At 53.3% G+C, this 62,591-nt stretch overlaps 9 protein-coding genes and 1 non-coding gene across 10 annotated transcripts; 5 read left to right on the top strand and 5 right to left on the bottom strand.

Moving 5' to 3' along the window:
* Positions 1-1,723: 1,723 nt before the first annotated feature.
* Trnaq-uug lies at positions 1,724-1,795 on the bottom strand. The gene has a single exon. It is a non-coding gene; the product is annotated as a tRNA-Gln (tRNA).
* A 556-nt stretch (positions 1,796-2,351) lies between these two features.
* Positions 2,352-8,563, top strand: LOC34620879. Its single transcript, XM_026335731.1, has 8 exons — positions 2,352-2,747; positions 3,524-5,558; positions 5,616-5,963; positions 6,065-6,210; positions 6,463-6,808; positions 7,038-7,660; positions 7,769-7,983; positions 8,251-8,563. The coding sequence occupies exons 1-8, from the start codon at positions 2,352-2,354 to the stop codon at positions 8,561-8,563; spliced, it is 4,422 nt and encodes a 1,473-aa protein (XP_026191516.1).
* Positions 8,564-13,757: 5,194 nt separating this feature from the next.
* LOC34620881 (nuclear mitotic apparatus protein 1) lies at positions 13,758-21,464 on the bottom strand. Its single transcript, XM_026335730.1, has 16 exons — positions 21,348-21,464; positions 20,882-21,041; positions 20,473-20,678; positions 20,263-20,316; positions 19,933-20,046; positions 19,603-19,746; positions 19,216-19,422; positions 18,948-19,076; positions 18,078-18,767; positions 17,515-17,688; positions 16,932-17,189; positions 16,392-16,536; positions 15,905-16,213; positions 15,513-15,688; positions 15,026-15,312; positions 13,758-14,913 (listed from the first exon to the last, which is right to left on the bottom strand). Exons 1-16 carry the CDS (start codon positions 21,462-21,464, stop codon positions 13,758-13,760), a joined length of 4,326 nt encoding a protein of 1,441 aa, XP_026191515.1.
* A 757-nt stretch (positions 21,465-22,221) lies between these two features.
* LOC34620882 lies at positions 22,222-24,700 on the top strand. Its single transcript, XM_026335729.1, has 5 exons — positions 22,222-22,942; positions 23,121-23,248; positions 23,404-23,533; positions 23,639-23,942; positions 24,244-24,700. The coding sequence occupies exons 1-5, from the start codon at positions 22,222-22,224 to the stop codon at positions 24,698-24,700; spliced, it is 1,740 nt and encodes a 579-aa protein (XP_026191514.1).
* A 5,863-nt stretch (positions 24,701-30,563) lies between these two features.
* On the bottom strand, positions 30,564-31,916 carry LOC34620885. The gene is made up of 4 exons (XM_026335728.1): positions 31,703-31,916; positions 31,002-31,436; positions 30,828-30,874; positions 30,564-30,698 (listed from the first exon to the last, which is right to left on the bottom strand). The coding sequence occupies exons 1-4, from the start codon at positions 31,914-31,916 to the stop codon at positions 30,564-30,566; spliced, it is 831 nt and encodes a 276-aa protein (XP_026191513.1).
* Positions 31,917-41,876: 9,960 nt separating this feature from the next.
* On the top strand, positions 41,877-43,557 carry LOC34619457. Its single transcript, XM_026335727.1, has 6 exons — positions 41,877-41,903; positions 42,040-42,116; positions 42,370-42,450; positions 42,552-42,739; positions 42,882-42,919; positions 43,024-43,557. The coding sequence occupies exons 1-6, from the start codon at positions 41,877-41,879 to the stop codon at positions 43,555-43,557; spliced, it is 945 nt and encodes a 314-aa protein (XP_026191512.1).
* Positions 43,558-44,324: 767 nt separating this feature from the next.
* LOC34619456 (probable calcium-binding protein CML17) lies at positions 44,325-46,367 on the bottom strand. The gene is made up of 7 exons (XM_026335725.1): positions 46,290-46,367; positions 46,010-46,115; positions 45,449-45,568; positions 45,221-45,282; positions 45,028-45,106; positions 44,558-44,718; positions 44,325-44,414 (listed from the first exon to the last, which is right to left on the bottom strand). Exons 1-7 carry the CDS (start codon positions 46,365-46,367, stop codon positions 44,325-44,327), a joined length of 696 nt encoding a protein of 231 aa, XP_026191510.1.
* Positions 46,368-46,713: 346 nt separating this feature from the next.
* LOC34619455 (basic-leucine zipper transcription factor A) lies at positions 46,714-48,767 on the top strand. The gene is made up of 4 exons (XM_026335724.1): positions 46,714-46,717; positions 47,212-47,672; positions 47,858-48,436; positions 48,555-48,767. The coding sequence occupies exons 1-4, from the start codon at positions 46,714-46,716 to the stop codon at positions 48,765-48,767; spliced, it is 1,257 nt and encodes a 418-aa protein (XP_026191509.1).
* Positions 48,768-49,107: 340 nt separating this feature from the next.
* LOC113146922 lies at positions 49,108-49,774 on the top strand. Its single transcript, XM_026335723.1, has 2 exons — positions 49,108-49,140; positions 49,235-49,774. The coding sequence occupies exons 1-2, from the start codon at positions 49,108-49,110 to the stop codon at positions 49,772-49,774; spliced, it is 573 nt and encodes a 190-aa protein (XP_026191508.1).
* A 2,146-nt stretch (positions 49,775-51,920) lies between these two features.
* LOC34619454 lies at positions 51,921-54,676 on the bottom strand. The gene is made up of 7 exons (XM_026335722.1): positions 54,109-54,676; positions 53,664-53,969; positions 53,081-53,367; positions 52,892-52,991; positions 52,694-52,771; positions 52,263-52,633; positions 51,921-52,211 (listed from the first exon to the last, which is right to left on the bottom strand). Exons 1-7 carry the CDS (start codon positions 54,674-54,676, stop codon positions 51,921-51,923), a joined length of 2,001 nt encoding a protein of 666 aa, XP_026191507.1.
* Positions 54,677-62,591: the final 7,915 nt, after the last annotated feature.

The following is a 62,591-nucleotide window of genomic DNA, read 5'->3' as shown; positions in this document are numbered from 1 at the left end:
TGTGACCCGTGTGGAGGCGGAGGATTCACAGGAATCCGCATAGTAGGGCTATAGGAATGGAGAGCTGCCAGAACACACTACACAGAATCGTCTAATGGATTGGGGGGGTGGGGATCGCCAATTTAAGTGCTCCTCGAGGAGCAGCCCCTTGCTTTATTGTCTGTGAGAGAATTCGCTGCTCTGTTTGGATAGCAACAGTGGTCACCATGAACGGTATTCCTGGCGTCCCTTGGTAATTGACTTCCCTCAGGGCATGCTCTGCCTCTTAATCGCTACCTCCATGCATAGGTATTGCTTGAAAATTTGCTGGCTATTATTCTGAAGATATTCGGTGTAGTCAAGTTTATAAGCACAGACTTTCTCATTTTGTTGTCCCTACAGTCTTCATGCCCTTAGTATTTGTTTGAAATCGCCTTCGCTACATGGAACGGTTGTATTTTACCATGACGAAAGTGCTCTATGATGCACAATGGCACTGCTGAACTAAAAAAGGCAGTGTGCGTTTTGTTTCCCTCCATACACTTTATTTGTCCTGCGTTTTCTTATAGCATGAGACTCATATATTTCCGTGCTCCTGCGACTTGTAGCCATCGAGCTGCCGCGTTTGTGACAGTTTGATTTATCGTCCATTTTTGGCTTGTGCATGTGTCCTTCTTCCCTTCGATTCCTCTTTACCGAATGTTTAGTACTTTCCGCTTCTCATTTGCACTGTTCTCGGGTTTCTGGCCGCTAGGAGAGGAATGATACGTTGGCTTTCACGTACAGGTACGAAACATAAGGGCGTGCCTAGTGAATTACGGGAATACGGTGTAACAGGTTAAGTTAAAATCGAATACTTCTTTGCGTCGCTAGTTATTCTTGAAATATGAATTAGCAGAGGACTGACATTTGGCTTATCTATTCAGGATTGCAGAAATATTTTGACTCGATACAACAAGACGCAACGTTGCTTGTGTGTGCTTACTGCTAATTGCAGCTTTATGCGAGGCATCGGCATGCTTGGAGGATGAAGCTGCACGCACCCTGGCTGTTCTCACTCATCATGGTGGTAACTCTCAGAAGTGCGGGCAGGCCAAGACGGCAGTTTTTTTACTCAGCTGTTTATATTAAGTTTGTATTGAATCAGAAGTTTAGTTTCTCGCTACGGAGACCACAGTTGGGACACTAGAGAAAACACCTGGAAGGCTAGTCAATTCCTTACCAACTCTTCGTTAAGTATACTTTATATGATGCGCTGTACGCAGGATGAGGAGCAGCTGGGTACATATGCCTTTGCCCGCTGAGAAGCTCCTGCCCAAAAATCTTGAGGGGCACAGGCGCTGTATACACCCAGCTGCCCAGGGCTAACTGCGCCTTGCACATAGGCAGCTCTGCGCAACTGCATGAGATAGAATTCTACCTTGGGAGGGCACCAGCTGTAGCTACCCAGTCTGCCCAGTTCAGACATTTGCAGCTCGCCAAGTATAAAACAGCGTGCCAGAGGGAACGAGTGGGGTGTTGCCAATAGGTGATGCACACTGAATTGGACAGTCAGCAGCCCGCGCGGTGCTGGTCTTCTTTGCCGAGCTTGGCGCTTGGGAAATCATTGAGATGGTTGTGGGCTGTAAGTTCTAAATCTTAGTGAAGGCGCAAGTTTTCGGGAGCTCTCCAGTATGCGGGTGCCTTACAGCAATAGAAACAGACGATAACGACAGGAAAAGTGTGGAATACGAGCGAAAACCAAAGGTCCCACCGGGACTCGAACCCGGGTTAGTGGATTCAAAGTCCACGGTGCTAACCACTACACTATGGAACCGATGCGCAGCGCACGACCATTGGGAAAGCAATTTGGCCCAAAGCCAACGGAATAAAGAAGCAAGCAGGAACAATTGAATCCACATATAACTTCAAATGCGAGCGACAGAGGCAAGCTCTGAACGACAGACACCCTTCCCGTGGAAGCCTCAGCAGCTGCCGTGTGAGCATGCTTAAACGGTTCAGTGGCATGCGCGAATTCAGCAGTGTCGTCTTCCTCTTTCAGCCGACTCCAGAGTCTTCTAGTAGGAAAAGTGTTGACTTTTAAAAGCTTTTGGAGGCTTATATGTATATGTTTCCTATTTATATGTCGGTATGTCTGCGTGAACACATGGGGGCGAAAGGGCCCCCCGTATGACTCGGCCCCTCAGGACCGTAGAGCACGTGCAGCAAAGGCTTAGCCTAGCCAGGAGCACTCCTGATGCTCTGCGAGGAGCAGCCTTAGCAGCAGCGCGCCGTAGGACACCCATGCAGAGGTAGTGGCCGGGCTAGTAGTAGCAGCAGCAGCAATAAAAAATTCAGCACCACGCCTCAGCGCAAGTAGCGGGAGCAACAGGATGGCAGCAAATGCACTAGCTAAGGATTCGCGGAGTGCCCCTCCTCCTGAAGAACAGCGAGGGCCCCCTATTCACGCACTTCTGGAGCCCCCACTCGCCGCTGCGGTTACCTCGACGTCTTCGGAGCCGACCGCCTCTGAACCGAACGTACAGCCGGCTGGATCGGCAGCAGCACCCCTTCCGCGTTCCCCTATACCTGCCACAGTATCAGTTGCGAGGGCTCCGGCGGTTGAAGGCGCAGGATCTGCACCCGCACGAGCAGCTGCGACAGGGGCCCTTACTCCGTTGACAGACTTTGCAGCAGCAGCAAGGGCAGCAGCGGCGAGGGGTTTTGCGGAAAGCCCAGCGTTAAACCGTGTTCGACTAGAGGCGGAGTGCGAGTTCGTACAGGCTCTGGCGAATCCCCAGTATCTGCTATACTTGCAACGGGAGGGCTTCTTCGGGGATCCCCGATTTGTGAGCTATCTGGAGTACCTGCAGTACTGGCAGCAGCCTCCCTACATACAGCTCATCCAGTTTCCCATAGCCCTCAAGGTGCTTCAGTTGCTGCAGTCGCCAGCAACGCGGAAGGCCCTTGCGGGAGAAAACGCCGTGCTGCTCTTGCAACAAACGCTGCAGCTGCACTGGCTCACCTACGATACCGACGTCTATAGAGACGAGCCGCAGGGGCAGTAACACCTGCCAATGCTGGCTGTCACTGCTGTTTTTGCGAACTGCTCGCGCCGCCGCTGCTGCCGCCAAGACAGCAGCTGAGCCTCCGACAGACGCAGCAGGGTCCTAGCAGCTCTAGCCGAAGCCACAGCTGCAGCCTAGGCTCCAGCAGGAGCCACATTCAATTTTCTGCCTGGTCAAGAGTACCAGCGAGATCCGCAGCAGACCCTGGTGCTCGTGCAGCTCGGCTGCTCGTCGTGGAGATGGGGGAGCGAGCAGTGGCTTTTTTTCTGAATCCTCAGATTTTCTCTCGGAGGCTTCTTCACGCGTGCCCTGGAGCTCCCGCTTACGGGCTGCATGGTGGCGGCACTGCAGCAGTCGTTTTTGCGCCTTCTGCTCAAAGGAGGCGGCTTGCAGGCTTTCCCCTCTGGAGGTTTCTGCAGCCTCCTGCAACTGCACGCTGCTACGCAGCGGCAGCAGCGGCGAAGCAGCACCACCTTCCCCGAGGGCAGCAGAGTCAGCTTGGGCAGGGAGATGACTGCAGTCGACAGCAGGCGATCCACGAGCAGCTCCTGCAGCAACTGGGAGCGCTGCTGCAGGGGGTGTCTCAACAGCCACCGAACAAAACGCACAAGAAGCTGCGTCATTTGGGAAACCGTCCTCTAACGCCCCCTGTCTTGAGCGTGCCGCAGACGGCGCTGCTTCTGAAAGCCTTGCTGTCGCTGCCGCTGCTCGCTGCGTCTCCTTCCTTCAGGACTGAATTGCTGAAGGAGCATCCACTGCTGCATCTCGCGGTGCAGTCAGTAGCTGCCCATTGCGACTCTCTGCGGGCGTACCCTGCAAAAGACGCGCTGCTCTTGCTGCTCGTGATGCCTCCGGAGCAGCAACAGCAAAGGCTGCGGCAGCACAGACTCCTGGTTGCCCGTCTTGTGCAGCGCGTGCTGCTCATAGGCGGCGAATTGCAGCAGCAGCACCAGCAGCACCTGCTTATGCTTCCATTTTTGCTGTTGGCAAAGGACCCCTACTTCGCACAACAGGAGGGCCTTTGGCAGCAGCTGCTGCAGCAACAGCTCGCTGGGGCAGCGAACGGTTTGCTTCTGCTGCAGCCGCAGCAGCAACAGGAAGCCGCCATCTCGTGGGTGCTGCAGTGCTTGGCGACTGCAGCGCAGACTGCGGCGGCTGCTGCTGGCAGCAGCGACTGCAGCAGCAGCAGCCACCGTCTGCGAGACAGCTCCTTTCTGTACGACACGGTATCGCGCTATCTGGGCGTGGATTGGCTACTTGCAGCAAGCCCCACTGCTGTCGCTGCAGTGCTGCTGCAGCTCAGCAAGCTAGGTGCTCTGGAAGCTCCTTTCTTTGCTGCAGCCGTCGAAAGCTTGCTTTCTCATGCGGAGCTGCATCACGAGGAGCAGCTGCTGCATCTACTGCGGCTGCTCGTCATTTGCAAGAACTACTACAACAGCAGAATCGGACCGCAAGGAGCGGCGGCAGCAGCAGCCGAAGCCGCCGCTGCCGCTGCTGCTGCATGCGATAAAGGCGTGCTTGGCACCACGGAGCTGTCTCTGCACACAGCAGGAGGTCAACTGCTCTGTCACCCTGTGTATACAGAGCGATGCCGCATGCTGCTGCGCCTCCTGCGTTTACGAGTTTCGCTTAGGGTGCAAGCAGCAGCGGCTGGGGCAGCCATTGAGGAGGGGTTTGCGCTGAGTCGCTTGTTGCCGCCGTCCTCTGCCTTTCGATCCACACTGTTGCGCCGATGCTGCAGCGGGTTGTTGCTGGAGCTGCAGCAACCGCAGCAGTTTGCGAATGCGCTGCTGCTGCTCAGCAGCCTAGGAGTTGGTCATGGGTCGTCTGTTCGCTTTGCTGCGGCAGCCGCGGCAAGCCGCTTCCTCCCAGCACTTCAGCCGCAGCAGTTTGCTGCTTTGTTGTTGCAGATGCCCTTCGCCAACACGCTTGCGGCTGTGGTTGCTGCGCACAAGACCGCCAAGTCTGCTGCTGCCACGGCTGCAGTGCAGATGGTCACTGCCGCGCTCTTGCAGCAGCAGCAGCTTGGCTGGAGGGCTCAGAGCTCCTCCTCCTCAGCGCCAGCTCTTTCGCTGCCGGAAGCGGCAGCCTCAGCAGAGGCGCTACCATCAGGCGGCTATGATGGCGAGAGCGGCTCGGTTGCCTCATGTAAAGCTGTTGCCCCCGTGACAGCGGAGGCAGCGGCCCTTGCAGCTGCTGATGTTCAGGTGTCTCTACTGCACAAAATGCGGCAAATGGGCTTCCACCGCTTCTCTCCGGAAGCAGTGGCTGCGTGCTGCTGCGCTGCAGTCGCTGCTGGTGCACATGGCACTCCAGAAATCTCGATGGCAGGAAGCGGAGGCCTAGCAAGCCTCTCACTGCCGCAGCTGACTGTCGTTGCCGAGTGCTTCGCTCTCACGAGCTGCAGTCTGCCAGAGTCGCTTCTCGCTTCCATCCTGATGCGACTTCGCGCTTCGGGCGGTGCAGCTGCACCAGGAACGATTGCTGTGCTCTCTAGGCTTGCTGCAGCTGAGCTTGCGCCTCACTGCGGCAGTGCTGCTTCAGCCGCTTTAAAGGCCTCTCTGCCGCTGCCGGAGGGCCCTTTAGGAGATACAGTACAACCAACACCGGCTGGAAAGCTTGCCAACTTCCAAAGGTTGCCTCCAGCTGCAGCAGCGGCGGCAGCAGCAGCGGCAGCAGCAGCAGCCTCCACTGGCACAGACGTAACAGCAGCAGCGGCTGCGGCTGCCAGTGTTGCTGCTACGGCTGAGCAACTCCTGCAGCTGCTGTTGCGGCTTGGGGAGCGGCAGCAGATGGCAGCAGCGGAGGCTCTTGATCTGCTGTGGGCTGCTGCTGCGGGGGGGGCCGTCGCAGCTGCAGAGGACCTTCTTCTTCGCACGATTCGACTCTGGCAAGTCGCGCAACTCTGGGAATCGAGCTTTCCATGCATTCGCTACAGCACGCGCTGACGGAGTCCAGGCTCAGCTTCCTACGCATGCGCTGGGCAGTAGTAGCTGCAGGTGTTTGTGCGCTGTCTGTGTGCGCGCGCAGCATTTCAGGGTGGCACTCCTTGAGAGACGACAGAGCCGCATGCCTTCGACTGTATGAGGTCGTTTGTCTCCTTGCGGCGGATGCACCCGCAGCAGCAGCAGACGCCCTCAGCCTCCTGGCTGCCGCTAGCGCCTTGCCGGAGCTTCAGCAGCAAGTGCCTTGCGAGCTGCTCGACGCTCAGCAGGAGGTGTTGCCCCCGCAGCCTCCCCTGCAGAACGGCGAGGAGCAGCGGCTGCGATCACTGGGAGAAACCGAAGCAGACGCAACAGGGATCGAGGAGCAGCACCAGCAGCAGCAGCATTTTCTCTGTTCGTCACCGGTTGAAGCAGCTGCCCACTACCTCCGCTTCTCTTCTGACCACTCGCTGATGCAACTGCTCGCCGATGCTGCCCACACTCCCGAAGAGGATTTCTCGCCGCATGCCGCACAAATAGCAGCAGCACCAGCACCCCCAACGGGAGGATTCGATAGCCAGAGCATGCAGAACGAGTGGGGGCTTTCGGGTGATGGGGTTGCAGGAACTGCGCATGCGGCCATGCCCACATCCTCAGCGGCTACGATGCGCTTACCTGCAGCAACACTCGCTACAGCAGCCGCACCAGATCCTAAGGACTATCTGCTGCTCCGGCAGCCACTGGACGGGGGACCAGAGACTCTAGAAAAGGCTGCGAACTCCTCAATCCTTTCTGAGCTGCAGATGCGTAAGCGACCGAGTCTGCAACTGCATGCGTCACACGGAGCGGCGAGGGCAAGCGCGTGCGGCGGCTGAAAAAAGCTTTCTTCTGCCTACGTCTTGTGCGTATTTCGCGTGTTTGTTGTGTTCGTGTGTGCGTGTGCATGTCTTTATTCTGCAGTATGGCGCGCTGCTCACAAGCCTCCAAGGCGGCAGGTCCGTGTAAAGCCTGCCTGCAGTCTGTTGTCTGTCTTGCGTTTCATTCGGGGTGTTTCCTCTGGGAGTCGCTCTTCACCTTCTGGCTTTAGGTAGGGTGTGGGTCCTGGTCTTTGAAGGGGGACGTGCATGCTTTGAGGCTTGGTTTTCGTTGCAGCTGGAAGCTTGTGCTGCATTTGGCCGTCTCTTGGCGTCTCTTCCTGTCTCGGCATTCTTCCATCGCGCTGCAGCGGCAGCAGCAACTTCGAATGCTAATTTAGCAGCAGGAGGACCGCGGCGTCCCTGGGTTACCCTTCATGCTGATTCCAGAGGCAGCAGCAGCAGTAGGAGCAGGATGCTGGAGTGCTTGACGACAGGCGGCTTTTCTTTGCTGCCTACAGCAGGAGCTGAGGCGACACCGGACTGGGGTAGCGAGGCATGGGGTGTGGGGTTGCTCTTGGTGCAGGAAGAGCGAGACTTGTGCTATACTCCGCTGGTACTGCTGCAACGCCGCCACAGCGCCCTTTCTTTATCCCTCTCTTGCCGGTCCTCCATCCAGCACCAACAGCGGCAGCAGCTCCTGTTGCAGGAAATGCAGCGCCTAGGGCAGGCGCTTCATACGCATCAACATTTGTTCCAGCAGCAGCCCTTCAGGCTCAAACCGCGATTTGCGCTGCGGCTGAGGATTCTACGGGCGCTCATGGGCTGGCATGTTATCTGCATAAATGCATCACGGGTAAGCCCCAACGCGTAGATGGGAGACTTGGCGGCCGTTCCCTATGACGCATGTCATGTCCGTGCATCGCATCTGACGTTCTGATGATTCGCTGTGTGCTGCTCACAGGCAGCTGCGCTGCTGCAACCGGAGGCGGAGCCGCTGCTTTTGCAGCGGCTGGCAAGGGCGGCGCGAGAAGCCCCGCTTCCCTCCCCCCTTTCAGCTGTAGCAGCAGCACATTCAGTTGAAGCAGCGGTAGAAGGGGCTACCTGGGAGACAGCGCGCGATCCTAAGGCGTTGCGGGCGCTGGCTGCCATCCAGCTCCAGCGGGAACTCGCAGTTGTGTTGGGGGGCTAGCCCTAAGCACGACAAGCCAAGAGAAAATGCGCATATGGATACGCAGGCGCAACGTAGGAATCAGAATGGCAGGCATACCCAATGAGCAGAGCTGCAAAGAAGCGAGAAACAAGCAGGCAGAGAGTTGAAACGTAGAGTGCCTTAATGTCTAGCAGAGGCGATCCCTTTGTCCCCTCGTGCTGCTGCTGTTACTACGCCCACTGTGCGCCTCTTCTGCCCAGCGCACGGCTCAAGAAAAGTTGTGGAATTCGAAGGATAGATGCAGTTAAGCGTGCTTTCCAGCTCTGGCAGCCCTTTCCTGCAAGGGCAGAGGCGGTCCAGAATGAGGACGGGGGAGGGAAGGCAGAGCGGCGGAATGCCCTGGAAGATCCTAGCACTTCTTTAGGCAGCAACAAGGACTGCGCTCCCAGTGGGTGTCAGCCTTGGCGACAATTCAATTACATGGTTATATTTGTACCAGGCAAATGCGCCACCTGGAACGAAGGGGATAGACACACAGTGTACTCATCCCCTCGCGGCCTGGTAGTGGACCCTTCCCCCACATGTCAGGTGTTTCTCCCAACTTAGAGCTAAGTTTCATCGTGGAGATCCGCCCCCTGTCTGTCCGGCGTGCCTTTTGGGGGTGGATATTGAAACTTTTCATCGAAGGCCTTTGTAGAGGGACACGTAACTTCAGACTGAAAAAATGCTTCGAATGAAGTTCTTGAGTGCTGGCAGAAAGAGCTCTCCCCTCCCACAAAAAGAGCACCTTAGAGCAACCAGCATGATGAGGCACGTCTAAGGTGGGCGTAGTTGCGCACTCACTGCATCTTGAGCATTAATAGCTTGTTGCACATAATGTCTGGCGCACAAACACACAGCATAGCCCCTTCTGGTGTGAGGGTCATGCTACGCTAGAGCAAGTAATAAATATTATCAGCCTAACCAATGCGTCAAGCCTAGACTGATTTTAGTTAGGATACAGCAAGTGCAGCAGAAAGTTTTCGAGTTTAGCTTGGGACGCTACACTAGGGACTGCTTGTGTCGGGATCATGCGCCACTGCTGCAAGCACCCATTGGACGTGTGAGCAGCAGTACTGCTTTTTGTAAGGCACTGCTCGCCGTGCCAGTTTCGTTGCGACGCATTTCCCTAGACCCCACGCAGCTAGCTATCCCTTGCTGGGTAAGTGGGAATTGCGGAGAGCACGGCATGAGTTGGTGACTATTTAGTCATTATCTGGAAGTTAAGTGCTGCATAGACACACTCTACTTCGGTGTGAAGTCTAGCTTATGTCTTCAGAAGGCAGGAATTCCTCCCTTTATTAGAGCTCTCGGCAGGCAAGGGTGGTCGACAGGGACGTGGAGGAGTCAAATTTGGAGTCAAATGCCCCCAGAGCACCGCCTTTTTGATCCACTGTATCCATGAATGAGTTATTAGGTGGCCTTAAAGACAGCACTGTACACACAATCGGGTGGAAAATGGTCAATCTGGAATTTGGACGTACCTAGGCTTCGCCCTACGATGGGGTGCGGTAGGCACAGTACGCGTTGTGGGCGGGCTTCTGGCGAAACCGGCTATGTGCGGCGTTACTGAATTTTCGCTTGCTTTGTGTATTGATGTATTTTTCGAAGAGGTGTGGGTGCAGGTGCAGATGAACTAAGAAAAGGAGCTGGACAAAGGCAGGTGTAATGTTGCTCACGTAGGCTGTGGGGGGATTCATTGGCGCCGTAAGGACAGAGACGCTGCAGTATGTCTCCTCGACCCATTCCATTACTTTTGGCTACAAATAGCCTCTATTTTAGCAGCGTCTTTATTGGTCGAAGCGTATCGTGGACTACCTGCGTTTCCTTTGAGGCAGTTGGTTGCAAGTGAAGGCATTACCACTGGCCTATAGTACCGGTCCCTCGAACCTCCCATTTCAGTTCAAGCTGCAGGGAATCTCGCGCCCTCTCTGCGAGCGCCCTTTGAATTCCGTACAAATTTTCTTCTCCTAGTTTTCTTTAACCTTGGGTACGCACAACTGCACAACGTGCAGGAGAAACCTCTCTCCGTGGACCGCAATGATCGCGCTATCTGCCGCCCTCAACCACAAGAGCACATCCCGGTGACTCGGAGCTCTCCGCTGCTTGATGTCGCCTCAAAGTGGCTCTAATAAAGTATTACTTGGACGGTTACTTTGCCTAATGCCACCTTCCCACGTGGCACATGTAACCCTCCTCTTTTGGCCTCCATCTCGCACCGCCGTACCTCGACTCGTTTTCCCTTGCACGCTCACGAGATGGATGTCTGTGGCACCTCTTTGTTATCTTTCCTTCCTTCTACTTAAATTTACCTTTGCTGTCTTCTTCTTCATCGTAATTCTTGCTTACTCTCGGCTTCGCCGCGCTGGATTCTGTGTGGGTGGTCACGAGTGAGCACCGCGATCGCTCTCTAGCTAACTCCCACCCTATCCGCTCGTCTCTCCCTTCTTCCCGCCGTTTCTCCCTCTTTAGCTTGGAGCCTTAAATTATTCGATTTCTAAGGAGTGGCGCTGTGTCTGGCTGTGCATTGGAAGCGTCACCTTTTGCCTCGTCTGTGTTGTGTCGTGCCACACCACACGACGCACGCGGGTAACGGAGGCCAGCCATGATCGCAAGGGTGTAAGAGCTGCATCGCTTCCGAGGCTTCTGCTACGCAAAAGCCGTGAGCTGTGCATCCTTGGGGTCCCTCTGTGTGTATACACACACACACACACACACTCGCGCGCCCGTGTCAGCTGCTTCTGAAGGATACACTTCGGCCTGGCCCCACCGACACACACAGCGCCCTAGCAAATGCATCTGCGTCACTGATGTGCTTCTGCACGAGGCTTACACATCAGATCAGCTTATGACTGTTCCGTCCTCGGGAGCGCAGCACCGTCCACCCAAGGCACGGACGCCCTAGCGGCGATAGATGGTCTGGACTTGGAGGCCGTCCACAAGCAACCCGTTCGACGGCTTTTTTGTGGCTTCCCAGATGGGGGCTCATAGTCTGCCGGGATCTCCTTCCCCATACGCCTCGCTCGTCCCCCCTACAGGGTCTTCTCCCCGCTCGGAAGGCCCTCTATGTGCCCCCCCCATGGGGACACCCAGTGGCTTCTTCGATTTCGATTTCACGAAGAGGAGGGGGGTTTTGAGGCTTTCGAGTTGCCCTGCAGCTGGCTGCGAGGGAGCCACAGGGGTGCCATGGGAAACACACCCTGCCAGTGGGCCGTATCCTGAATGCCCCTTGTGCGCGGGCTCTGAAGAGGGACGCCTCTCTTCTCCCGCCACTCACATGTCTCGGTACCACCACCGAGTTCCTGTGGGAGGAGGATTGCCTCTGTGGAAGCGCCGGACGGAACGAAGAGCCCTTTCATCGAAACGCGCTGAGACACTTGTGTGCCCCTCTTCTCCACGCTTGGGGCCGCTGCCCCCACCCGACCTGCTTGCGGGGAAAGCGGAAGGGGAGATCGAATTGCTCCCCGAGTTGAAGAATGCGCTTGATGACACAGCGAGGCCTTGGGCCCACAGCTTCTCGGCGGCACCCCGTCGAGACACCTCCCCCGTTTGCCAAGAAAAGCCCCCCATGAGGGGGCTTTCGAAACAACTGATTGATGCTCTGGAGCGATGCGATACTACTTGAGAGCCCTCGCAGAAGCAACCAGCAACACAAAAGGGCAAATGTCGATGCCCTAACAGCAATGGCATGATATCCACATACCTGCAGATGCACCTATACTTATCTTCTGAGGGTCAGGAGAAACTACAGCACTGTCGGCAGTGGCCTGCAGTACCAGGTCCTGTCTTGCGGGACCGCCCACTTGAATATCAAGAGACCGGACTGCTACCATTCCTTGTGCTTCCGCTCTCTTCGTTTGCCCCCCATATGTATGCCTTCATGCCTGAGTTTGACTTTGATGCAGCCACTGACCGCTGCTAGGTTTTGCAGCTCTACAATGCAGCGCTCGCCAAGAACTGCAGCACCTGCGGCCTCACCAGCGGGTAAAATCCCAGCAGCAACAGCAGAACATGTAAGGCAACTTTCTGCAGGTCGGTGGAAGGTCGCACGATATAGGAGCGCATTAGGAAACATCCTTCTCATTCAATCTTTTCCTTGTCCCTAGAATTTGCTACTCTGATACCGAGATGCATGGTTTTACCACGACAGGCCCCTGTTCAGCCTGTCCAAGGCCTAAAAGAGGTTCGCCCCTCGTGCAGGCCGCAAGCGACGAGGTTGCAGCCGAAGCAGCAGCGAAAGCCGCACTTGCCACCGCTTGCTTCTGCTGCACCGTGTGCGGCAAATTCAGCAGGTAGATGCACCATCAGCAGCACTCCCTGGCAGCAAACAACTGCCACATATGCGCTGAATGCAAAGTGAGATGCATCATCAGCGGGAACCTGTTCGTTTGTAGCACATGAAGTTGCAGCATCCAGTGCACCGGCAGTTTTACCGCAACGGTATCAGCACCACGTTTAGCAGTCACCAGTTTTGCATCTCAGTTTTTGTCTGCATGACGAAGGGAACAGAGAAAGAAGGTGTATCTACGTGTTGCAGCCCAGGCTCTGGCTATTTGACACCGGTTTACTCTTCCTTTGGACGCGCCATTAGACCACTCGTGTCCGCCCATCGTGCTATTCATAAGACCAAAGTGTTTGATGCTCTAATGATTCTAGTAACGGGCAGTATCCGGAAGCAAAAACCAACGCAGGGGCCCTATAATGGCAAAAATATGCATTTGTGAAGACAGGAAAAGAGAGTATAGTACACGAGAACCTTATTGACAGTATTATTTTCTCTCTGCCAGCCCCTGTGTACGTATCGATGTCCCACTACGATATAACCTCTCGGGCTTCCTGAGACAGGCACACATGCGAGAGCGAAGCAGGCAAAGAGAGGCGACAGACACCAACGGAGCAGCTCGACAACCATTAGAGCGCCACCCAGAGAAACTGCTGTGATTCGAGATCAGTGGAAGGTGTGAAGCCGCACGAAAAAGGCATCTCCGTCTTGCCGAAATATGGACTGACGGCGAGACACTTGAAAAAGGATTTGCCCCGTTAGACAGCTGAAAGGCTGCTCCTCCCTAAATAGAGATACGTACTTCTGTGTGTTAGGTTTGGGTTAGTAGCGGGCACAACGAAAAGGGGAATGAGGACAGATAATTAGCACACAGACATAATACTGCTGGCGGCGGGAACATGAAATGAGAAAGAATGACGCGGATTGGTGGATGAAGGATCAGCAGTAGTAATGCAGGCTAAACGAGTGGCTCTGCTGCACCCTTGGATACACAGATACAAATAATAACCGAATGACGGAGTTCTACTGCTGAATCCCCGTGACATGGCTTAGCCAAAGGGTTGTTGAAAAAGCGGTGTTGATGCGAGTTCAACGCGTAGATACTGCGCTGCACTTTCCTCTACGTGTACATTTGTTAGCGGATGGACTCTCCACACCAATTAATTTAAGCGTGAATACGCACTGGATCTTCGATAACACTACTGAGTAAATGTATAGGAGTCCAGATAAAACGTGACAGCAGTAGTGTCGCTTCGCAGAGGCACCACTGACCTGCCTCTACATCGTCTCCAAAACAATTAGTTTCTAAGCAAGGCGAGTAGGGGAGGACTAGTGAGGCTTCATGGAGGATGCCATGATGCGACGGGAGAGGGCCTCCAAGGAGCTGATGGCCTGAGAAACGGGGGCAACACATCCATCCACACAAATGTACAGGCGGCGTTTACAACGGCAAGGTAAAGCAGATACTGGACTCATGCCCTATGCTGCGACGGAGCGAAAGATACAGAGTAGATGTGGAACTGCGGTTTTGCTGCCGCTGGAACTGTCTTTGCTTACGCTGTTGGTTCTTTCGGAGCTGTTAGAGCTTTCGCGGAAGAGAGGAGAGGACTGCGATCCGCACAGGGAGACAGGAGAATATGGAGATGGCAGACGCGACGCTCCCATTGCAGGTTCCACTTCTGCTGATGGGGCTCTCTTGCTCTCATCAGCTGAGCAAAGAGAAGAATTGGAAATATATCGCTCATGACACGGCTCTTCTATTCGGATTGGAGGCAATGACACCCCAGCATGTTGCGCGCTGCTGCTGCTGTTGCTGCTGTTTCTTCCAGCAAACGAGGGCTTGGAAGTAGCAGAGCCAGTCGAGAGTCCGTGTGTCTCTTTGGACCTTGTGACTGCTGCTTTTACTGCTGCTTCGGAAGGTACAGGCAAACCTGCAGCTATTCCAGAAGTCCTGGCGTCACTTCCATCAGTAGCAGCAGCAGCTCTGGTGGCTGTTGCTGCTGCCGTCCGCTGAAAGGCATAGGGCTTTGCGTGGGCTCTTTCTGAGATACGATTAATGCGGAGAGCCAAATCGGCTTGCTGCTGCTCCACGTCTGCCCGAAGGTATATTTCATCCTCTCCCTCAAGTTTCTGGTGGTGGTGCTTTGTAGTAGAAGCGTGGCGAGAGGGACGATTCCCGGCTGAGTCTCTTTGGAGCATTCCAGCAGCAGCAGAAGGCCCTCCTGCATTGTCGTCCGTTCCCAGAGCTGCTGTGGTCGGGCTAGACGCCGTTTTATGCTGCTGGTGCTGAAAATTATCCGAATCTCTGAGATATTGCAAAGCAAGGGGATCGACTTGGGAGGCCACAGCGTCAGCGGACACCGTAGCCTGACAGGCTCGATCGGTAGTCTGCTTCGCTGCCTTCTGCTGCAGCATAAAAAGCTGCTGCGCCAAAGAATCTCTGGCGGAGACTTCCATATCCTTTTCGTGCCGCAACTCGGCTATCTCTTCTTGCTGTTGCTGCTTCTGCCTCTGCAGCTCGTCCGTCTCCCTTCGCAGAGCAAAGATCTGCTGCTGCTGCGCATGCTGCTGCTGCACATGCTGCTGCTCTGCCTCCGCAAGACGGGCCATGACTCTGTCGAGGCGCTCTTTGTGCCTAAAACCAACATAGCCATGCGGACGCAACAATACGTGATGCCCCACCAACGTGTTTACTAGGCGCTTGTGCCCCTTGGGGAAAGTGCAAGGGCCTCCCGGTTACGGCCTACGTTTGTATGAGGGCCTCGCGGTCTCTTGCTGAGTGATCGCGTGCATCTTGGAGCCTCTGACTAAAGACCTGCTCGGCATCCTTCAGCCTTGCAGCAAAGGCTTGTGCGGAAGAATGCAGCGTCTCCTCAGCTGCAGCAGCCGCTGCTGATGACTCGGCTGCAGAGTTGCGCTGTTGTTCCATTAAGGCCCTTTCATATTCAGCTCGAATTTCACAGATCGTGGCCTCGTGTGCAGCTCGCAGCTGCTGCAGCTCGTTTGCGTGCTGCAGCTGCAGTAGCTGTATTTCCTGAAAGCAGAGGCACAGACTAGGCAAAAACCACATGAAATAGATAAGCAACTTTTATAACAGCCAGTGCCTGCCCGTCGCCTCCTAGGCCATGCATCGCATGCGTCCCCCCTTTGTGCTCGTATCTCTTGCTCAGACACTAGTAACGTTCTAGCTAACCATCATCCACATAGACTTTAACCCCAAGTGTGGAAATGCACTTTGCTGTGATTATTGATGGCCTCATCAAGAGCCCTTTCTGCCTCCGCCGTCTCGGTTCTGGACTTTTCCCGCTCCTGTTCCCTGTGTCGCTTCTCGTGTACTCTTTGTTTGTCCTTAAGAGTCTGCAACTCCAACGCGTGAGAAGCTCTCAGCCTTTCCAGTGCCTTGTTGTGCTCTGTGCGCATGCCATACCCTAGACCATAAATCGGAAGCCATTGAACGAAGTCGGGAAGAAATATCTTCAGGAGCCATAATGCCCCGCGCACAGAGCGAATATAGAAATTCCTTTGTAAAGTTTAGTGAAGTCATTGAAAGGGCACTTAAGTGAAAGGCTTAGCAGGCGGTTCAAACAGTTAGGCAGACGGAAAACGAGAAAAACGTCCGAAAATACCTTCCATAGCATGTTGAAGTGCTGTATCAGCCCTGTACTTTTCTTCCTTCAGGAGCTTTTCGGCCTCATTCTCGTGCTTTCTGAGTTCCGCCTTATGCTCGCTCTCATGCATTTGCAGCACCAACTCATGTTGTCGCGCCTCCTGCTGCAACTGTTCTCTAAACGTCTTTCTCAGCACCTCCTCTTCCTCAATAAATCTTTGTTTTAGCTCCTGCAAAGCGCTATCCTGCTGACGCTGCTGTTGCTGCAGCTGAGCCTTGAGAGCAGCAATTTCTCTAACGAGCGACTCAGCGTTTTGGTGGAAAACAACTGCGCAAACGCAGAAAATTAAAGGCCGTTCCACGTCGGTCGTAGTGCACAGCCGGCATGGGGAAGGATTCAACATGTGCAGGCGCAAACCGTACAGCCTAAACTCAACAAGAGCAAAGAGATGTCAATTGGCTACTCCAAAGGCGGGAAGCAATGCCAAAGAAGCATCCTTGTGCACCTGTTGTCGATGCTTCAGCAGCAGTCCTTTCCTGCCTAGTTTTCGCGTCATTGACTCTGTTGAGCTCTGCCTCCAATGCTCTCAGGGCTTTAGAGGCCTCCAGTTGAGCTTCTGCAAGCTGTATCTTGTGCTGATTCTCCAGCCCCTAAAATTGAGTCTCGCAATGGGACATTTATAAGGGAGGCATTCTGACAAGCAGTATGCCCAGAGGGTGATCGACAATAGCAGATCCACGGAGCGGCACCGCATGCAGCCTGTTTGTGCAACGTAGGACTTCAAGCCAGCAGATGCAGCCAATCAGTTAATACATAGACCAAGCCACTGGGAGAATTTCAAGGCTCTGACCGGCAAGGACAAGGCCGCAAGCATCGAGAGAACAACGGCCTTCAGAAGGGCTGCGGCCGACTCGGTCACCAGATAAACCACGCGAAGGAAGGCAGAATGGATGCAGGCAGGACACTTGAGGAATCAGCAAGAAACGGTAAGCTGGGAGAAAGAAAGAGAGCCTTTCAAGAATAAAGGCGGCCTCGTGCGGCTTACGCTAATCTGGCTCTCGTGGGCAAGCTCCAGCTGCATGATGGCGTCTGCGTGTGCCACGCGCTCCTTGTGCAGCTCATTTTGAAAGTGCATCTCCTGAATCCGACGCTCCGTTTCTTTGGCTTCCAACAGTGCCCTGTCTGCGCCGGCGGCAGCGGGCAGCGCCACCCGCAGCTGCGTCGCTTCCTCTTGCTGCTGCTGTAGCCGCTGCACCTGCTGCTGAAGCTGGCCAAGAGCATTTTCCAAGGCCGCTGCTTGCTGCTTCTGCACGCAGGTTACCACCACCCCAAGGACAATTGCGTAGGGTGTACAGGTATAAGAGGAAGAAAGAGACAAGTGCACAGTTGATACGGTACAAAGCAGCGAGGGGTGGGGGATTCAACGTGGTCAGGTGAAGCATGAAAGAACTCGAGACATGTGGGTTGGAGGATTCTTCAAAGCGTGCATGTATACAATCAGGAGCCTCTGCTGTAGAACACACGCGCGGTATGCCGTCAAAAACGGTTACGGCTTGCGTTAAAGTTCAGCGGATGGCACAATTCCCATATTGCTTCTGATACAGCAAAGGCCAAAGCACGTTGCTCACCAGTCCTTCGTTTTCTGTTTCGAGAAGATGTTTCTCTTTTAGTTGTTGCTGAAGGTCCGATGCCAGGGACTTCGCTTCACCCTTTAAAGACCACGCCATTTGTTGTGCATCTGCGGGCATCTGCAAAGCCGATTCTACAGCCTTCAGAACAGAAGAGGCTTCTTGAATGCGGGCCTAAAACATGCACAAGCACATTTTTGTGACGACAAGTGAATTGTGAAACCTAGGGCCCTGCCGGTGGGCGGGCAAAGGCATAATTGCAGCTGTGCACAGAGGAAATGAAAAATCCCGACGACTCAGAGTTAACGAGAAAGCCTGCCGCTAAAGGGCTGTCAATAGGACAGAGGCCAATGCGCGGAGCACACACGATACAGGTACAGACCGGCAGATAGGCGGCCAGTCCGATGAAATGCCGGACTGGTCAAAACCCAGATCTGCCTACATGCATCGACATGGGTAAGAGGGGGGAGAGGCGCGAGCTGAATATGGCAAGTGAAGATGACGCGCCATATATGGCACCACCCACAAAAAACAAGCCAACTCTGCAAATGGTGTTGCAATACCTCGACCCTCGCAATATCTGATACTTCTCCCGTAGACGGCAATCTGTGCAGTAAATCATTTTGTCCTATCTGGCGCTCTGCATAGACACCGCCTATGTGAAGCGATAGCCTCTGAGCTGTCTCTGCGATGCCCTGCAGGATGCTTTCAAGGTACTGAAGTTGGAGATGTGCCGCCTCGCCGGTCTGTGCCGACCGAGGCCGGGGTGTTGTTGCTGTTGCCTCCGTAGTGGTGCGCCGCTGCAACATCTCAACCTGCCGCAACCCTTCGAACGCAGACGAAAGAAGACTGTCCAACTCCGAGAGCAGCTGGCTGCTCGGGGTGACGCTACGCTCCGTCATCGCTCCCTGCGAGTGCCCCTTGTGTGTGTCTTGCAGAGACCCCTCCGCATACGCATTTGTAGCATTGCTGCTGCCCCCGCTGCGGCTTGTACGGCTGCCAGTTTTGCTTTTGCACTTTTCCAAAGCAAATAGGGATGCTGCCTTTCTACTGCGGAGGGACCGCAGCAGCCTCATACGACTGCCGTGCGTAAGCTTGCGCCTGACTACAAAGCGAGAAGGAGCCCTGGATATCATAGCCCGTTCGATAGTTTCTGCTTGCTGCTTCAGAAGGGCCTCCAGCTCCTGCATGGACCCCGGAGAGCAACGGGCCTCCGTAAGATGTTCACGGGCAACGCTAAGGGACTGCGCCAGCTGCAGATGCATACATCCCGCAGCGCTTGATAGCAGAAAGACTTAAGCGAGGCCTCTCAGAGACCGCAATCGCCCTCCAGAAAGCAGCCTAGCCGCAGTGTGTGGCAACGGAAACCCCTCTTGTTGTCTATATACCCTCCATGGGGTAGCACACGGGGGTGTGAAGGTTCTCTTGCCTACAGCCATATTGTCTTGTCTGAGCTGCTGGATCTCGTGCTGCTTCTCCTCCGCGTAGACAGAAAGCCTCTCCACTTCCGCCTCCAAATTATGCAGGTGTTTCGTAGCCTCTGCTTCTCGGTCCCTCTCCTTCTGGTCACAGATCCAACACACACACACAGACACACGCCAGTGCCAATGAAGCTCCACCGTAAAGTGGTTGGTGCTATTGGCTTCCCCGCGCAACTGTTGCGCATATCGTCGTGGCGCTTATTGTCGGTGCGCTTATTACCACTGTGCTTTCCAGCTCGCGCTGCGTGGCCTGGAGCTTCTGTCGCAGATTCCGTACTTCCGCAGCAAGGGCCATTCCCTCAGCAGCTGCTTGGTTTGCTTGCTTCTCTGCGGCGCGGGCCGCCTCTTCTGCCGCCGCTGCCGCTGCAGCTTCTACGGCTTCCTTCTCCTTACGTAGCTCATCGAACTTCCACGGCGTCTCGCAAATCTGCTCAAACCCGCAGATTTCCAATGCAAAGCAAAGCACGTGCATGTCGGCCGGTCGCTACGTAGCAAAAGTATTAGCAACGGGAAAGCAACAGCCAAATGCGGCTGACGCAGGGTCGGCGATGACATGCATATCACAATGCCAACCGTAGCAGCAAAGATCGCATGAATACCAGCGCACCTGCTTGACAACTCGTAAGGTCTCGTGTTGTATGGCCCTAAGCGCTTGGGAGATGAATGCCTTCTCCCGATCGAACTTATCTTTGAGTTGTTGCACGACCTTCCCCGTTGCCTTCTCCGGTAAATAAAAACCCCTCAAAGGTGCCTGCAGTTACACAAAAAGGCTCAGACACCCTTACCTCTAGGCCCTGTATACAGGACAGTACCAGAAAGCACTTCGCCACGCGCAGGACTTGCTGAGGGTGTTTGGTCGTGTAGGAAGCACTCCACTATATTATGTGCTAGCACCCGCCGGCCTTAGGCCAAGCGCTTGTGCTGTTTCATAGCATACCTGGAGAGCCTTCCATGCCTGCAGGTTGAGCCGAAGCCACTCGCTAAGCGCCGGAAGGGTGACGGTCCCTACAGCCCGCATCCCGATAAGCTTTTCCTCAAGCTCTAACCTCATCTGGCTAGCCGGCCTTAAGCCGCTGTTTTCCTTGTCTGCCCCATTGTCCGCGAGCTTGCGGCAGCTAGCTGCCAAATCAGCTAGCTGTCCTCCTGTAGGACCACTTGAGGTCCCCTTGCGTGGGGTTGCTGAAGCAGGACTTGGCAGCAACAAGGGATCTAGTGCCAACTGACAGTGCGACTGTGAGGAGCCAGCAGTCGCTGCCGCTGCCGCCGCTGCAGCTGAGGCAGATGCATCTGTCGCGCGCTGCTGAGCAGCGCGCAGGTGTGCCTGCATGCCCCGTAAAGGCACACACACACACAGATCCGATATCCTTTACCCCAAGCTCTATGTAACTAGGGCTTCCACTGATCCAGCTCTTCAAGCATCAACCTAATCGCAGAACCGACATACACCTCCCTAAGGCTTGTGTGTGCTGCTACTGACTTGCAGCTTGATGATGGTCTGCTCCTTCTGAGCAAGCTGACTCGCTGCCTCCTTCTCTTTGGCCTCGAGCTGTTGACTGCGGGTCTTCGCTTTAGCAAGCTGCAGCTCAAACCGAGCCTTCTCTCGCAACCGCTGTTGTTGCTGCTTCACCGCCTCTGCAGTTCGCTCTGTAAGCGCCTCCGCCATCGCGCCAAGGTCCATGCCCCCTAAAATACCATCCACAAACTCCCGAGACACGCAGAGTCACGCTTCGGGTTCTATGCATAGAAATACAAGCCGTTGTTGTGGATGGAAGCAACAGGCAAGGACTGCTATATGGCGCGTTGCGTGCTCCTCAGCAAGGGCTAACGCTTTATTGCGACTAAAGGGGCGCTGGAGCAGCTGGAGTCAACGGCCACCGCGCACGTACCTACGATAGTATTAGCTGCGAGGTGGTATCGCTGCATGCCCAGAAGCAGGCCTTCCACCTCCTTATTCAGCTCGGCCGCTGCAAAGCCCAAATTCTTGGCCAAGCCCTCAGAGGCAGAAGATATATCAGGGGCGGTGCTGACGGACCACAGGTCGCTTTCCTGCACAAACGCGCGCACACTTCGAATTTGTCGAGTGTCATGCTGTGTGGGCTCAAAATCCGTCGTCATGAGAAAAGGCAGTCAATGCATAACAGGACGCGTGGTTCCTAGTTGTGGCGGCAGCAAAGAGGGACCCTCTTGCTCGCGTCTCCGCCGCTTCAAAGGAGTGAGCAGACACAGCGGCAGCAGCTGCTGTCACGCGATCCACCGGAAAGACTGCCGTCCGTTTGAAAGCCGATCTCAGGCAGAGTGCTCTGTGCTCACAGAGCGCTGGGAACGGCACACAGCACAGCGCCCCTATCTTACCCTGCCTAGGTTGGTCTCAACCTCTGTGAACTCTGTCGTGCACTGTCTTGAAAGAGGGGGGCCCCCTCTGGGCACCCCCCCCGGAGAGGGCCCCCTACTATGGGTCTTCTGTTGCATGGTGCCGCAGGAGGCTCAGCAAAGCCCAAGCGCTTTGGCCCGTCAGCCGGAGGACGAGACCTTCTGCGGAGAGAAAGGAAGCAAGAAGGACGCTAAGGAAGGGTCCGCATGTCTTCGGAGTGAGCCAACGCGCAGAGTGTTGCAAGGCCTGTGTTTCGGCAAACGCAATGGTCTGGTTCGGCCGCCCATGGGATTTAGGGTGTCCGCTACAAAAAGGGTCCTACACCCTATATAAATTGCCTTGCTCTACATTCTATGCCTTAGGAATAGCATTAGATGCGCACATACGTGCGTCAGAGCCTAAATTGGAAGGGCCCCCACCCAGCCCTGCGGTCGGCACGGCCTGGCGACGGCGGCCCCAGCAACCCGCTGGGGATTTTTTGCTGTAGCGATTAAAAGCGTCAGCAGACAGCCCTAGAGATTGAAACCTAAGGAAATTGAAATTGAGCTGGCATTTCACTGGTGTTAGCTTTCTCAGTGGGCTGCCTATGGCGTCTTGGACCTCATAAGCCGAGAGTCCTCAAGTGGCCTCTCGATGTGGTGTCTCTGAACGCAACCGAGACTCAGAGCCCGCCTGCGCCAAGGGGGCCCTCTTCTCAGCCTGGACCCTGAACCCTCGTTGAGAAAAGCCGTTCAATCTTTTTTGTGCTATCTATTCGGTTTTTGATTGGTTAGAAGCCAGGGTGTCCAGGCTGCTGTGTAGGGTTTGTCTAGATTCTAGGTGTATGATGCGTTTCCTGCCCCGCTAATATACAAAATGCGACAGGGAATAGGGTCAGCCTTCCCGCGGACCTCCCCTCTGCTTTTTCTAGGTTTCGGGTGCTTCTTGATTCTTGTCTCTGCTTTGAGTCCCCCCTCTCCGGCGAGGTCACCCCTCGCGCCCGAGATAGGGCTGTCCCCAGAAGGACCGGTGAAGGCCTCCCGCAGCTTGGAAAACCCTCCGAGGAGCGTCTCTATCAACTCTTTGGTGCTACCCTGGGCCCCTTTCGGAGTTTCGCGAGTTTTAGGGGCCTTCATGCAAGTAGGAAGCTCAAAAGAGGCTCCGGAAGAGGGTGAAGAACAGGCCGAGTCCGACCGTGAAGCCGGGGAATCCTCTCAGGAGGATTCTGCTAGCGAAAAGGGGGGCGGCGGTAAGAAATCGGGGGCCCGCCGTGCTTCATATGACGATGCAGGTGAGGGCAGCCAAGCGGAAGGAGACTACGAAGAGGAAAGCGCATCGGAAACAGGCAGGCCGGAAGGTCCAAAGGCATCAGCGGGGGCTCCTGAAGGCACCTCTGGAGATGAAAGCCTAAGCAAAGCGACTCCACAGGAGGCCACTTCCTCTGCTGGCATCTTGCCTCCTGCAGTGCTCCCTTCCGGTCCCCCCTCGGCCTCGGATTTTTTGCCACAACTCTCATATGCAGACGGCGATGAGCTCTGTCACTCCATTTCTTGCAGCAAAGTCGCATCCGGTGCCAGCCCCTCTCTCCCAGTCAAAGGCGAGCCACCCCCTGCCTAAACGTGAACCCAAAGCCTTGCTCGATACCCGTAGCCCTTGTCAGTCGCAAAGGCCCCACTTGGAGGCACATCAAGTCAGATGAGGGCAGGGATTGAGACACCCAAGGCTGGGACTTTTATGAGCTAGGGCTGAGGGTCTGGGGTTTTGTGGGCATCCAGGTTGCAAGAAGGCGGTGAAATGCAAAGGCTGCAAAGAAGGTGGTGCCCCTGAGGCCAAATGTCTTGACTGGAAGCCTTCACGACAGCCCGAAATCCTCCTGCGAAGCGGGACGTACTACGGGCTCAAGGTCAGCAAGAGCTAGCGACAAAGTCTTTTCCTGCCGCCGGCTTCTCGTTTTGTGTTAGCCCTGCAGCAGTGGCCACAGCAGCTATCCCACAATTGAGTGGCTGTATTGCGCCAAGTGGTGGTCTTTCCCGTGGCTTTCTGCTTTGCTATTTACAGCGCATCTCGCGTTCCGGATCCTTAGATCTGGCGATAAAGTGGGATCACGAGAATACTGAAATTGATTTTTCTGGGTGCCTTCTCGACGTCAAACAGGCGACTCTGGCTTCGAGGGAGCTCAACGAGACGGGTACTGTCAATTGAATTCCAGCCAAGGACTCACGTCTTTCGTTGCCTTTGCTGCGCACTTTTGTATCCGTAGAAATGGGCGGTGCTTACTGGTATGCCTGTGGAGGGGGGAAGGGGCCAACGGACGTGGGTTTTCCAAATCGATGCGTTGCGCCTTTAGGCAATGTGCGTGCATTTGCTTTTCACCGAATGGCACAGCTGACCCTTGCCATTGCCCGCATCCCCGAGGAGGGAGCTGAATCTCACTCTATTCCTAAGCTTTCGTTTGGGCTTAAGATGAACAATGGGACGGGAATTGCAAGGGCCTTCTCAACTACAGCGAAACCCGTCGTTACCCCCGCATGCTTTCAATCGGATCAAAGGAGCAGCGTCCTCACACTGGATGGGCAGGAAGCCGCGTTTGTGGTTGGGTCAGTCTCCCACAGTCAATCTAGCTCAGAAATAGATCAAAACAGACACTTTTAGAACAGGACTCATAAAAGGGAAGGCCTTAAGTCCTCTCAGGGACAATCGCTGATGTACGCCTGCATGTGTGTCCATAGGCCTCTCATGGCGCAACATAAAAAAGATGTGTGCGCCTATACGTATGTATGACCATGTACATATGTACGCATAATCATCATATTCTGGGTTTTTTAGTGTAGGACTACAACTGCTTCTGCCCGTGGAACAGCCTTTGATCTGTGGGGCGTCTTCTGTGCGTCTCTGTAGGTGGTTCTCGGTCCCCAAACACAAGACTTTTCCCCTCTATCCCCGTAACTTTACGATTCGTCTCTTCTGTCACTCTAGCTCAGACTGCTCTCTGTCTCAGCTCGCTATCTGTGCCAGACTGTCGTGCCCTATAGCCTCTCCAGAAGTAGAGAAGGAAGTGCTAGCGGCAGAAGAAGCTATGCAGCACCCAGTAGGAGAACTGCCTCCCGTCGTGCCTGGTACTTCTACCCTTGGCACCAGTCTGGCTGGAGGGAATGCTATGGCGCTTCAAGCGGGAACGTCATTGCTAGCCCCGCAGCAGCTGCTACAGCAACAGTCGCAGGGCATTCGGCAGCTTCAATTCAGGAGCAGGTATGGATTCATGCCATACTGGAGGGCCGCAGCACCAGCCATCACTGTTAGTTGGGGTGTTATCAGCCTTACAATTGCAGCATATCTGTTCACCGTGACAACGTGACTCAGGACTGCAGCTACGCTCTTTCTGTGCAGTGGACATGTATTTATTAAGAATGATCAATAAAGAGATGGGAGTTGCGCGAAATGTTGAACTGGTAGCCTGAGGTGTTGAAAGGATAGCATGCAACTGTTGCAGAGACCTGCAGCATAAGGAGGCGAGAGAGAAGAGCGGCATGCAAAAAGAACTTAAATGCCAGAAAATACGGAGAAGGCAGACCGCGGCTGTCACCAGTCCACATGCCACCTGTGGAGTAAACTCCTCCGCCGCATGAAGAGAAACAGGCCATAGATGCAGAGAGGATTGCAATATTAAAAATGTATGGCACATAGGGGAGACTCAGGAAACTCTCTGAGTTGCGTTTGTCATTAGAGTCTGTGCCTGGGCACCAAATTTCTTTGCGCTATTAAGGACCTCAATCTGAGCAGGGTACGCCAGATATAGCTGTATATCTGAAAGGATGTTGGAATAGTGTTACCTGTCGCTTATAGATGTCTCGCAGCTCTGCGTAGTCGACCGCTGTGTCAAGGAAGATTCACGAGATGATCGATTGCTTAGGGTTTAGGCTAGCAGGCAACATGGGATTGAATTACCTGCGACTTTAAAGCTTTCTGTGGAGCCGCCGAATGCAGGGCAATCACACGCAATGAATGAAGCAGCGGTTCCTTGTGTTTCGTCAATACCACTTACGTTCCAGTTCGGGGTCCGGTGCCTGCACGAATTGGAGAAAGCCCGGCAACACAAGGTATTCGTAAGCTCTATCGATTGCTAATGGAAAAATATCATACCGCTCCACTCTTTTGTATCGCAGAAACAAAAAATTCCGAGAAGGGCTTCAGGGCGCTCGTTAATCTCTTAATCCGATCGTGCAACTTGCCGGCGGCAGTCACATCGATCACCACAAAGCCGTAGACCTGTCAGCGCAACCAGAGAATATAAATAGATTTATGTCCCAAATTGGAGAAAGAGTCACAGACAAATACAGCAAAGGTGCATGATTCGATTTACGAAGGCTCGACGCGCTAGCATTCTCCGCATCAGAATTGGCGTACCTGGCCTTTGGCGAGGTAACCGGGAAGTGCCAGCTGCAAAGAAAATTCAGTACGAAAAATTAATTTGAATCGTGCACAGTGAACTTCATGTGAGTATTGCCAAGTATAAGCGCGTGGTCACTTGCCTTTTTTGCCAGTTCATTCACAGCATCTGCAATGGCCTTCATTTGATTCGAAAGATTCTCGATGGAAGGGGTGGCATCGGACAGAATATCCAGATTCTGAAATATCAGTATGGTTATCTGCGTAGGAATAACTCTGGAGGCACACGTAATTCGCCGAACCTGATCTGGATCATCGGTTAGTTGCGGATATGTGAGAGCATCGACGCTTTGTTCTGCGAAGAAATAGAAACCGATCACAAAAAACTCATTTGAATGGAGAGGGGTCGGGAAGGGGGGAGGCGGGTACGAGCGTTTTTTCAGAAAAGAAAGTATGCGTGAAAAACCCTGCAGAGGCCCCCGTTGCGCGCCAATCAACACGCGCAACAGTCTAAAACTTCGTCAGAAGCTCGAATTTCTGTGCCCACCTGCTGCTGTCGTGGCATCTGCAAGGGATTGCATGAGATCTTGCTGCAGTAAAGAGTGGAGGAGACATGTTCTCTAGGCAGTACCGTTCACACCAAAGTCATCTCACGATATCTTTGTTCATGGTCATCTGGCTTTCAGAGGCTGTTTTCAGGGTGTTGACAGTGGCTGTGGATTGCCTGTGGGGGCTCGCAATTTATGGTGTACAGTGTAGGCTACGACTTCCACAATACAGCACCCACGCGTCCAGCTGATCAGTAGTTTTTTCCTGTCCACAGAGACTAGCGTTTGGATAATACGGGGTCAACATAAAAAGGCTCCTCACTAATTCTGTTTGCAAGGCCTCGAGGTCTCGTTTTACAGAGGCAGCGGCGTCCAGTGAGTCTGCAGAAGAGGCGTAGGCTTAAGGGCCTTTGCACTGATGGATGCATGGGATTGCTTACAGAAGCCAGCGCTGGCTGCGTTCGCCTAGCAAGGGGAATTTACAAGTTTGCGAGATAAGGTGTGCAGGATATGGAGTTGTACAAACCTTTTTTTCCAAGCTTTCCTGGGGATAGGGCCGGTTGGGGTACAATTAAAACATGGAGTTAACTCCGATCGCTAATTTGAAGTACCTGTCTTGTTTTTAACATCTTCATATAGTTTTCGACAATATTCGTGCAACCAGGGGGCTGCCTGTGAAAGTGTGGTATCCGGCTTGTGAATTTGGGCTAAACCCATGGATTAAAGGGTTACCGAGCTGCGTTTTCACTTCTCGTGCTCTCCATGAGGTAAGGTATAACAATATTACGGCAGATGGATTTAAACGTGGGGTCCTTGACAACTGCAAACCTTATATTCGGAGCCCTAAGCCACAAGACACACTCCCTTACTAGTTGGATATTTTTTGCAGTATGCCGAGAAACCTCCATCTAAGCAGAACTCCTTCTTGTATCCTGCAAAGATTGAGAGCTCACGACGCTTATAAACTGCACTTACGAGGGCGGCAAACAGGGAGCCTACCCTCTGCAAACGAGCAGCTAAGTTATCTGCAAGGGGCAACAGTGCGAGACTCACCCAAAACCTTGACAGCAATAAGCTGACAGGCATTGAAGCTCTCCTGTGAAGTGGCGGATAAGTATGGAACTGCCTCTGAGTCATCACCTTAAAGCTCAGGGAAAACCTCACCGCGATGCGGCGGCAGTCTGTAATATCGCCCCTGCCAAACCCTTGCGTGTCGAAACTCGTAGCTTGTTCCTGATTTCCCGAGCCTACAACATAGGCGAAGATGCATTTAGCAGCATTAAGAAGCCAGAGAGTCGCGGGTCTGGCGTTATCGGTTGCTACGCGCAGCAGTATCCATACCCTTGTCTGTGCGGAGGTGGGAACTCTGGCAAAAGGCTTCCGGGTCGAGAATGGTGTTTGATGTTTTGTTGAAAGAAGTGCAGGTGGAATGGGTAGCGGAAAGCACTGAGGTCTGCTGGCAAGTTTTAATGAGAGAGAAGAAGAGCGAGAGAGATTGGGAACAACTTTGCGTCGCCTCGTATTCAGTGAATTGCAAAGTGCAGAGAGGAGCAGCAAGCTCTCTGTAGCAGCTCTGATTTCGATATACTTAGTAGTTTGGGCACCTTAGTGTAAAAAAAACTCAACGTACGAGGTCGAGCTTATTAAATGCAAGGAGTGTTGCCTGATGAGTGGCCGTTTGGTCATGAACTCGCATTGCAGTTAATGCAGATTCAAGAAGAATGGGACAAACCTCTCCTATGCCCCTAACAACCTTGCACTCCTTCAGTAACAAACATGGCGTTGGGCAAGTGGAATTCAAGGTTTTGGCGTTGGTTTCAAGCACAGAGCATCAACGAACCTCAGGCAACTTGTATTTCAAGAAGCGATCACCGTAGCTGCTGATCCCCGTGCTGATGTAGTGGCACACCGATTCCTAAAGCAGAACGTTGTATAAATGGGATTGATTTATGGCTGAGAATATCGTAGTACCACATTTCCCATGGGGGATGTCGGCTCGGTGGCCATGGCTAACGGAAAACTGGACAGAAGGAGAAATACTTTTCTCCTCATGCTGTTCGCCATAAAAGTTGGAATAAGAGCAGTTCCAAAGAGGTGAGAAGAGTGAACTGCTTGCAAGAGCAATGGCTTGTTGTGCTGTCAAAGAACCTTCTGCTTCAACTACTGTGCCTACATGGACCTGCCATTACACCTGAACTGCACACTTTTCAGAATACGCAGCATCAAATGTACTTCGAACCTAAAGTTTCTATAGACACAACCTGTTCGTTTAAAGATTTTTTGGTCTTTATAATTAATGTGATTCGGCACACTTGTCCGACTGCGTGCGGCGAGGAACGGCTGGAGTTGGTGGGTGACCTGCACGGTTACATGGTGTAAGAGAACATAGCGTGTATCCTGAAAAACCATGTCTCATCCATTAAAATTGCATGAATCAACACATATAATTATGTTCAAGGGTGTCCATACATGCATCTTTTCTGCTCTATGCATCCACCTCTGGATGCGGTATCCTTCCTATATTTGCCTTGGGACTGGGCCATTGTTCTCGATCGTTTGGACTCCACACCATCACCATCAAGCTTGTTTTTCTGCCTGCTGTTTTAAAGCTAGTCCATCATTTATATTCTTATGCCTGCAGTGCGCTACCGAGCACGTTTTAGGGGAATCTTTAATAAACCCCCCGTGAGGCCGCATTCAAACCGAGGGAACCCTCGTTGAATCATACGAAAGTGCACCTTCTTAGGCACTCCACCTTTGCTAGTCGTACCAGCGATACCCGCAGTTGCATTTGCATAAACGAGAGGAGCAGCTGCAGAGCCACGTGCTTGCCGCCAGATGTTTCCTTCTTCACCCTGAACGTGGCAGCAGCAAGGCACGTGTCTGCTGCAGTCCTTTTTGTCGCAGCGGTGGCTGCTGAGAAGGCTGTTGCTCCTACTCTTCAGACAATGAATCCTGTTGACGAGCCGCCAACTGCTGACGGGGATGAGTGCAATGCTCTGAAGGCTACAGGTCTCAAGGCTCAGGTAGGGCTCGACACAGTTAGTGTAGTGCTAGAACCGAGCAGAAGCTAACAAGAGCGAACAATCTCTGCTCTCCTCTTGCGCTTCGAATGCTCTATCCGCTCCTTTTAAAGGATGGGACACACCGCTGCATCTGCTTCGATATATGACACGAACTGTGTGATCCTTGGCACACCTACATCTCCACAGATGAGAAGCGCCGGATGCCTATTAGTGATGCCCAGAGCAAGCACACCTGCTTCGCTCTGCTCCCTACACAAAACAAAACCGAACTGCATTAGAGTTGCTCTTCCTGCAAAGCCTTCGCCCCCGTGGCGCCCCTCTCTTCCCCTCATCTCTTCCTTGAGTCGGTGCTTTTCCCTTCTTGTGTCTCACATCCGTCTCTATCTACGCCCAGCTGTTTATCGCCCCTCCCTCTTTTAGCTCTCCCCTCTGTATTAATGTCTTGCTCGCTCCCACGATATATATACGCCCCTTCCGGCATAGGCATATGATCTACCGCTGTTTCCTAGCTAGGTTGTGTGTCTCTGCGTTTGCTTGCTCCTAGTTTCCTTTCTTTATGGCTCACTTTTGCTTGCACTCCAGGTCAAAGGTCTAGCGGAGAAGCTGGCAGCCGCAATAGCTAATCCCCCGCCCCCTTCTGATGACTGCCTCGTTCGTGAGGTGCCTGATCCCGACGCGCAGCAGCTGCCGCTACTAATGGAGCAGCTAAAGAATATGATGAAACAGGAAATCGAAAAGTTGCAGCAGGATTTCCAGCTTCAAGCTCAACTGCAGGTAAGGGAAAACAACCGATTCAAGGCCTTACTAGCCGACACCAAGGCTGAAACGGATGCCATCCATGCACAAATGCTCTTAACCCAAAGGCAAATCGAAAAACTAGAAGAAGAAATAGGAACAGGATAGTCCATTCTACAGAAGACAAAGAGTTATTACCGCCCCTGCCGCGTCTCCAGGGCGCCCTCCTCTGCTCCCCCGTTATCCGGTGCTACGCGCTGCGCGTAGACGCATTCTACCAAAAGCTCCAGGAGCTTTGATTTCCAGGAAAACAAAAACACGAGATACGCTCGCCCAGCAAGATGGAGGAGAACCCTCCCCCGAATTCAGGCAGGTCCTGCCGACTTACCCCGTACCCGACCACACCGCATGCCATGAAAGCGGGGGGAGGAAGGGAATCTAATCAGTTTCACTCCACGAGTCCACGCCTGGAACGGTACTCACAAAGAAAAAGCTTCGGAGAGGGTATGGTCGGTGATTTCACTCAAATCCACGATCTCCATACCGCGTCCAAGTGCTGCTGCAGCAGAGCGTTATAGGCGGAAGCCTCCAGCTGCTGCGTCAAGGATCCAGAGGGGTCCAAAAGATGCAGTAACAGAGCTGCAAGCTCATGGGGGCACTGAAACGCAAAGCACAAGCCCCCTAGAGTATCCGCGAGGTCAAACACAAGTCAAGAAACTCTAACAGAGCCCTGCAGAGTGCAAATACTTGCAATAGGAAAAAAGCGGCTGCGCATTCCTCAGCTCACGGTGAAGGCATCGCCAAGCTCCAGCACTCGATCTCGATAAAACGGACCTGCATGCACCACTTCACACACGCACGACCCTATGTGACAAGCGCGGAGAGCATAGAGCCACAAAAGAGTCAAGAAATGCCTAAACTCTTAGCAAGGAAAGTCTCCGGAGAGGAAGTATTTGCGCACAAGAGCAAAAGCGCGGCAGCACAACAAAACGATTCTGAGGTGCTGCTTTGGCGGGCTGGTGCTGCTGTTGTTGTTCCATGCCTTCGACGCCTATCCCCTCGTGTTCCTCGGTGTGCTGCCGTTGCAGGGCTTGCTGCTGCTGCTCCTTGAAAGCTGCCTCATTGTAGGTGAAAGCCTCGCTGACTTCTCTGGGCTTCCGCTTGGCAACTCCAGCACGCAAATGACTGTGCGACACCAAACAATAGCTGCTGTTACCTGCACTTCGGTCCCCGCTGCTGCTGCCCCCGCTAAGAGGTGATGGCGCAGTAGCCGCTGGCGGTGCAGCAGCGTACTTTTGAATTTGCTTTTTTTCAAGGATGAGCAGCGCCTCTGAGAGCATCAACCGAGGGGCTAGGCGATCTAGAAGAGGATAGAATAGCGGGAAGCACTCCGAAGCTGCAAAGCAGCACCAGCAGCGCACCAAAAGAATCGATAGTCATATGCGTAGCGCCAGTGCAATCGCATCGCCAGCTTGATGTGCTTAAGAGTGTAAACACTCTCGAAGCAAAGCGCTTTGGGGAGGGAGGTCGGGAGGGGGGCGTGGTTCACAAAAATCTTCACGAAATAGAGCAGTGGAACCCCCCAGGGTGAGCCTTATGTGAAGGCTGAATGCTTCGGGAGGTGAGTGGATAGCGGGGCATGGAGTCGGCTAAGAGCCTTACAGCCAGCTCCAGCTGCATCGTAGATGGCTTGCAGTGTTTTGGCATGATCCAAGTAACTGTGCTTCCTTTTTGCGACCTCTTGTGAAATTGTTTTTCCAGCTGGCGTGCCTGTTGGTGGTCCTCCTGTTTGGAGTGCTGCTACCACGTCTTTTGGTGCTGATTCTGCAGTTCCCTCCCCCTCAATGACGCTGTGTGCAGCCCGCCAAGAGGCCATCGGGTGCTTGCGTGGCTCTAGAGGCTATTCGGTGCCCAGCTGGCCCCTCCGCGGCGCCCATTGAGTGAAACCGCAAGCTGCGGAATGTACAAAGATGATGGATGTTATCGGTGAAGTAGCTCGGGGGGAAGGGGGGGGAAAGCCAACGAGCGCGCAACGTGGTTGGCCGCCCGCCTGCAAGGGGGGCCCCCCGAAGACCCAGGCGGGCCCCACTGGGGATGCCATATGGGGCCCTTCATGGATTGAAATCTAGGGGATCTCAAGCGTTTTCGCATGCCATCTCTTGATACACTTTGTTTTCAGCTTCTACACCTGTTTCTACCGAAGACCGTTGCGTGTGACTCGAACACATCGCAGGGACGAGAGCTGGTCGCCGTCGGTAGCGTGTCTCCTGGGAGCTTTCACTTCGTTTAATCGTTTTACGCCAGCATTCAGACTTCGAGGTCTAGGCGCTGTGGCCACTGAACGCATGTGCAATAGCCTGCCACCCTTTCCCCTGCCCCCGCCTTCGCGCCATCGCCTACCCCGTCGGTGCCTCTGTAGTGCAATGCCATTCGGGTATACACTCGGAGGCTAATGGCGCAACCAACCGGGGAAGAGGCCCTGGGGTCCCCTGCACCACCAGAGCCGTCTGAGGCTCTCTGGAGGCAGGTGTTGGCAGCGGCACAACTTGACTGTCAGAAAGCGCGGCAGGAGGCATACGCTGCTCTCGTCTCAACTGCTGTTACTGCCGCCTTCGCGGATACCACGCATGCTGCTTTCCGAACGATCATTCAAATGGGTAGGCTGCTTTCACGCGATGATTTCTGCTGCTCTGGGGGCGGTGCGGCGGTATGCGTATTCCTCCCCCTGCGTCGAGGATCCCCCCTCTTTGTGCGGAAGACCCAAGCCATGAAGCTCTCGTATCTGTGTGCAATATATGTGTGTGTGTTTCAGCTTGCAGCGAGAAGCTGCAGAGTTTCCACAATGGCAGTCACCTGCTGCTGCAAGAGATAGCCGCTTCGGCCCTGCCCCTTCTCTTTGCTGCTGCAGCTCGTGAACAGGAACCTGCAAGAGCAGCAGAAGCAGCCCAGCACACGGCCAGGATGTTTCTCGCCGCGGCGGCTTCTTCCTGCTCTCTCCTCGAAAAAGATGTGTGTTAAGGATTCGGGATTGAGGGATCAAGGGCAGGGTGGACAGAAGGTATAAACGGAGGCGCTGTGGCAACGCGCTTGGCGTTTGCTATTTCTGATGGTGTGGTTGAGGGTTCGGCATGAGAGCTACGAGCGCAGGAGGGGTGTTTGGTGTTTTCCTCGCAGCGCAACAAGATTCGGATGCTGCTAGGAAAATCGCTTTTCAACGGCAAGGTACTGCAGCAACTGCACAAAGAGAGAAACCGCAAGTTCAGCTTTCTGCGATGAAGCTGCGTCAGTATGCGCTTAAGTAGCAGTGGCAGCTTCCACGGGCTTTTGGCCTGCAATTGCTGCTGCTGCCCCCTTCATTCCTCTTCCACTGCTAAATTTTGATGATGATGATGCCGCTACGGGTGCTGCTGCTGCGCAGGCTTACGCAGAGGCGGCGGCCTGCCTAAGCGCGATTCCACTGGAATCCTCCACGTATGTGCGATAATGCTGTTACTGCTGCTTTTCGCTGCTTCTGCTGGTGCCTCTGCTTCCAGTCTCACAGACTACTGAATTTGCCTGTATTGACTATTTAGGGGAGGCAGCCAAATGGAACGCTTAGAGGCGGCGGTGATGGCAGCAGGTAAGCTAAAAAGCTCGAAGCCATAGAATAACGCGTGCTTCTACGAACGGCAATACGTGTGATCGGGCAGTCCGTGGAATCTGAAGGACATCTTCATTCATGTGCAGCAATGTGGAGATGTCTATATATGTATATGTATATTCATGGGTGGATATGTATATAAGCACACATGTCTCGATATGCATAGCCGAAAACACAATGGGGAGGAATGAAGCGATGGTAATGAGGATTGACAGGATGCATGGGCACCGTAAAACACAGAGAAGCAGACAAGCCGCATGGTTTTTCTGCTGTTACTTAAGAAATCTGGGGAAACAAGCAGCAAAGACATCTATTCTGCATGTGTTTCAAGGGCGTTACTGTGCGGGATTTCATTGGATTGATAACAGTGGCAGCAGCCGCGCAAGTCTCTCTAGTGCCTGCCTGTGTGTGTGCGTCTGTGTGTGCCTGTCTGTCTCTGATCATTCCTCTCATAGAAAGAGGAAGGAAGAGGGGTCAATCGTTGTTTCTTGTGACGCCTGCTTTTTCACAGAGGCTTTTCTGAAGAATGACGACGTTCATGCAGCGGAGGCTTTCGTATCGCGTGCGGCAGCTCTATCGACGAAGTGCGGAGACATCCAACTCAAGCATGCGTGTGCCGTGAGCCCCTGCCTCTATTTGCGCGCCTGATGCTGCGGTGCTGTCTTTGAGTCCAACAGACAGCTTCTCGGCTGAATTGTATGATGGGGGGCAGCAGCTGTGTGTGTTCGCTGCCGCTTTGGCTGCAAGGGCTGTTCCAGTCTTCGAACGGCTGTTGCCTTGCGTGTAGCTGCTGCGGCTGCTTTTCCGCATGGCGGTTGTGCTTGTCTTGATGCTTTCGTTGTGCTACTGACCTGCTGCAGCTTCTCCAAGTGAAGATGCTGCAATCTCGCAACAAATGGGGAGAAGCTGCAAGCCGGTGCGCCCTTTTTGTCCTTGCGCGTCTGCTTCTGGAGTTGCTGCTCCGTTTGGTGCTGCTTTTCTGAGCACGGCGCTTGCTGTGTTGTGTAGGTGCACTAAGCGTTGCTGCTGTCGCAAGGTGTGCGTCCCGGAGCATGTGGCAGAGCGAGGGTTGTTGGTGCGATGGCGCTTCTTGCTGCTGCAGCTTGTACGACCTCAGTCAGCAAGAAGGCTACAAGGAGTCCGAACAGGTGAGTACTGAACTGCCGCAATACAGCATCGCCACCACTTTGCCGTTTCTTCTGCATCCTTCGTGGAGTTTTGGTGTCGTGCTGCTTGCACTCTCCTTGTACGCATCCCCCCGTCCCTCGCACTGCTGCGGCTTCGTAGAAAAGTCAGCTGCGCTGGGTTGCTTTGTGCCACTGCCCCTGGGGTGGGTGTGGGGTGGGGAGCTGCCGCGGCATCGCTGCATGTGCTGCATGCCCTTTTTTCGCGCTGCAACTGTCTGCCTCTCCTGCGGATAATGGCTCAGGCAAGGGCCGCGTCGGAGGACAGAGATGAAACCCCGCCCCGTCTGCTGCTGCTGTCTCTTCTGTGCTCTATCCTTGCACCCGAAACGCCACATCAGCAGCTGCTGCAGGAGAACATCCTCCAAGTAGGCCGAATTTGCTGGTTCGCGTTGATGCGCCAGTGGTAGAGGTCGTCGGTGTCTGAACTGCACGAGATGCTTCTTGCCGCGTGCGTGAAAAAAAAGGATTTAGAGTCAGACGTCAGGAGTTGAGGCGTCAGGGGTCAATTGAGTTATGCACGTCGCATGCAGGACGCGCGAATGCGAAAGAGCCGTTGGGCAGCAGTGGCGCTAGGCCTTTCAAGGGGCCGTTTAATCTCTGCCGAGGAGGCAGACATGCTTTTGTGTAAGCTAAGCTGCAAGCCGAAGCCCCCCTTTTCAGCCAGAATCACTGGCTTTGGTATCCCGCCGATTCTGTTGCATGCGAGCTGCACGTAGAGAGCGAAAAAAACCCCCGCATCGTGGCTTTGGGCTTAAGGATCTGAGGCGTAGAATGTGTGTTGCGCCGCAGCCACACTGGCAGAAGAGGGCCAAGTCATCTCGGCTTCAGTCAAACAGGCAATCCTTTCCAAAAGTGGGCAAATTTGTTGCTGTGCTGACGGGGGCTTTTGCTGGTGGCTGCATACGGGCTGTGCCTGCTGCAAGGCCGCCCTTCTGTGGCGTGTGCGACAGCCGAATGCAGCTATATATATAGATATAGGCGCTGCAGGAGCTCCTCTGGGTACGACGGAAGCAGCAAGCCTGGAGCATGCTTCACAGGTTGCATTCGCGGGGAGGCCGTCCGAGGCTTTCTAGGAGCAGTGTAAGCCGCTGCTGTTGCTCCTGATGTTGCAGATTTTTGCACGTTCTGCAGCCTTTACAGTTCGCTGCCTCTGTCACGGCTGGCCAAGGTGCTGCATGTCAACGAAACGGAGGTGGGTATTTCTGCCGGTCCCCAGCCCCTGCCACACCTCTCTCGCTTCCAGACAAACAGATGCTCATCGCTTCAGAAGCCAACCTTTAAAGAGGAAGCCTTATTTCCCTTCCTTTTCCCTCGAATGGATGCACAACAGGCCTTGCAAGCCCTTGAGATTTGGGAATAAAGGGCTCTGTGATTGTGTAGGTAGAGGACCTCGCGGTTGAAATGTTGACTACGGGACGACTGGTAGGCTACCCAAGCGCAGCTGCTGTTGCGCATGCGTTTGCATTATACGCGGGTGTTTTTGAAAGTTGGGATCACTCAGGGTCTGATGCTGTGGAACCTCGCGAATGCGCATGCAGGCCGCGGACTGTCTTGACTCCGCCTGCCCCGCTGCATGCCTGTGGGCGCGCGTGCGTGTCAGCCTTCATGCGTATGCGTGCTGCTTGCTGAAATGTTCGTCTTGAATATTTGCCTTCACCGTTTCCGTGCATGCGCCTCTTCGATGAACCCTTCGTTTCCTAGAAAGAGGCTTGTGCATCTCGTTGCATGAATATCGCTCTGCGTGTGGCTGTTTCAGGAGGGACGGATTGATGGAGAATGCGGCGTGTTGCGCCTCTTTGATGGTATGGGTGGTCGTATCGCTTTCGTTACTGGACTGCAGGGTGTTACGCTTGTGGACATGTGTTTTTGTGTATGTAAATATGTATATGTGTATGTGCATGTATGTGGCACAGGCAAAAGAGGAGCCCGGTTTACACCAAAGACGGAGGCTTTTTGCATTTTTAGGAGCTTACAAAGCCTGGCTGAATCGATTGAGCTCTAAGTCTCACGTCTTCGTCCTTGTCTGCAATATCAGCGGGCGACAGTATCTCGGGTTTGGGAGTTGGAGGGTGACTGGCAGACAATGTGCGTGAGGATCAGGTTTTGTATGTGCACACTTCAACCTTAAACGCTAAGCAGCATCCCGGGGTCTTGTTGGCATTAGTCATGCAACGAGATTCGCGGTAACTCCTGAAGTAGGAGCTTTCTTTTGGGGCCTCTATAATATCGAGCAATTGTGCCCAGCTCGACACTGGCTGGACCCTGTTTGCGGCCCCCGTTTACTTTGTACTCTGTGCAACTCGTCTGGTGGTGGAGGTGGTGCAAGGCTGTGGGGGAGGGGGGGAGAGATGAGAATGTGGGAGGGCTCGCGATAAAGATCGGCACGAATGGCGATTATCAAGTGCATTTGCCCTTCAAACTGAGCTTAGACGCTGAGCCATACTCCTTTAGATCTTTTTAGCTGGCTGCGCTTTGGATCGGGCATAGGGTGTAGAAGATTACCAACTGGCGGGTGGGAGGCAGCCCCCACTCGCACGCATGCAGTGGTCTATCCCTTTGACAGGGAAGCACCGAAAACTTCCAGGGGTAAGCCATCCAAACCTTTGGCGCCAGACCGCGAGGAGTGCGCATCTGAAAGATATTCTTTCAAGACCTCTAGAAGTGCTCTCGCACCTGCCAGTAGGGACGCTGTACTTCAAGATAGCACACGCTATAAAATGCCCCGTGTGCACGTAGTTCTCTCACGGGCAGCAAATGCCCCTAAAACCCATGGGGCAGCCATATACCTACAGAGTCCTCGTGGAGTCTACAGGAGAGCACTTTCAGGAGGAGAAGTTTGGAGTTTCAGCGCCAATGGCTGGCGTGTAAAGACAGGATACAGAGTGCCAGTGGGTTTTACAGTAAGAGGACCTGAATGAGATGGAGCAGCCGCTATCCTCGGGTGTCCCTTGCACAAAGCTTGAGCAGGCAAAGCGGAGTTCAGAAAGCCTTTTCCTACTCATGTGTTTCCCCAGCAGCCCTCTCCCCCACTCTGCCCGCCGAAGAGAGTAGGCTAAAGGAACTCTTCTGAGAATACCATGCCAAGGACCTCGACTTGCAGACACCGAAGGGGAAAGTGCGGATAAACAACGCAAGAGCTATCGTCCCTTAGTGAGCGCAAACTTCATCGAGCGGCGGGTTCTCCGCCGGTCGCCTTCGGGAGACTATGTGGGCATCTAGTAACAGCACAGAGAAAAACCCCATCAAGCGGAGTTATTCAGAACGTTGCTTTCTTGGAATCTCTTGGCTTCTACACATGTATCCAGCCAAACCACACGGCAGCAGCCACAAACAACCGCACTGACCCGGATGCGAACGATTTTCTGACTGAATGTTTCACTACTGCGATACCCACAGGAAGGCATGCACGCACGTGCACCGACCAATAGAGCCACCTTCCCCTCTATATAAATTCGTGCGGGTCAGAATTCAGAAGAGTACAATCTGAAGCTCCAAGGACACTTTATAGGCATAGGGTTTCATGCGACTCGCGTTGAGTGCCTTGAGCCAGCCACAAGAGCGGCGGGCGGCGGGAGGTCTTGAGGCTTATTCATGAATGTTACCCCCAAGATCCACTTGAATTAGTGGTTCTTGTGCAAAGACACCCAATGTACCTGCTGCGCTGCATCCGGCACAACAAGCAGATCGCTAAGGCGCCAGCATTTGAGGCGAGTCCGCCGGCCGAGCAGCAGCTGCATCGCATGCATCGACTGCAGCAATCGCACGCGCCCTAATTCTCCTGTTTCGAAGGCATCACAGGCTCGTTCCTAAGCGGCTGCCCCTCTGCTGCTGCCGCAAGTGGCTTCATGCAGCATCTCCGCTGCAGCGGATGCTACGTGGCCGCCTGCCGTTGATGCGTAGCCGAAAAGGCGCCGTCTTTGATCCCCATGTGCTTGTGTTGGCAGAACAGGTATAACGTCTTGCAGCGCTAGCAACAGAAGAAGTAAGTCGAGAGGCCGTCGGCGTGACTGCGTGTCTTGCCAGTGAAGTATGACGGTGATGCGCTGCAAACCCTGAGGGAGCCTTCTCCAGGTCTGTTGCCTCAGAGCTACTTCTACTGCTGCTCTCTCTCCTACTTTGTATCGGCTGCTCCCGGTATCGCGGTGTACTTCTCGAGTTCGAAGGCACATGCAGCAGCAGCAACAGCAGCTGCAGCTGCAGCCAGACTTCGCTCAGCAGTCCACACCGCAGCACCCACAATATCAGAGGCATTGCAGCATGCGGCCAGCCGAAGACGGCAGAGCGCCGCGCTTCAAGCAGCGGCAGCAACTGCCGTCAGAGGAGTCTGTCCAGCAATGCGACTTGCAGCGTTTGCCGCCGCTGCAGCAGCACGAACTACACAGCCAATCAGTGGACACATATCAACAGCGGCGGCATAATCCACAGCGGCGGCTTAACCAGCGGCATCAGCAGCAGCATCAGAGAGAACCCTCTCAACACCATCAGCAGCAGCATCAGAGAGAACCCTCTCAACACCATCAGCAGCAGCATCAGAGAGAACCCTCTCAACACCACCAGCAGCAGCATCAGAGAGAACCCTCTCAACACTATCAGCAGCAGCATCAGAGAGAACCCTCTCAACACCATCAGCAGCAGCATCAGAGAGAACCCTCTCAACACCATCAGCAGCAGCATCAGAGAGAACCGTCTCAACACTATCAGCAGCAGCATCAGAGAGAACCCTCTCAACACCATCAGCAGCAGCATCAGATAGAACCCTCTCAACAACAGCAGCAGAAGGCGAAGCAAGGAAGAGGCAGAAGAGGCCAGCAAACGGTAATTCCAGCTGCTGCAATCCTTTCTTTTGCGCGATACCGCCCTAAGCAGCAGCAGCCACAGCCGCTGGCGCCGCAGCAGCAGCAGCAGCGGGCAGCAGCAGCGGCACACTGCGATCCTCATGGATTTTTGCTGGCTAAGTGCAGGATTCTCACCAGAGCGGTGCAGCCGCAGCAGCAGCTCCAGCAAGAGGAGCATCCGCTGCCACAGCTGCAGCATCTTACGAGGCTTCGCTATGCAGACAACCTCGGTAGGCCCCTACGGGTAGCAGCCCTTTGAGAGTCGATACAGCCTATTCCACCCCCGGCAGTGTCGGTTTCGGTAGAAACGCATGTGTGGAGTCTTGCGGTGCAAGAAGCTTTCGTTGTGGGTGTGGTGTTTTGAGTGCTGCAGCGTGGGACTGCGTTTCCAGCGCTGTGAGGTTTCATTCGCTTCTCGAAGAGCTCATCTGTCCAATTTGCCTGGAGGAGGCGGCAGCCAGCACCGCCCTCCTCACCTCCAGATGCGGTCATTGTAAGTCTTGTGTATGTGTAGGGGTATCTTGTGTATGTGTAGGGGTATCTTGTGTATGTGTTGGGGTATCTTGTGTATGTGTTGGGGTATCTTGTGTATGTGTAGGGGTATCTTGTGTATGTGTTGGGGTATCTTGTGTATGTGTTGGGGTATCTTGTGTATGTGTTGGGGTATCTTGTGTATGTGTAGGGGTATCTTGTGTATGTGTAGGGGTATCTCTCTGTCTGTGTGTCTGTTTGTGTCTCTGTTTGTGTGTCTGTTTGTCTGTTTATCTCTCTGTCTGTTTGTCTCTCTGTCTGTCTGTCTGTCTCTCTGTCTGTTTGCCTCTGTCTCTCGCTCTCTGTGTGACATAGTATATTTTCTTAGGCGCTCCGTATCGATGGCTTGCTGCTAGAAAGACGGGTCCACGTTTCTCTAGCGGATGCTTCCCCTGCTCGCTGATTTTTTGCGAAAATTTTGGCTTTGTGTTTGTTCAGTGATGTGCGCGCTTTGCGCATGCCGGTTGCTAGAGGGCTCTAGCGGCAGCTGTTGCCCCCTATGCCATCGGCTAGTCATTTCGGCAGATCTGCGGCCTCTTATGTTGCATCAGGTGAGCGCTGATCGCTTCCACGGGAGCCCATGCTGCGATGCATTCGTTGTTAGCCTCCAGCCTTCGCCCTTACACACCCCTAACCGCAGAGTGTGGTTCCATGGGCTCCTCTTTTGCTTCCTTCGATCCGCGATTTCTGCGAACTATAAAAAACAATCGAGGCCTAAGGGTGCCTGCGTTTCGTTCAGTTCGCGCCTGTTGAAGAGGGGGGGACCGCTTCGTTCTGTCTCTTAACACGCTCAACAGCTGGAAGGTCGTGTGTTCTTCTTAGTGATGCCTTCCTTGCTGCCGCCACAGCAGCTACTGCAGCGGCAGTAGCTGCTGCTGACTCCCCTGAAATCCGCGCAGCAGCCGAAGCGCTGGCTGCTGCCGTGGCAGAGGCCACCGCTGTGGCAACGCAACACAAGCAGCACCAAGCAGACGAGGAGCATCCGCAGCAGAGTCTGCTGATTCCAGAAGCCTCGCTCCGTAAGTGTTTGCCGCCTTCTCCCCCGCACATACCCTATGCCTACTAGGCCTCTGCCAGTCCCGGAGCGCTTGCGCCTCCCATAACAACACGCTTTCCAGAGATACATACACCTCTTTCCATGGGGTTCAAATGTGTAGGGGGTACGGTCTCTCCGTGTGTTTGTATCTGTACATTATATGTATATAGATGTATGTATGTATATAGATGTATGTATATGCATATATATAGATGTATGTATGTATGTATATAGATGTATGTAATTAGATGTATGTATATATATGTATGTATTTAGATGTGTATATATATGTATGCATATGTATGTATCTGTGCATGTATGGGTGCATATTTGTGACGCAGATGCCATTTTTAATTCGATTTCTTTCATGGAGGATGCGCAGCAGCCGTGGAGAGAACACCTTCAGGCGCTTGGTACTTGCAAATCCTAAATCTGTTGCTCAGCGGCCCCTTCTACAAGGCTTTGACACTGGCGGCGCGTCCGATGTGGCTTACGGCGGGCTGGCGTAAGGCCGTTTTGCATTTTTCGTGCGAGTTGGGCATGCGGGAATGGTGACGTGCGCGCAGAGCTGAAGCTGCAGGCTTGCCTGGTCAGTCGAACAGCAGACATGGAAGCAGCAGGCGAACTGCAAGCGGTACGTGAGCACCAGCTGCAGAGCGCTCAAACCCTGAACCTGCGCCATCGCACAGACAGCACAAGCTGCACGCTTGAAGCACACGGTTCTGCCGAATCGGGAGGCTGGACTCTAGAGTGCGTTGTTGCGACTGTAGGCCTTGCAGTTCGTGGAGGCGATCTCTGGCGGCGCTGCCGCAGCAGCAAACACCAGCAGCAGTGGCAGCAGCACTGAGCCTCTTAAACCCTTGCATGAACGCATGCAGGTAGGTGCTGCCGGTGGTCCTTCACCTGGACGCGGCGGTTTGGGTACTCGAAGCCCCTGAATCGAGAGCTTCCCGGTTGAGTGTGTGCATGCGTGACGCATTGCAGGATTTCATGAGGCTGCTGCAGCTGATAGACGCGCAGCCAACGACGTTTGGCAAGCAGCGGCAAAAGAAGGAGGATCCCCATGCACGAGAAGCTTCGGGAGCAGTGGGGCTTAACAGCTGTGGAAACGGCAGCTCTCACACAGCCTTTTATCAGGCGGCAGACGGACAGCCCGTCTTTCTTCATCCGTTCTATTACCAGTAGGTTTCTGGGTTCGGGGTGCGCGATTTAGGCTGTTGAAAAAATCCGTGGAGGCTGCAGCCGTTGCGCCTCTATGGTTTTTGCGGCTGCGTGTTCTCAGGCTGCTGCTCCACGAGGCTGGTGGGGAGCTTTCGCGGCTTCCACCCGTGCTGCTGAACGTCCCCCTTCTCTCGTTGCGGGGAGTACAGCAGCAGCATCAGCGGCAGCAGCGCGCGCAGCAAAGGCCCTTGAAACTCGTAGAACATCTTCCTAAAAACACATCTGCCAAACTCGCGGAGGTTAACATAGGTGTGTCCTTCTTAGCGTGTTGCGAGGTTTTTTCTATGCCTAGTGAGTGTTTATTACGCCTTGTGTGGGTTTATTGTGCCTAGTGAGTGTTTTCCACGCATAAGGAGTGTTTATTTATTCCGCCTTGTGAATGCTCTTTCAGACGCTTGGTTGTCTTCGGAGACGCTCCAACATTTTGAGGTATGCGTGAAGCCCCCAACCCAGAATTCTGTGGAAGCCGTCTTTGATTTGGATGGCTGCATGGGCGTAAAGGTCTGCATTCTCCTATGTTGGTGGGGTTGCAGGCGGACTTGCGGCGCAGGGAGCAACAGCGGAAGCAGCAGCGCCAGCGGCAGCAGCAGGGCGAAGCAGCAGCAGCGCGACGCGCGGCAGCAGCAGCAGCAGCAGCAGCACCGCCAGCCGCAATGGCGGAGGAGCAGCAGGCGCCAGAGGACCTCTCGGCTTTTCCATCGCTGCCGGGCGTAACGACGCCCGTAGCAAGAGCAACGGCAGGAGCCACAAGAGGAACAACAACGGCTCCAGAAAACGCAGCCAGTGCAGGGGGAGGGTTGTCTTTTGCTGGAGTTGTCGCGTTCCCCGCAGACTTCAGAGAAGCCACACTTGAGCAGAGACAGCAGTTGCATTTTCCCTCTTTAGCTACTGCTGTGAGTGTTGCCGTAGTAGGTCCCAAACCCCGAAGGGCCAGAGCGGGGGCAGCAGGCGATGGCGGAAACGCCAAAAGCAGCACCAGCAGCAGGAAAAAGTCTGGTGTGTACAAGGTGGCTTCTCTAGGTGAGTTTCTAGGGGCGACGCGAGCCTCACAAAACCCTACATTGTGATTGTTTTGCCGCCGAGGTCGAAACACCGGCTTTTTTAGACGCGGCTGCGAAGCAGGAAGGAAGGGAGACGTGGGCTTGCATGCCGCGATACAAAGGGCTGTGATACTACGTGGGGAGCGGGGGGGGAGCGTACAGAAAGGGCAGACAGACAAAAAGGAGTACGTACAAAGTGCCTATTTTCGCGTATTAGTGGGAGGCTACAACGCTGCCTATAAACACCGAAGCAACGCATTTCATACAGCGCCTCGTCTCTGTTCCAAACGTGCGCGTCTCGTAACCGCGAAAAGATCAAGAATATGGCCGTGGTACGGGGAGCTGTGTATGCTATGCTCGAAAACGCCATGCAGCGTGAGGCCGCCCCAAGGCTCAAAGAAATCGAAGACGCAGCACCGGCGAAAACTCACCGCTCCCCTAGGGTCTAAAGGCGTTATACAATGAGGAGCCTTTTTTTATATGTCTTTGTGGAGGCGCACAAAAAGCAGGGTGCTCGTGTGGGGCCCCACAGACAGCGTGGTCGGTAGCCAGCTGCACGAACAAAGGAGCGCTCCACGCGATTTGTTCTAGCCCGTCCTGGAAGCTCATCTGGCGGCAACCCACTGCAACAGAACCGCAACACACCGTGTTCGCCCTCTATAGCGGAGCTAGCTAGCTAGCCACGACGGGATGCAACCACGCCACCTTCCCGTGTTTTCTGCTCGCTAAACGGGCGTGTTCCCCTGTATTATCCCTGCCCTGTCCAAATTCCATATCCATGCCCAGTTGGCTAGCTAGGCAACATCGAGCCAGCGAGCTCGCATTCTGCCAGCGTGTAGCACTGGGCCTGCATCTCCCGCAGGGTAGCGTAGCGGTTGGGCATCCTATTATTCTAGTTGGCGTGAGGATTTCATTAGTCGCACACCACACATGATGAACATTAGGAGAAACTCGACGCGCATACACCACTATGCAGGGCTCCCCGCCTATCTCCTCACTTTGGCATTGCACCCTCCTACCGACGCACCTCTTGAAAGTCTTTCAGATCCACTACGCCATCTCGGTTGCCGTCAATTTCGTTGAAAAGTTTTATACAATCGCGTTTGGTAATGCATGTAAACTTGCTTGCTCGCAACCACTTGCCGATACCTCCGAGCGAGAGGCTCTTCTGACCAGAGGCATCCGTAGCTACGCACCACATACATACATACACACACGTACATACACATACATACATACATATACATACACACCCATACATACACACAGGTACATACACATACATACGCACCCATACATACACACAGGTACATACACATACATACGCACCCATACATACATACATACACGTACATACACACACATACAACCCTCCCATCCATCCTTCCGCTCTCTGGAAGGGTCTAGTTAGCCGTCATAATTCGCAACAGCGCGCACTCCGGAAGGCAGAGTTTCTAAAAGAAGGTGCTGCATGCACATAAACTCTGAAGGCCTCACTCGCAAACTTTTCAAATTCCAGCTGCACGTCCACTCCACTAAAGCCCTCAAAGCCCTCTTTCAAGATTTCCTTGTCCAGCTGCGCGCAGAAGGCGTGCCCCCCCCTCCCACAAACACACACACACGCGACCGCATTAAAAAGCAGCCATGAGTCGCAGCCTGGTGACACCCACATATTTACCCTCTAGCCTACCTCGTACAGAGCCTCCACAAATTCGCCAAAATCAATCAAGTTGTTCTTGTCTTTATCATATCCTGCGCGCACAGCAGGAGGCGGGTGCAGCTCCAGGAAACCTCGGCACTGGCTTGCCCGCTATTTAAAACGCAGAGAAGTGCCTACCTTAAGGGCGCTCCTGCTACCCCATTTGCTTCTTTTCCTTTTCTCCCAAAGACAGACAACTCCCAAGGCCCCTGCGCATACGTTCAATCTTCTGCACCTTGTCCAGCGAAAACTCTGGTCGCTTTTGCAGATCTGCGCGAGATATCCATCCGTCCGAGTCGAGGTCAAACGAATCAAACACGCGCCTCCACTCCAAGAGATCTGAGCAAACGCACATCCGACAAAGACGCTCAAGGAGGGAAGGGGCTGAGGGGACAGCGACACACCTAGGGGGCCCCGCCGGCGATGAACTGCTCACGAAAAATTGGAATTTACGAGGTGCATGCGCACATGCAAACGAAAGCGCATGCATGCCAACAGAAGCTCTAGGGGATAACGGCACTGGACGTAGCAAGAGCAAGACACAGAGGCAAGCAGGCAGACAGACAGACAAACAGACGAGCAGGCGGATACGAACGTAGGGGAGGCAGAGCAACACACCACCACGACTGCAGGTGTTGCAAGCAAGCCTGTCGCGCCAGTAACATCTCAATTTCCTCTACCCGTTGAGCCGGCAAGGACTGCGGAGGCACCCCTTATTGGCATGCTAAGCAGCGCGGGAAGGCGGCAGCTCGAGCACTTGCCGCAGTTCTTGCTGCCCACCTTCGTCAGTAAACTCTTTGAGGGAGGGAAAAGTTGCCCGCCAACTGGCGATTTGTTCGGTGTCATAAGCCAAGTCTCGCTCCGTCTTCGCCCAGTAAAGGCGCCGCTGACGATGCAGCGGCAGCAGCAGCTGCTGCAGGCACTGGTGGCTCTGTTGCTGCTGTTGGGGCCCCCACGAAACGGAGCTTTCGGTGCGGCAGGGAATACAAGCGTTGCTGCGGCTGCTGCTGCTGCAGATAAGTGCCAACGATGCTGCTGCACGGGATGCCGCTGCTCGAGCTGCTGCGGCAGCAGGCACTTGCGCAGACACGACGCGGTTCAAGGTGCAGCCCAGAATGCCCCTCAGAGGCCTCCCCATGCTGCCTAGCAACATTGTGTGGCGGCAGCACCAGCAGGAGCGAAGAAATCGGCAGGACGATCAGCCAGCGGTTCCGGCACGTGTCGCAGCAGCTGCGGCTGTGCAAGCATCAAGGAATTCAAAGGGCGGCAGTACAAGCAGCAGCTGCAGTGGAGGAAAGCAAACGAAGCGTCTGGTTTCAGCTATTAACATCTCCAAATTGAGGTGTGCCCCATTCAGAATAGAATCGCCATCAGCAGCGCGACGAGCAACAGCGGCGGCAGCAGCCCCGTCAGCAGCAGCAGCATTTGCAGCAGCGACACCATCTGCCGCGACAGCACGGCGAACAGCTGTAATTGCTGAAGAAATGGGTGGGTTCAACGTGAAAATGCGCGCAACACAGCAGGGATCCATCGATCCCCGACATTCCGTGCAGCGGTGGCAGCAGTAGCAGCACTAGCAGCGGTTTGCTGCCGCTACCGCTGCAATTACGCCTGAAATAGCGGCACCAATTGATTGATCTCCAGCCAGGAGAGTGCAGCGGCACCAATGCGAGCGCGTGAGCTCTTCCTCCTGCTGGTCGTCTGGTGCCTGAGTGAGGGGTGTTGCGGCTGGAAGACCTCCTCCCCCCTCGTGAGAGCCTCCCTAGTCGTGCAGCAGCACCACATCAACACCACCGAAGTGCAGCAACGTCGCGGCGCATCTAAGGAAAGACAAGGTTGTGGGAGCTTGTACAGCAGATGCGACAAGGGCCTCGCCAGCAGCTCCAACACTGACTGCAGCGGTAGCAGCGATAGCAGCGAGAGCAGCGAGAGCAGCGAGAGCAGTGACGCGTCAACACCGCAACAAACCCACCCCCAGCCAGTGTTTGACTGGGTACTGATGCTGGCGTACGATGGCTCCGCATTCTGTGGCTGGAAGGACACCCGGCCCCTAGCATCGCGAGACAGCTACAGCAGCAGCAGCAGCAAGAAGAAGAAGCAGCACAGGAGTGTAGAGGCAGTGATACGCGAAGCGCTGGCCAAAGTGTTTGCCGCAGTTGCGACCAACCAGTTGATGCGCGTCCACCGGCAGAAGCAGCGCGTGGCGGAAGAGGAAGAGGAAGAAGAAGACGACAGGCAGCAGCAACATCCCCCCCATAAGCAGGAGGGAGAGGAAGCGGAGACAGAGAAGCACCAAGAGGCGGAAAAGATAGCAAAAAGACAGCAACGCTTGAAGAGGTTCGAAGCCTTTGCTGCCGCACTGAAAATCAGGGGGGCCAGCCGCACAGACAGTGGCGTTCATGCTGCAGGCGCGGTGAGTGGACAGTACAGCAGTAACACAGCAGCAACACAGAAGTAAAACAGCAGTAACACAAGCAGTAACACAAGCAGCAATACAAGCAGCAATACAAATAGCAACAACAACACCTGGAGCCTACTCAGCTACCCCTCAAGCACGTACTGCTGCTGCTGAAGTATATATACATATATGAAATTGCGAGCATCGAGTTTCCATGTTGCTTTTTGCAGCTCTGCGAGGTTGTGTGTCATCGAGCGCCGTACGAGCTGTATGCGCAGCAGCAGCGGCGGGAGCAACAGCAGGCCGTTCTGCCTACGGATTTGCTGCCCCAAGTGCAGCAGCAATTAAATGCTTTGCTGCCTCCAGAAGTTCGCGTATTGCGCATTGCAGACTTGAAAAGCCTGCAGCAACCCTATCGCAATAGGCAGCCGCAGTCCATGGTACAGCAGGAACCGCAGGGAAAGCAGGAGCAGAAGATGCAGCGAGAAGAGCTGCTGCTGCTTCCACAGTTGGTTACGGGGAAACAATATCGATACACAGTGTCACTGCTGCCGCAGACGCACCCGCTGCTGCGCAACAGCAGCTGGCAGGTGCTGCAGGATGTTCGGATTCACGAGATGCTTCGCCGCGTGGCAAGAATGCCAGCAACCGTAGCAGTATCTGGGGAAGCGCTGGCGAGCGACCCTGCAGGAGTTTTGGACGCTGCCACAGGGGAGAAACAGCGGCCTCTGGAGGTGCTGCAGCATCGATTTTGTATGGGATGCATGCGGAGTGCTGCAGCGCTGGCTGAGGGAAGCCATGACTTCAGTGTGAGCTTTTTGTCTGCACGCGGGAGCTGGCGCTGTGGCTGTGGCTGTCACTGCGTGAGGCACCGCTGCTGCTTTTCACCTGCCCCTGCGGCTGCTCGTGCTGCTTCTGCTGCTGCAGCACTTCCGCTTCAAACACCGTGGATTGACTGCCGCGCCTTCCCCGTGGTGCTTTTTGGAACGTGTAGCCGTGCGGCCTCTCCGCTTCATTCCCTGGCCGATTCCATGCGGTAAGAAGCAGCCAAACGGCGGCGGGGAAGGCGGCTGCAGGGTACGCATATGTGGAAATACCCTCCTAGACATATGGGTATACGGGGCATATGTGGTGTGGTAACGCTGCAGAGGAGCAAGTCGAAGGTGCTCTTCCTGAGGGGTGAGCAAGAGCGCCAGCCGCAAGACAGACTGACAGCAGTAACAGGAGGGGGCCCCTGAATCCGCAACAGCTCTCGGTATAGGGAGGCTTGTAGCCTCTAGAGGCAGGCGAAATCGGTGTTCGTTGCTTTAGGTGCGGTGGTCGCCGCACCGTTCACACTCGGCCTCTTGTTCTTTTCTGGTCGTGCGGTCGGTGTGTGTGTGTGTGTTTGTGTTTCCACCATTGCAGTGTTTAATGTTCCCTCTGTGGGTGCTGCTCTAGGCTTGAAGTTCGCTTCGCCGGCGATCGATTTCTGCACAAAATGCTTCGCTACATCGTGGGATCCATGTTTCAAGTGAGTCTCTGCGCACCCAAGTGAGCCAGAGCAAACTTTTATGTCAACACCCATGGGCAGCTGAACACGCGTTGCCGAAATGCATTTCCTGCAGGTCGCCATTGGAGCGACTTCTCTGCTGCACTTCGCCAGCCGTGTCGGACCCCCCGCTGCTGCTGCTGCAGACGCCGGCACATCTGGTAAAGCAGCAAGTGAAGCGGCAGGAGAAGCAGCGCACTCAGCAGCAAGTGAAGCGACGAGTGCAGCGAAGAGCTGTGTTCGCTGCAGAAATGTGAAGGTCACAGACATCTTGGCAGTATGGGAGTCGCAGACGCAGCAGCAGCAGCAGCACAGAGCCAGCAACCGGCCCCTCCTCGCTCCTGCTGCAGGCCTGTTGCTTCAGAAGGTCCATTTGCTGCCAGGTTTGCATGACGCCCTCTTTCCTAGCACGCTGAAATGCAAGGAGGGAGTCTTAGCGGTGGCCGCTTGTGGATCCAAGGGACAGGGAACCACTCGACAACCCTTCAAAGGGCTCAATGAGGAATCGTTAGGCTGCTCCTCCCCAGCTCTAAGGGCGGCGAACGCACAAGGGAATCTCGCGTCCAGTCCAGTACGCATATCTGAAGTTGCCGTAGGCGGCATCTCTAAAGTGTAACGAACCCTTTGTTCATAAACCTTGAAGAAAACGTGAAGGGAAACGAGCCCCATGGCCTACTGCGCCCGTCTGAAAGGCGCTGTAACTACTTTTTTGAAGGCTTTTTCTGTGGAATTTTGGGCATACTGCTTGAGGCAAGCGCGTGGAACCTTTCGAATTCCTGCTGCTCCTGTTTCCACGTGTATGGGTAGACATGCTGCTGCTTTATCAACTCTTGCAATAACAGGAGCAACAGACGCTTGGTTGTACTGCTGCTGCGACTCGGGTGACCTTTGCTGCTAAAGCCGTTCAACGAACCAAACTGCCACCGCTCCCCGCCAGTGCCCTGCTGCCTGCTGTTATTGTTGCGACTGTCTTCCTCCTCCACGATGAGAGATACAGCTGTCTCGCACTCTAGTTGCTGCTGCCCCGGCTGCTGCTGGCTGCCGCACCCTGTTGGTGGCGTCTTTCCGAGAGTCTTCAGCAGCGAGGCCTCCTGGCGGCAGACCAAGGCAAAACATGCCGCAATCGAGCCTCCGCTGAGGCCTTCGGTTGCCTGTATAAGTAAAGCAGCACTCACAAAACTGGGTGGGCGCTTTTTGTGTGCTCTGCAGTGCCTGTCTGTCTGCCTGCCCCTCCGCAGCAAAGGCGTTGAGGTGGGGGCTACGGCTCAGGAGATAGGGCCCGCGATTTATGAGGGTTTTGGGTGTTTAAGCGTTTGCCTCGATAAGCGGCAGGAAATGGCTGAATACGGTCAGGGGCACGTGCAAGTCGCGCTGTCCTAGCAGCGACTGTAGCTGTTTCTGCCGCTGTTGACGGTTTGGCGGCAGTAGAGGCACTCTCAGCTCAAAGAAGTTTAGTAATCGCTTCTGGTCTACTTCAGCTGCGCACACACGTGACATCAGCCGCGTGAAAGTGGCAAAGCGTCTGTTTGGTATAGGTCTGGTGCAGCTAGGGTAGGCATTTTCACAGTCAGTCCACCATTTGCAGCACCGGCTGCAGCAGCTGCTTCCCGCGCAGTGACGTACAACAGACTGCTGCAAACGCCGTAGGAGCGGCTGCAAGAAGGGGAGTTCAGGGCTCTTACGCGCAGTTGGCCGTGTGCTGCAGCCAACAAGCAGAATGTTTTCTTCTGCCGCCTTCACCTGAAATATGTGTACTGCGCATGGAGTCGCTGCTTTTCAGCCGCTGAACAGGGCACAGACTTTTGGCACCACTTCAGTTGGTGCTGCCTTGGCTGCTGCAAGAAGGGAAGGCCTTCTCACCGTGGCTAGATGCCCGAGGAGGGCCTGGACCAGTTGCATGGCTCCTTGAGAACCCCTTGCCGCCTCGGTTTTTCTTTTCGCTTTCGATTTTCCCAAAAAGAGGGTCTCCACCGTATCTACATACATGATAACGGGCCGCTTGTGCGAGCCCCCTTTCTGCGAAGCTCTTGCTGCGGCTAAGGCTTTGTGCACCACAGCAGCGACGCCGAGTTTTGAGCGCGGGGAGACCCGAGAGACTAGCGTGTATGACAGATCGATAAAGATGGCTCCACTCGCAAACACTAGCCAACGGACAAGGGAGCTCTTCCCGCAACCTGAGGCCGCAGGGCATCGTTAAAGGTACTGCTGCTTTGCCCATTGTTTGTGGGTGGGCTCGATTTTTTCAAGGTTTCTGAGGGGCCGCAATGTAACGCCTCGCCTCTAGGATCGAAGATGTATTGGCTGACCGGGGGCTCCGTACAGGAGGACGGTTTTAGGGGTCGTTGAACTACGGAGAGACGGGCAGCACAGCGGCAGTAGTAGCTCGGTGCGGACACACTCCACGGCAGCAGCAAGAGACGGCATGCCACTACTGCTGCTGTTGCTGCTTGTTGCTTCTTCTAGAGTCACAGTTGGCGCTGAGGCCACCGGGTATCGTCCAGGGGTACTGACGGCAGAGCTTGCAGGAGACGAGACAGCAGCTTCTGCAGCCGCAGAAAGAATAGCTCCTGCTGCAGCACAAGGGATGCGGCTGCTGCCATGGTTTGCAGCAACGGCAGCAGCGACACCGCCCTCGAAAAAGACTGAAGCGTCAAATGGCTGCACCTCTCGAATAATTCCTGCCTGAAGCACTCGCAAAACCCTAAGCTCTTGACTTCTCAAGTGACTCTGCCGATATAGCTAGCGCAAAAACATCGGATGCTTCAACAAAGTGCCGGGCGGCAGAGCTTATACTGCAACCCTACTTCAACGAGGTCATCAAAAAAATTTTCTGGTGGACCAAGGATGGCTGCAGTGCACTTGCAGCACTTTGCACTCCCGCTCTTCACTCTCCCTTTGCGAGCCATCCGCTGTTTTCTTGGCTTTATACCGTCCAGCTCGAAGCGCAGCTGCTGCAGTTGCTCCTCCAGCACTGCATCTGCTTTCGCTGCTGCGGCTGCTGCTACAGCGGGCAGCAGCTTAGCGCGCAGCGCTGTTCCCACGGCTGCCCTGCTATTGCTACTGTTTCTCCGGAAGGAACCACTTGCTGCTGCAGTGACGGCTGCGGCTTCCTCTGCTGCGAGCTCAGTCCACCGAGAAGGCCCAGCACTTGCTGTATTTGCAGCTGCCTTGGGTGCAGCAAGCAGCGAGCTACTGTCTGTTGCGTGCTTGCTGATCCCTGGCGTTCCAGCAAATGACGCATACAATGGGTGCTGGGCAGCAATTGCCTGCAGCGGCAGGAGCAGCCGCTGCAGCTCCTCCTTGAACCCCTTTTCGCTGTCGCTGCTGCCACTGCTGCTCGGGTTATCCGGCTTGCTGCCAGTCTTCTCCCCATTATTACTTTTCTTTGAATCTCCCTTTCCTAAGTTAACAGCAACAGAGTCAGTAGCATATGTATAGGCAGCAGGGAATCTCGCTTTCGCAACAAGCGACGCAGCTTCGCTGTTTGTCCTAAAGTCTTGAAAGGAGCCACGTTTCCCATGCCGTAGCCCCTAACCAGCACCTTTTTTTTGCGTAGCCTTCTTGCCGGGGAGTTCAAGCTTCAGAATCTTGCCTTCGGGAACCTCAGGTAGGCCTACGTGCCACTAACACACCCAAGCGTTAGGCCCTGAAAGAGCTCTGTTGGCGGCAGCATGCCAAGAAAAACCAATCTGGGCTGCTTCATTAGGGCATACGGATTTGGATGTGGCTGCACCCCTGAATTCCTTCGATCTGTCTTGCAGACTTTCTGGAAGCGCTCCTACTATGCGTCTGAAGTTTAGCATCCATTCCTTGCCATCTTCTACCATCTGCTCCTGAAAATCCGCAAGCATCCAAGTTTTGTTGCTTAAGGTGTGGAAGTTTAGATTTTTTGGGCTTACAGCTTTCAAGTCTAGGGTTTTACCATGAGCTTGTCTTTGTAACTGCCGTTAAGCTCTTCGTAGACCTCCTGTCGCATCTGATCTATTTCAGCCTCTGCTTCTTGTTGTTGCCGCTGTAGTGACAATTGGCACTTTTGGACATGTAGCATCAGCTCTCGCTGACGCTGCTTCTCCCTGGGGTTGATGTTGTGGTCGAGACCGAGCTGCTGCAGGAGCAGTTGTTGCTGTTGCTGCAGCTGCTCACGGACAACAGCTCCCTTCCAGAATGCAGCAATGCGTGTTGCTGCCGTATTCAGCTTTTCCATCTCCTCTGCTCAAGCACCACTAGGCTATGCCACACGGCATTAGCATTAGGGTTTAGGGCATATGAAGCTTTTGCGCAACCAAAGACCCTTTGTGATCCTTTCCCTCAAGGCAACCCTACCCGTATTTTTACCAAAAGGGCTAGAGAGGTAGCTAGCTTCACTTCCGTTAGGCTTCCACCTCTCAGTCCGGCAGGTTTTTTCTCCCTAGTGTTTCACTATCGAAGGTGGTAAATTCTGGTTTGTGGAGTGGACAATTTAGGATTTAGCAGTGTATCCGGGGGGCACGCACGGGAAAATCAACCCTGTGGTTTCAAACCTGCTAAGTAATTGAACTTCTCTACGCCGTTTTGCTCTTGGCTGCGTGCAGTAACAGATGACTCTTGAGAGCCGGACGCTGCCAACGCGGCTGTCTGTGGTGAATTAGGATCCTCACTATGAAAGCTCGGGGAATCCAGTGCCTTGCACTGGAGCTGGTCCTCCATATGCTGTTGTAACTTTACATCGGCTTGCTGTATGGTTGCGGAGGGAAGGTCATCGAGCACGTGAGGTGGCGTTTGAGTCACTTCTTCAGCATCACCACCAACGACAGCAGCAGTAAAGCGATGTGCTCACGCAAGACTATAGTGCGCAAAGCTACGGCAGCTACATTGGTACCATTATCAGGTGAATCAACAGTCAGTGTGGCAGTACGAGAGCAAAGAAGTGAAGAAGCAACAGTGGCAACAGCAGCAACACAGTCTTCGTACCTCCCTCTTGCGGGGGAGAAACCGACTGGATCGAGCCTTTCTGCAGAAACTTGCAACTGCTGCCATTGTTGCTGCAGCGAAGCTTCACTGGAAGCATGAGCGCAGCAGTGGCCGACCCTTCAGAAAGGAAGCAGCAGCCACCGTTCGCCGCAACAAGTTTCCGCCGCAGCAGCAGGGCTCTTCGTTGCAGCAACAGCAGCAATTCAGACAAGCATTCCCTTAAAAGCGGGCAGACAAGCTCAGCATGCAGCTCTCCCAAGGTCCCTGCTGTCTGACAGAGGTGTGCGTAGGCCATAAGTTGGTTCTCGTATTGTTGTCTGGCAGCAGCAGCTGCAGAAGCAGCAGCAGCTTTTTCTGCATCTGAAGCAGCATTCAATTTGCTTGGCTTTGCAGCTGAGCCCTTTTTAGCTCGAGTAGGGGGAGCAGCAGCGGCAGCTGCAGCTGCTGCCTCGGCTTCTGCTGCTGCCTTCTCTTGCTCTTGCACCTCTTGCTGGTACAACAGATCTAGGTGTTGGAGCGACTGCTGCAGCAGCGAGAAGGTACTGTACGACAGCTCCAGGAGCGACATATTAAAAATCCATCTCGGGTGAAAATATACGCCAACAGTAGCATCAAAAACGGCAGCACCTTCTACGAAGATAATGAAGGAAGGAAGCCAATAAGGCCCTGTATGATGTTTCTCCAAATCATTTATATCCCTCGCTATATCAAGCCAGCCCTAAACATAATTTATGTAGGAGTTTGAAGCTTGGTGAAAGAAATTAGCAGTCAAAGAGTTCCCGGATTTCGGTTGCTCCTGTTTGCAGATCGACAGCCCCGCGGCAACCCCTGCTGCTCGACGCAGGACACAGTGCACGCATTGTAACAGATGGATTATGTACTGAAACCATCTATATATCTAAAAATATTAAATAAGCTGCAGCATTTATGAATCGGAGAGCCGTGGTTTAGACGCCAATGGGGATGCTGTTGGGGCTCCTGCATGAAGTGAGTGACCCGCGAGCACACAAGGCTGGTCCAGATCACTGCCAGAGCAGAAGAGCTCAGCTTTTCCCCAATAGAATGGCCGGCAGGATTATTTGAAAAAGACAAATGCTGGAGCTGAAACTTGTCGATGCTTGGTCTCCGGGGCTTCTAGGTGGTCCTCTCTTTCGGGAATAAAAAATCAAGAGGCCTACCCCCGGAACAAGCCTCCAAGCAATTGCAGGAGGGTTCCCTTACATATGTTAAACGAGCAAGCGTCCCCTTTCTTAGGCTACAGTCGTATCCTGCGCCCAGGCGGAAGAGAGAATGCCGGGCTTTGGAAACCCAAGATCCACTAGAACAACCGGCATGTCGAATCCCAGCCAACAGAATCACGGCGCAGATCGATGCCGCAAAGCGCCAAGCATGACCTCCACTTAACACCTTGTGTGGGCATCCAAATATGCATTCAGCAGAGGTGACTTTTATAATGTACGGGCAGATCTGAAGTAGTCTACAACGGCTCTTTGTTGAGTAACGATCACTTTACCTAGGGGCTAAGGGTTTGAGGCTTGGGGCCATTACGAAGGGGTCGACCCATTATGTTTGCCCGCTACCGCAAACTGGAAGGTGATAAAAGTGGTGCACACGAAACCCACCAGGGAGGGCACACAGCAATAGGAAAACATCTTGGAAGGGGAGCAACACTGTAGCAAGCCACGCTACACTGGGGCACTTTCTGGTAAACCGATCACTGTTAAGAGAAAATTACTCATAAGTTCAGTATTTGGCTTGAATCTCCATATATGATGTTACTTGTAGGGTGGAGTTTCTTCAATTCAATAAGAATGAACAGTTTGTGCCTGGGCACTACTTGCTGTGTACAACGAGCAGTGAATGCTTGGAGTGCGTAGAGGGCTCCCACTGTACGGATCAAATTACACTTTTCAAGATGCATCACATACGGACACACAAAACAAATACTGAATTCTTAACTAGCACGCACCGTTTTCCTTCACGAGGGGTAGCCAACTGACACTACAGCGCACTTCAAGCAGTTTTCTTTGCAGCTGAAGTGTGCTTTAGACAATAGGATGCTAAATTTATGGCGCCTGAGCGCCTAGAGTATACGAGAGCCCGTATCGAATACATGCAGTTAAGTGAAGATGCATAATGGTCCACATCACTAGCGAAGAAGTTTGCGTAACTAAAATGATAATGGGAAGGATAGAGTTCCATACTTTGCCATGCCTGCGCGATACCTCCTCGTTAAGCTCCACAAAGTAAGTTGAGCTTAGCTCGGTCTGGAGCAACTGATGACAAAATATCAAAAGCTCTCTTTTTGCAGGCTCGTTGTGGCTGAAGCAGCACTTAAGCACCCTGAGCCACTGAGGAAACTACTACCTCAAAGCTCTGAATTGGCTTGCACACAACAATGTACTCAGGGGCAATCCTCGAAGGGTAAACATTTTCTATTAATTGATCTACATTAAGTTGGCTTTTCACTGAAGCACTGAATTGTCTCTAACAAGAAAATTTTCTGTTGTTAGTGCTGGAATTTGACCTGCTGGCGTCAGCCGGCTCAAAATGCGTGAAACTGTGAGAAATGAAAATGATCTAATTCGTGAAGCATTCGGTTTGATTTCTTAAACACGACACAACATTTATTCTTTTCCAGTTAGAGCGGACAGCGGGTTTTGGGGGTGGATAGAGTGGCCATCGAGATCATCTCCACATGCGCGCATTCAGCAAGTATAGACGGCTAACGTATACTTAACACCTGCTACACTCTTAATATTCGACTAAGATCAGTAGGAAAATAAGACGCTTGCTTTTATGTTCGCCAATTTTAATTATTGCAGAGATCTGTTAGTTTCATACTAGCAGATGCGGTGTGGTGGGCGTGTGCGCTATATGCTATGTGCAACTACCGGTGCACGGTGAGAGTGCCTACTTGCACGATAGCTGTTCCTCCCGCATCTACAAAACTCTGGGGATCGCGGGCAGAGGATTGTGGGAAATTCGGGGAAAGCAATCAATGACTTTTTTCAATTTGGTATTGAGTGAGTTACAGAGACCTTAGATGAAGCATTAAAGTTAATTGCACTGCAGATGCAAGGCCATCCACTGAGTGGAAAGGCTGTCTGATGTTAGGTTTTCCTACACCAGTCATTTGGTTTTCATAGATTCATTCACAATTCTGTTCTTTAATTTTTGTTGCTAACAGTCTGAAACAGAAGAATAGGGATGGAAATTCACGGTGGCACAGAACGTGTTGGGGTGGTAGTGGTCAGCCCGCAAGCTGCTGTGAACACACTAGCTTCACGGGTGGTAAGAAGACATAATTTCAAAGCCATTATAAGGCTACTGGACGTGCTCCTGAGGTTACGCGGACCAGAAAGGTATGATGGCCGTAAGGATGAGCAAATAGTCGGAGAACTCATCAGCCTACTGGAGTTCTACCTCGCTCTATACCCCCTGAATGAAAGGAAAGAGGTACTCCTAGGGGCTTCTTTAATAAAGGAGGTCGTATTTCGAGAGTACCTTTGTTCTTGTGAAGGAAGCCATTTGCCTGCAGAGATTCTTACACATTAAGCCTGCATACACGCCCTGACGCATCGGTTTGTAGAGAGCCCAACTCAAAAGCAAAATTTGAGATAATGGAAAAGGCTGAATCAGAAAAACCGCGAGCAATAGACCGATGTAGAGATACTAACAATTTTGATTCCTAATACCCATAATGTAGACGAATAGCGGCATTGATATTTATTTATCTATGGCGTACTCCGAGTGTAGCATCAAGAGGTCGTAGGATGAGCAGTGAATCAATGATTCAGTTACCGACCAGTGGGGCTTCCTACAATAATGGACTCACTGAATTTTCTGGAGCAAAATAAACTCAATTCCTGCGTCATCGGCTGCTGAGAAGAGCCAAGCCCAGATGTAGAACCTGTGGGTATCGAGGTTGTCTACCGGTTTTCGCCAGCAGTCTGGTGTAAAGGAAAAAAGAAGGAAAACCAGAAGAAACCCGCAGTGCCAAGCTGCCCGAGACCCCCCAAATACGCACCTCGTACTACTGTGAGAGGCTGCTTTATGTCATCCGGAGCTACATGAAAATGCCAAAATCCATAGAACCTGAACGACTTGAATGTTGTCAGCTGAAGCATGCTAGTTGACGATCAAAGAAGACGCATATGAGCAACGAAAAGGCCCCTTCGCGTGCTCTTGCCCAGTAGAGGGCCAAAGAAAATAAAAAACCTATTGGGGACCCACCAAGGGTCTACTATGAGCTAATACAAGCTCATGCTGACGTTCAAGGAAGCCTTGAATTACTTGACAGGGACTGTGAAGTGGATCCGTTTCCCTAGGAGACGACTCGGAAGTGCATTCTTCCTGTTCACTTGTCAGCGATACCCCAAAGACTCCGTTTCGCTGCGGACCCGCAGAATGCAAGGGCTGTCAAAGCAGCCGAAATCAGATGATACTTCAACGCCGAATCAATTTCCCCAGCATGCTCCGTGACTTGTGCGTTGACCCAAGCACCATGGAGTAATCGTAGGCTTGGCATGTGTGACCCAGTGAAAGGCGTGCGTGCGGCCACAGCTGCCCGCTATGGAGGTTAGTAGGCCAGACAGCTCTAGAAAGAGGCTCATTGTGGTCTTTTAAATAGGGGTCGTTAATCTGTCGTGAGCGAGGGGAAATCGGTAGCTCAACGCGATGAAAGAGAGTATTCATAGGGTAGTACGTCAGTGCGGAGTTAAAGGAGACAGATTCAGGCATGCACCCCATAATAGTGGCTCTACAACTGATTTGCTTCAAGGTGATTCAGTTCAAATTTGTGCTGACGAAGAAAATGGATAGGCAAACACCAAGGGGAAGTTCGCGGTTGTGCTAAACTATGGCGAGGTGCCAGCAGGTGTATTACTGAAAGCTTCCACGGCATGAGATATTAAACGGCGGGCAAAAGATTTGCTACGGCAAAGCAGCGTTGGGGACTGGACCACAGCAGTTGAATATAGCCCGGCTTAGGAAGTGGAAAATGACGGAAGGTGGCGCGTCTGCATGAAGTTGGAGAACCGGAAAGGATTATTGTGAAACCAAAGCTATGATGCCTCATACTGGCGAATTAGCTGACAACTTTCAGATATTAGCAGCGTACTCGGCAGTTGACTCCGCAGAACCTGTTACTTAAGTCTAATTTAGCCTTATGACACTCAATATGGGGTTCTTCGCCCGCCCTTGCAAACTCGTATACCTGTGTGCCAGTCCGACTTCTTAGTGCCAAAAGCTGGAATGTAACGGCAAGTTACTCAAAATTATTTGACCCTATCAAGCATCAGTGGATGCCTGTCTACACGGACGTCGTCATAATGTGCTGCATATAAGTTCACGAGCATTCACAGCACCTACGCGTGCGATGCAACTTTTGCAACACAAGCAGTGGTACGTAGGCATTTCAGGATACAATTGTGTTTATGTTACTCTGTATTTTCGTTGCAGGAACTAGAGCAGATCCGGCTCAAACAAAGGCAATCAAGACGGGTTCTCTACACGTGCGCCCCACAAGAATGTTGCAAGGTTCTATACATTAGGTTGTAATTGCCGGAACTTTATTCCTTGACGTTTCTAATTCCTGAGCCTTTGACCGATCTACTAAGATGACGCAATTATGGGGTCGATAGAGCACGCAGATGCCGCAGCAAGAACGCCTATCGGTCGCCTTCCAACTCCTCCAATACTCGTGCTGCCCGATTATGAGCGCCATTTCTTTACAGACCCAAGGCAACTGACACATAGATGGATGCAATTCTGTTCCAATATACTACATATTCTTTACAAAAACATTCTGTTTTTGTCATTCGCATCTCTTCGCCGAACCCCAGTAGCAATACCTAGGGTGGGAAAAGGATCTTTAGGCTGTGTGGCGAGAAGTAAAAAAGATGCGGAAAATATCAGCACGGGTGTCAGTTTACTCTCTCGACCAACCATGAGTCTTTACTCTACAATAACAAAAATTTTCGGGCTGGACTGTGATGGCACTAGGCTTTTTGCTGCCTCAACGACATGCAAGAGTACAACTCTAGAGTGAAGTATACTTTAGGGGCCACCAAGTCGGTCGCCGAAGCGCTCTCACGACGCTCCACTACATCACTATTGTACAGCGCGACTGCTCGTTGGTGATGAATCACGATTTATATCTAAACTGCATGTGTTTCATGCTTTTGACATCTAGACACACTCTGGTGCTGTAAAAATTTGGAATGGCAAAAATCTACGAACTACAACGCTCAGGGTGGCCTGCTGTGGTGCAAAACAAAGGAGGGACTCCTTCGCCTGTACATTCCAACTTCGCTCTGCGGTGCCAGTTTGCGCAAAGAGCATGCTCAGATTTTTGCCAGTGGACAAATTTACAGTACAATAGGAAAGCTCACACGATCCCTCTGGTGGCCTGCAAGCCAGCTGGCGGCAGAGGAGTACTCACTGTCATGCATAGTCATCCGCAGAAGAAGCCACGCAATTCTTGTGCATCTGGCCTTTTCCCACGGCTTTTGGCTTTTTGAAGCGAGTTGGATTGATGTTATATTAGATTGCGATTTTCGATATCTGGAGGTTGTAGTGAGGATAACAAATACATCGTTGTCGATAGACACACCAAAAATGCCTGTATAACCCCTTGCTCCAGCTCAATCATGGCCCAGGAAGTCGCTCTATTATTCTCGATTCATAACCGAAACCTGTACGAAGTTCCAAATAGTATTTTGTAGTTCCATTAGTCAGGTTCATCCGAAGCTTTTCAGTGCGTTCTAGTGTGCGCTTACGATCCACCTTCGCATCGACCCTAATATGGCCACTGCGTTCCACCCTAAGGCATATGGAACCACACAGCGAACGAACCGCACTCCTCTGCACTTTGTGTAGCTCTTTGCTCACAAAAATCTAATTGCTTGGGTTGAGTCTTTTACCTGTGCTGACTTGGTTTGCAATTCGAAAGTACTGTCGTTTTTCCATCGCTCTCCCATGCAAATGGTCTATATCTAGAAGCATCCCTCCGAGTTGGGCCTAGACCTGGTGGTACGGGGACAGTACCTACCCTTAGCAGCGGAGGGAAGGGATCGAGCGCAGCAACCCAGTCCATGCAAATGCATGCGCACAGCTCGGAGGAAACAAGCTCATTATCATCATAAGCGCTTCTTGCTTGTTTATTTCGAGCCTGGAGGGTTGGCGTAGGTGGATCAGCAGGCATTACAAGGTGCATCTGAAGGCGAAGAAGAGGTCTGCGGCCAGTTGACAAGATCACCTGCGCTTCGCTCTCGAGTCGATGCTTATTCTTATTGTATTGATTGCCATTATTGTCGGAGGTGCCAATAAGCACCAACATTGGCTCCCTTCAAAAATTGAGAACTCGGAATTATTCGCGGGCTGTGCCGCGGAGGCAGGTGCTTCATGTTGAGGCGGACGTTCCACAGTCAGCCATAGAAGTGAGATGTTGTAGGACTACTGAGCACCCAGGAGACACTAGATGGGAGTTTCTGTGAAGTGGACTGGGGAACGCCAGCCTCAGTGGTTTTCGAAGAGCAGTTGCGGGCCTCGCTGCCTGCAGGGGAAAAAGCTGCCCTTGTTATTTTACAAAGTTAATCGTTTTTGATGGTATTCCTCTTACTCCTTGGTAATTAGGCAGATGATGCTCTGCCTAAAAGGCTACCTTCATTGGTGGGTACTGCTCAACTAGTTTTCGCTTATCACTGTCAAGTTGTTGTGTATGCGCACATCTCAGGTACGTGTCTACACGCTTCCATTTTAGACTATTGAAAGTCGACTATGCTTCCTCCAAGGCCTGTGTTGGCATGCATTAATAGCTGTATGAAGAGCGGAGGCACTACTGAACTAGTGTCTACTTCAATTCTCCCCTACACGCTTTGCTTGGCTTCTATTTTATCGTAGCAGAACCTCACACATGTCAGCGCTCCAACGAAAGTGAGCCATCACATTGCGGATGTCAGCTTAGTCCTTCTTTCTTTGTTAGGTAGTGTGTGTGTTTTCATTTCCGTCGGTTTGATCTTGCCGGTAGGTACACATACCTGCCTTTCTCACTTGAACCCTTCGTGGCATTTCTGCTTAGGAAGTGGTGACAGTACGCGAACTCACACTTGGCCTCGACAAAATATATTGAACTTGGAGGCATGCATTTCGAAATCGAGGGGACACCGGAGCGGTCTACGCTATATTTTAGCACTTTCACACTGATTGTATTTAATTGAACTAGCACTAAATTGTTTGGGCGGTGTGGCTGCTAACGTTTCTCATTTATCCTAGAGCACAGTAACGTCAGTATTGTAAAAACCAATATTGTGTGCTTACGCTACATGCGCTGCAAACGTGGCTGTAAATGTTTTAGGTGAAGTGGGCAAAGCTACATCTTCGCACTGCCTACTACACTAGTTATATTTGATCAGAAATTAGTAGACATGTGACTTGGTGACTTGTCTATTCGTTTACACTACTCGTTAAGAGTAATGTTA

Source organism: Cyclospora cayetanensis, unplaced genomic scaffold (genome assembly GCF_002999335.1).
Source record: "Cyclospora cayetanensis isolate NF1_C8 unplaced genomic scaffold, CcayRef3 CcayRef3_contig_79, whole genome shotgun sequence".
In the NCBI taxonomy this organism is placed as follows: Eukaryota; Apicomplexa; class Conoidasida; order Eucoccidiorida; family Eimeriidae; genus Cyclospora; species Cyclospora cayetanensis.
The sequence above is the reverse complement of the archived record's forward strand: the minus strand, read 5'-3'. Positions and strand labels throughout refer to the sequence as shown.

Bases quoted from the DNA above. Each gene is read 5' to 3' on its own strand.
- LOC34619454 (XM_026335722.1), bottom strand. From the start codon at position 54,676: ATGTCGCTCCTGGAGCTGTCGTACAGTACCTTCTCGCTGCTGCAGCAG. The intron at 53,970-54,108 runs GTACGAAGACTG...GTCTTGCGTGAG, and splicing joins TTCTCCCCCGCAAGAGGGAG to CACATCGCTTTACTGCTGCT. The intron at 52,634-52,693 runs GTTAGGGGCTAC...CAAACAGCGAAG, and splicing joins TACGCAAAAAAAAGGTGCTG to CTGCGTCGCTTGTTGCGAAA.
- LOC34619456 (XM_026335725.1), bottom strand. From the start codon at position 46,367: ATGGGGAGGCCTCTGAGGGGCATTCTGGGCTGCACCTTGAACCGCGTC. The intron at 45,569-46,009 runs GTGGGCAGCAAG...GCGTTTGCTCAG, and splicing joins CAAAGAGTTTACTGACGAAG to ATCTCTTGGAGTGGAGGCGC. The intron at 45,283-45,448 runs GTATGCGCAGGG...CTGTGCGCGCAG, and splicing joins CAAGGTGCAGAAGATTGAAC to GATATGATAAAGACAAGAAC.
- LOC34620881 (XM_026335730.1), bottom strand. From the start codon at position 21,464: ATGCAACAGAAGACCCATAGTAGGGGGCCCTCTCCGGGGGGGGTGCCC. The intron at 20,047-20,262 runs GCGGCGGCAGCG...CCGGCTAGCCAG, and splicing joins ATGCATCTGCCTCAGCTGCA to ATGAGGTTAGAGCTTGAGGA. The intron at 15,689-15,904 runs GTATTTTCGGAC...GCATGCGCACAG, and splicing joins ACTTCAACATGCTATGGAAG to AGCACAACAAGGCACTGGAA.
- LOC113146922 (XM_026335723.1), top strand. From the start codon at position 49,108: ATGCTTCGCTACATCGTGGGATCCATGTTTCAA. The intron at 49,141-49,234 runs GTGAGTCTCTGC...CATTTCCTGCAG, and splicing joins TCGTGGGATCCATGTTTCAA to GTCGCCATTGGAGCGACTTC.
- LOC34619455 (XM_026335724.1), top strand. The intron at 47,673-47,857 runs GCAACACAGAAG...TGCTTTTTGCAG, and splicing joins AGTACAGCAGTAACACAGCA to CTCTGCGAGGTTGTGTGTCA. The intron at 48,437-48,554 runs GTGAGCTTTTTG...CTGCTGCTGCAG, and splicing joins AGGGAAGCCATGACTTCAGT to CACTTCCGCTTCAAACACCG.
- LOC34620882 (XM_026335729.1), top strand. From the start codon at position 22,222: ATGCGACAGGGAATAGGGTCAGCCTTCCCGCGGACCTCCCCTCTGCTT. The intron at 23,249-23,403 runs GTCAGCAAGAGC...TGCTATTTACAG, and splicing joins GGACGTACTACGGGCTCAAG to CGCATCTCGCGTTCCGGATC. The intron at 23,943-24,243 runs GTCAGTCTCCCA...GCGTCTCTGTAG, and splicing joins GAAGCCGCGTTTGTGGTTGG to GTGGTTCTCGGTCCCCAAAC.
- LOC34620885 (XM_026335728.1), bottom strand. From the start codon at position 31,916: ATGGCCTCTTGGCGGGCTGCACACAGCGTCATTGAGGGGGAGGGAACT. The intron at 30,875-31,001 runs GTGCGCAAATAC...TGGTGCATGCAG, and splicing joins GCTGCCGCGCTTTTGCTCTT to GTCCGTTTTATCGAGATCGA. The intron at 30,699-30,827 runs GTGAGCTGAGGA...TTTGCGTTTCAG, and splicing joins AGCTTGGCGATGCCTTCACC to TGCCCCCATGAGCTTGCAGC.
- LOC34619457 (XM_026335727.1), top strand. From the start codon at position 41,877: ATGGAAGCAGCAGGCGAACTGCAAGCG. The intron at 42,117-42,369 runs GCCTCTTAAACC...GGGGCTTAACAG, and splicing joins AGCAGTGGCAGCAGCACTGA to CTGTGGAAACGGCAGCTCTC. The intron at 42,740-42,881 runs GTGTGTCCTTCT...ATGCTCTTTCAG, and splicing joins ACTCGCGGAGGTTAACATAG to ACGCTTGGTTGTCTTCGGAG.
- LOC34620879 (XM_026335731.1), top strand. From the start codon at position 2,352: ATGGCAGCAAATGCACTAGCTAAGGATTCGCGGAGTGCCCCTCCTCCT. The intron at 6,809-7,037 runs GCGCGTGCGGCG...TTCTGGCTTTAG, and splicing joins ACACGGAGCGGCGAGGGCAA to GTAGGGTGTGGGTCCTGGTC. The intron at 7,661-7,768 runs GTAAGCCCCAAC...TGCTGCTCACAG, and splicing joins TCTGCATAAATGCATCACGG to GCAGCTGCGCTGCTGCAACC.